This window comes from Lissotriton vulgaris, chromosome 6 (assembly GCF_964263255.1).
Source record: "Lissotriton vulgaris chromosome 6, aLisVul1.2, whole genome shotgun sequence".
NCBI lineage: Eukaryota > Metazoa > Chordata > Amphibia > Caudata > Salamandridae > Lissotriton > Lissotriton vulgaris.
In genome coordinates, this window is record NC_141694.1 from 961,890,993 (window position 1) to 961,963,081 (window position 72,089).

A 72,089-nucleotide genomic window follows, 5' to 3' on the forward strand; every position below is an offset into this window, starting at 1 on the left:
ACTTATTACAAAGGTATGGCACACCTGAAGCCATCTTGATTGGAATAAAGTGGTAACTCTTAAAACATTTAATTTAAAAAGAAACATGAGGGGGTATATTTTGCCGTAGAAAATATGATTAGTGCTGCAGAATGAAAAATTAGGGCACATTTTGAGTGACTTCTCAAATCCTTTTCTATTTCATTAAAACATTCTGACATGCAGTCTCCCAAAATGGCCACCAGAGACAAAAGAGCCCAAATGTAGCCCAAATATCACCCAGATGTAGCCCAAGTATAGCCCAATGACAGAATGTCCCAGAGTGTTCTAAAGAACAACTAGAGCGCTAACAGTCCTACTTATTACAAAGGTATGGCACACCTGAAGCCATCTTGATTGGAATAAAGTGGTAACTCTTAAAACATTTAATTTAAAAAGAAACAACATGAGGGGGTATATTTTGCCATAGAAAGTATGATTAGTGCTGCAGAATGAAAAATTAGGGCACATTTTGAGTGACTTCTCAAATCCTTTTCTATTTCATTAAAACATTCTGACATGCAGTCTCCCAAAATGGCCACCAGAGACAAAAGAGCTCAAATGTAGCCCAAATATCACCCAGATGTAGCCCAAGTATAGCCCAATGACAGATTGTCCCAGAGTGTTCTAAAGAACAACTAGAGCGCTAACAGTCCTACTTATTACAAAGGTATAGCACACCTGGAGCCATTGTGATGGGAATAAAGTGGTAACTCTTAAAACATTTAATTTAAAAAGGAACAAAATGAGGGGGTATATTATGCAATAGAAGGTATTATTAGTGCTGCAGAAAGAAGAATTAGGGCACATTTTGAGTGACTTTTCAAATCCTCTTCTATTTCATTAAAAAATTCTGACATGCAGTCTCCCAAAATGCCACCAGAGACAAAAGAGCCCAAATGTAGCCCAAATATCACCCAGATGTAGCCCAAGTATAGCTCAATGACAGAATGTCCCAGAGTGTTCTAAAGAACAACTAGAGCGCTAACAGTCCTACTTATTACAAAGGTATGGCACACCTGAAGCCATCTTGATTGGAATAAAGTGGTAACTCTTAAAACATTTATTTTAAAAAGGAACAAAATGAGGAGGTATATTTTGCCATATGAATTATGATAAGTGCTGCAGAAAGAAAAATTAGGGCACATTTTGAGTGACTTCTCAAACCCTCTTCAATTTCATTAAAAAATTCTGACATACAGTCTCCCAAGATGGCCACCAGAGACAAAAGAGCCTAAATGTAGCCCAAATATCACCCAGATGTACCCCAAGTATAGCCCAATGACAGAATGTCCCAGAGTGTTCTAAAGAACAACTAGAGCGCTAATAGTCTTACTTATGACAAAAGTATGGCACACCAGAAGCCATCTTGATTGGAATGAAGTGGTAAGTCTGAAAACACTCAATTTAAAAAGGAACAACATGAGGGGGTTAATTTTGCCATAGAAAGTATGATTAGTGCTTCAGAAAGAAAAATTAGGGATCATTTTGAGTGACTTCTCAAATCCTCTTCTATTTCATTAAAAAAATTCTGACATGCAGACTGAAACATGCACTTTGAATACCAGCAGCAGACGTCCCTGGTGAGCAGTAGCTTTACTACAGTGATCTAATGTGCAACTAGAGTGCTAACATTCAGAATTTATGGCAAATGTGTGACACATGTGAATGCCTTCTTGATGGAACCAAAGTAAACAAGCATTGAAAATGCAATAGATCTCGCCCTCGTTTAAGTTAAAGCCATTCTGTTTGTAATGAGGTGGCTTTTTAGCTTTGCTTTTATTAGTGTTTTTTCAACTTTCATGTAAATAACATGCATCTGTATGCATATAAGTATATGTATGCATGCATTTATGTTTGTATTTATATAGATATACAGATGATATATGTTTATATATGTATGTATATATATATATTCACTGAAAAAACCATAGGCTATAGACCATATATAGTTAGGAATTAGCATTTACAAAACCTTGAAAATTCACTGAAAAAACCATAGGTTATAGACCATATATAGTTAGGAATTAGCATTTACAAAACCTTGAAAATTCACTGAAAAAACCATAGGTTATAGACCATATATAGTTAGGAATTCGCAATTACAAAACCTTATTTTACTCACACAAAACCATTGAAATTCCATATATAGTTAGTTGCACTAACTATTTATCGCGCACTCGCAATCCACTGCTGATGATGTCACATATTACATCATTCATGACATGGTCAGTGACATCACTGATGACATCACTGATTATTATTATTATTAGGGGCATTTGTAAAGCGCCTGGTGTACGCCTACAGGCGTGTCCCCGCGCTATAAAAGTGGGGTAAGCAGACATCTCAAATGACATTACTGATGACATCACTGATGACAACATCCAGTGACTGTATGTTTCTGTAAAGTTAAAATATGTCTTACATATTGAAGAATGAGTGGATGTCTAAGTGTCTGGATGAAGGATTTAGTAGGTGCATGACTGACTGTATGAGTGAGTGATTAAATGTGTCTCACTGAGTGCATGGGTTAGTGACTAAACTGTCTTAATTTGTGCATCATTATGTCTGTTGTTCTGTAAACTGTTGCATGTGTTGATAAGTAGCTATATGAGTAACTATATGGGCTATTGATTGGTTGCCCAAGTATTTGTATGGGAGACTGAGTGTGTGTGTGGGTGGCTGGGAGGTGTATGACTCTGTGCATAGATGTGTGAGCAGTTGATTCACTAGATGTATGGTTTCAAAAGTGCATGTGGAAACAGCTGTATGGGCGGTTGACTGTGTGCATGAGTGTATTGGTGAGTGAATGGATATCTCAGTGCTACATGTCAAAGTAAGTACATATGTAAAACACAGTACATGTGAGAGTTGACATACATAAATAACTGTGCATAAGAGCCAGTGAATGTGTGAGTGGCTGTATGGATCATTGTGAACTTGTATCAGGGATTGTATAAGAGAGTAAATATGTGTTAGTATATGTTTGAATAAGTAAAGTTTGTATAACTGTATAGTTGAGGAAATGGAGGTGTGATTGATTCTTTGCATGACTGACTAGGTGTGTGAGTAACTCCATGGATGAGTGACAGTCTGTGAGTGTCTGTTTACACTGATTGTATCTAAGGTTATATTAGAGTCTGAAGAGGTTCATCGTATTATCACATGAATGATATCATCAGTGATGTGATCAGTAATGTCAAATGAGATGTCATCAGTGATGTCATCAGTGATGTCATTTGAGATGTCATCAGTGATGTCATTTGAGATGTCATCAGTGATGTCATCAGTGATGTCACTGACCATGTCATGAATGATGTAATATGTGACATCATCAGCAGTGGATTGCGGGTGCGCGATATATAGTTAGTGCAACTAACTATATATGGAATTTCAATGGTTTTGTGTGAGTAAAATAAGGTTTTGTAAATGCGAATTCCTAACTATATATGGTCTATAACCTATGGTTTTTTCAGTGAATATATATATATATATATATATATATATATATAATATATATATATATATATAATATATATGTGTATATATATATTCAAAGTTCACAGTTGCCCTCAAGCGAGGCGCACTCCTCCTTGGCGTCGTCAGGTCAAGGAATGTTGAGGTAACACCAGCGTCATGCAGCAACCGACGTGTTTCGGGTATCCGCCCTTCTTCCAAGGTTTATGCTGCTCCCCACAGATTACCAACACACAGGACTGCCAGTGTACACCCTTCATTTATTAGATCCAAATGGCCTCAGGTGAGTAAATGTCACTAAGGATTCTGGGACTGGGAGTTCTTTCCATAATAACACCCAAGTGAGTTGCTGGCAAACTGTGAGGCAATAGTCCAAATCCATCTCGTAGGTGTGTCCACACTACCTTCCTTCATGCAGCCTTTCACCGGTTTAGCCCGCAGCGCTGTAAACCAAAACAGCAGCGGGACCACCTTGTGCGCGGCGGTGCGCCTCCCGACCGGACCGTCCGGAAATATTCAAAGTTCACAGTTGCCCTCAAGCGAGGCGCACTCCTCCTTGGCGTCATCAGGTCAAGGAAGGTTGAGGTAACATCAGCGTCATGCAGCAACCAACGCGTTTCGGGCATCCACCCTTCTTCCAAGGTTTATGCTGCTCCCCACATATTACCAACACACAGGTGTGCCAGTGTACACCCTTAATTTATTAGATCCAAACGGACTCAGGTGAGTAAATGACACTAAGGATTCTGGGACTAGGAGTTCTTTCCATAATAACACCCAAGTGGGTTGCTGGCAAACTGTGAGGCAATAGTCCAAATCCATCTCGTAGGTATGCCCACACTACCTTCCTTCATGCAGCCTTTCACCGGTTTAGCCCGCAGCGCTGTAAACCAAAACAGCAGCGGGACCGCCTCGTGTGCGGTGGTGCACCTCCCGACCAGACCGCCCGGAAATATTCAAAGTTCACAGTTGCCCTCAAGCGAGGCGCACTCCTCCTTGGCGTCGTCAGGTCAAGGAAGGTTGAGGTAACACCAGCGTCATGCAGCAACCGACGCGTTTTGGGCATCCGCCCTTCTTCCAAAGGCTTATGCTGCTTCCCACAGATTACCAACACACAGGACTGCCAGTGTACACCCTTCATTTATTAGATCCAAACAGACTCAGGTGAATAAATCTCACTAAGGATTCCGGGACTGGGAGTTGTTTCCATAATAACACCCAAGTGGGTTGCTGGCAAACTGTGAGGCAATAGTCCAAATCCATCTGGTAGGTGTGCCCACACTACCTTCCTTCATGCAGTCATTCACCGGTTTAGCCCGCAGCGCTGTAAACCATAACAGCAGTGAGACCGCCTCGTGGGTGGCAGTGCGCCTCCTGACCAGACCGGCCGCAAATATTCAAAGTTCACAGTTGCCCTCAAGCGAGGCGCACTCCTCCTTGGCGTTGTCAGGTCAAGGAAGGTTGAGGTAACACCAGCGTCATGCAGCAACAGACGCGGTTCGGGCATCCGCCCTTCTTCAAAGGTTTATTCTGCTCCCCACAGATTACCAACACGCAGGACTGCCAGTGTACACCCTTCATTTATTAGATCCAAACAGACTCAGGTGAGTAAATGTCACTAAGGATTCCGGGACTGGGAGTTGTTTCCATAATAACACCCAAGTGGGTTGCTGGCAAACTGTGAGGCAATAGTCCAAATCCATCTCGTAGGTGTGCCCACACTACCTTCCTTCATGCAGTCATTCACCGGTTTAGCCCGCAGCGCTGTAAATCATAACAGCAGTGAGACCGCCTCGTGGGTGGCAGTGCGCCTCCTGACCAGACCGGCCGTAAATATTCAAAGTTCACAGTTGCCCTCAAGCGAGGCGCACTCCTCCTTGGCGTTGTCAGGTCAAGGAAGGTTGAGGTAATACCAGCGTCATGCAGCAACAGACGCGTTTCGGGCATCCGCCCTTCTTCCAAGGATTATTCTGCTCCCCACAGATTACCAAAACACAGGACTGCCAGTGTACACCCTTCATTTATTAGATCCAAACGGACTCAGGTGAGTAAATGTCACTAAGGATTCTGGGACTGGGAGCTCTTTCCATAATAACACCCAAGTGTTTTGCTGGCAACCTGTGAGGCAATAGTCCAAATCCATCTCGTAGGTGTGCCCACACTACCTTCCTTCATGCAGCCTTTCACCGGTTTAGCCCGCAGCACTGTAAACCAAAACAGCAGCGGGACCGCCTCGTGTGCGGCGGTGCGCCTCCCGACCAGACAGGCCGGAAATATTCAAAGTTCACAGTTGCCCTCAAGCGAGGCACACTCCTCCTTGGCGTCGTCAGGTCAAGGAAGGTTGAGGTAACACCAGCGTCATGCAGCAACCGACGTGTTTCGGGCATCCGCCCTTCTTCCAAGGGTTATGCTGCTCCCCACAGATTACCATTACCAATATATATATATACATGGGCAAAGAGGAACTTTGTTCTGATTTTGAAGCCGAGGGATCGGATTCTCGAGGCGCGCCATGCCCTTCTACTGTTCACTGTGAGACTGTCGTCAATGGGCGGCCCAGGATTGCTTGGGGACACGCTTGGAATTTGCCATGCGTTTCCAGCCTTGGCAACAGTAAGAACGGGCTGGTCGAAAGTTGGGGATCCAAGGCTGTTTTAAGTCCAGCATTTTCCGCGAGCCTTACTGCTGCAACCAGGTATTTTATTATCACGCTGCACTGTGGGAGCTGCAGTCCGGCATTGAACTGTGGTGAAACAACACCAGCTCATTGGTGGCAGGTGAGCCCTTCATCACATGACAGGAGGGACTTATTTTAGGAACATTGCAGTGTACTCGCCATAGGAACTGAGGCATTGAAGAAAGCGTCAAGCCGAAACTGGTCTGCCGTTTGTTCTTCATTAAAGCAGCTGAAACCCTCCCCTAGTGTCCTCTGCTCTTCTCTACAAGGAAGGGTGTTTATGGTATATATATATATAATAATGTAATATGTGACATCATCAGCAGTGGATTGCGAGTGCGCGATATATAGTTAGTGCAACTAACTATATATGGAATTTCAATGGTTTTGTGTGAGTAAAATAAGGTTTTGTAATTGCGAATTCCTAACTATATATGGTCTATAACCTATGATTTTTTCAGTGAATTTTCAAGGTTTTGTAAATGCTAATTCCTAACTATATATGGTCTATAACCTATGGTTTTTTCAGTGAATTTTCAAGGTTTTGTAAATGCTAATTCCTAACTATATATGGTCTATAGCCTATGGTTTTTTCAGTGAATATATATATATACATACATATATAAACATATATCATCTGTATATCTATATAAATACAAACATAAATGCATGCATACATATACTTATATGCATACAGATGCATGTTATTTACATGAAAGTTGAAAAAACACTAATAAAAGCAAAGCTAAAAAGCCACCTCATTACAAACAGAATGGCTTTAACTTAAACGAGGGCGAGATCTATTGCATTTTCAATGCTTGTTTACTTTGGTTCCATCAAGAAGGCATTCACATGTGTCACACATTTGCCATAAATTCTGAATGTTAGCACTCTAGTTGCACATTAGATCACTGTAGTAAAGCTACTGCTCACCAGGGACGTCTGCTGCTGGTATTCAAAGTGCATGTTTCAGTCTGCATGTCAGAATTTTTTTAATGAAATAGAAGAGGATTTGAGAAGTCACTCAAAATGATCCCTAATTTTTCTTTCTGAAGCACTAATCATACTTTCTATGGCAAAATTAACCCCCTCATGTTGTTCCTTTTTAAATTGAGTGTTTTCAGACTTACCACTTCATTCCAATCAAGATGGCTTCTGGTGTGCCATACTTTTGTCATAAGTAAGACTATTAGCGCTCTAGTTGTTCTTTAGAACACTCTGGGACATTCTGTCATTGGGCTATACTTGGGGTACATCTGGGTGATATTTGGGCTACATTTAGGCTCTTTTGTCTCTGGTGGCCATCTTGGGAGACTGTATGTCAGAATTTTTTAATGAAATTGAAGAGGGTTTGAGAAGTCACTCAAAATGTGCCCTAATTTTTCTTTCTGCAGCACTAATCATAATTCATATGGCAAAATATACCTCCTCATTTTGTTCCTTTTTAAAATAAATGTTTTAAGAGTTACCACTTTATTCCAATCAAGATGGCTTCAGGTGTGCCATACCTTTGTAATAAGTAGGACTGTTAGCGCTCTAGTTGTTCTTTAGAACACTCTGGGACATTCTGTCATTGAGCTATACTTGGGCTACATCTGGGTGATATTTGGGCTACATTTGGGCTCTTTTGTCTCTGGTGGCCATTTTGGGAGACTGCATGTCAGAATTTTTTAATGAAATAGAAGAGGATTTGAAAAGTCACTCAAAATGTGCCCTAATTCTTCTTTCTGCAGCACTAATAATACCTTCTATTGCATAATATACCCCCTCATTTTGTTCCTTTTTAAATTAAATGTTTTAAGAGTTACCACTTTATTCCCATCACAATGGCTCCAGGTGTGCTATACCTTTGTAATAAGTAGGACTGTTAGCGCTCTAGTTGTTCTTTAGAACACTCTGGGACAATCTGTCATTGGGCTATACTTGGGCTACATCTGGGTGATATTTGGGCTACATTTGAGCTCTTTTGTCTCTGGTGGCCATTTTGGGAGACTGCATGTCAGAATGTTTTAATGAAATAGAAAAGGATTTGAGAAGTCACTCAAAATGTGCCCTAATTTTTCATTCTGCAGCACTAATCATACTTTCTATGGCAAAATATACCCCCTCATGTTGTTTCTTTTTAAATTAAATGTTTTAAGAGTTACCACTTTATTCCAATCAAGATGGCTTCAGGTGTGCCATACCTTTGTAATAAGTAGGACTGTTAGCGCTCTAGTTGTTCTTTAGAACACTCTGGGACATTCTGTCATTGGGCTATACTTGGGCTACATCTGGGTGATATTTGGGCTACATTTGGGCTCTTTTGTCTCTGGTGGCCATTTTGGGAGACTGCATGTCAGAATGTTTTAATGAAATAGAAAAGGATTTGAGAAGTCACTCAAAATGTGCCCTAATTTTTCATTCTGCAGCACTAATCATATTTTCTACGGCAAAATATACCCCCTCATGTTGTTTCTTTTTAAATTAAATGTTTTAAGAGTTACCACTTTATTCCAATCAAGATGGCTTCAGGTGTGCCATACCTTTGTAATAAGTAGGACTGTTAGCGCTCTAGTTGTTCTTTAGAACACTCTAGGAGGCTGCAGTAGAACACAAAGGAATCAACTGACAGTCTCTGTCCTTGTTGGATGTACATGTTTTACTGAGAATGTCAGACTTCATTTTCACATGACTGAGAAAGATAATGTGAATTTACAGAAAATATGCTTTCAGTTTAGCTTATAGATCCCCTTCCAAACCACTGTGGGAAAATCATGAGATATTAGTTTTCTTTCAAACAATATTCATGATATCACAGCAGAAGGTTTTTTCCCATGGTAAAATCACCTTAGAACCCACCACAATTCCTAAAACGAGTATGGTACCATCAACAAATGATTTATAATGTAACTAAAGTCCTAAAACCCTCTATTAACTACAATGCTTTTTAATGAGGTGCTATCATGTATATTGGTCCCAAGATGGCTGCCAACACTTCTTGGATGAAGTGTTGACAGCCAATCAGATCAGATGTGTGGTTAGGCTCCGCCCAGATATATATCTTTTTTTGAACCTAAATTACTCAAAATCCACTGGAGCACATATATTGAGACCTAGCAAAGGCACATCGGGCTAACAGTCCCTACAATTTTGCCAAGTTTCGTGCAAATCCATCAGCCGTTCGAGCTAAAAGTGAGGCCAACCGCCCTATGGAAATTAACATGGGAAAAACGCGTTTTGGGACCCCCCTTTTTTCTCGGCCCCCCTTGATGAAACCCCCCCAAATTGTCAGGGGCTGCTCAGAAACAAAATGTTCCATTTTCCTGAAAATTTCAGCCAATTCCGTCCACAAACGCCAAAGTTATTAGGCATAGAATTTTCAAAAATCCCATAGAGAAAAAATCCTAACTATATATACCTACTGGCGACCGCCAGTAGGTAATATATATATATATATATATATATATATATATATATATATATATATATATATATATATATATATATATATATATATATATATATATATATATATATATATATTCACTGAAAAAACCATAGGTTATAGACCATATATAGTTAGGAATTAGCATTTACAAAACCTTGAAAATTCACTGAAAAAACCATAGGTTATAGACCATATATAGTTAGGAATTAGCATTTACAAAACCTTATTTTACTCACACAAAATTCATAGATTCATTCTTGGCCCCTTGGGTATCGCAGTTGAGTTCCTACACTAAGGACTCTAAAGACTTTTTAAGGCAAATACAAGATGTGGAATGGGAGGATGATTTATTGATGATCACTATGGACATCTCGAGCCTCTACACGAGCATTAGACATCATGATGGAGTTGCAGCAGTTAAGACTTTTTTTAATCTACGACCCGCCCGATACCTGGAGCATAGCAAAATGATTTTGGACTTTATATTCTTTTGTTTGAATAATAACATTTTTATTTTCCAGAATCAGAGGTACAGGCAAGTGAGGGGAACTGCGATGGGCACCTGCTTCGCCCCCAGTTACGCGAAACTTTTCGTGGGCTGGTGGGAGAAGCAGGTGGCCTGGGCAGACGACAAAAACCCCTGGGTGGAGAATGTGATATGCTGGAGAAGGTATATCGATGACCTCTTCCTAATTTGGAGGGGGTCTGAACTCTCAGCACAGGAGTACATTACGATTCTCAATCAAAATGATCTCAACCTGCAATTCACATACTCAATGAGTAAAAGAGAGGTTAACTTTTTAGATCTAAGGGTATTCGTTGAGTCAGGCACGATCCAAACCGCCCTCTATAGGAAAGAGACGGCGGGTAACTCTGTCCTCCACGGACGCAGTAGCCATCCGACCTCCCTGGTAAAAAGCATCCCCTACGGGGAACTGTTGAGGATTAAGCGCAACAGCGCCCTGGAGAGAGATTACGCAGAGGCCGCACAAAAAAGCGTGAAACGCTTCAGATCTCGTGGCTACTCTACATTTACCCTCCAACAAGCTGAGAAGAAAGCAAGTCAAGTTGAGAGACATACCCTCTTACAGGACAAGAAGATTGAAACTCCCAAAGGTGGGAGTGGCATCATAAGACTGATTACAAATTACTCGGTGGCGGCGAACAAAGTGCGAGCCATCATGTCTAAAAATTGGGGAATCCTCCAATCAGACACTGTAATTGGAAAGGACCTACAAAAACATCCTATGATAACTTTTAGAAAAATAAGATCACTAAAAGACAGACTGGTCACTAGCCACCTATCAAAGGGAAAGTTCAAGGGAGAACTGCAGGCTATGCATGGCTCATATCCATGCGGGAAATGTAAGGCCTGCAGTAATAGTCAGAGGGTATTGAGCTACCAGGTACCACACAAAGAATCCAAGATCAGGATCAACAAGTTTATTACTTGTTCAACCACATTTGTGGTATACTGCTTGAAGTGCCCCTGCGGACGGATGTACGTAGGGAGCACCACGAAAGCAGTTAAGCTCAGGATTTTAGAGCACCAACGGGCCATTGCTAACAAGGATGAAAGCTATCCGATGGCCCGGCACTTCATAAGTCATCATAATAGTGATAGGACCCAACTTAGCTTCTTTAGCTTAGACTACATCCCACAAGACATCAGGGGTGGAGATCTGAAACAAAGACTCAGGCGTTTGGAGTCACGATATATTATCGACCTCCAAACTAAGTCACCAGGAGGACTTAACGCATGGGAAGAGCTATTATCACACCTATAAACACGATCCTCGAGCCATGAACTGTGTCACTGTCTGTAGAAGATCTATACTTACATCTAAATGCTTCTAGAAATCATTTTGGCCTACAATTCAACCCCTTTCATTAACTAATCTGAAATCTGATTTAATATGGTTATGCAAGTTTTGGTTATCCAAAATTGGAGTTTGTGGCCATCCAGGCCTTAATTATAATCATTATTGTATGGGGAACAGAACTTTTGATTTGTAGACCAGCGCAGGAATATGTAGTCGAGCAATGGAGTTGATGCTGATTTATGATTTTGAGTTGCAATATGAACTGAATAATTGCCCATCCAGGGCTCAATGTTTGAAAATAGATAATTTATTAGTTTAATCGATTGAGAAATGATCAATTGTATAGCTACATATGCATTGCTCGAAAAAATTCACCTTTGCACTGTAAATAGCGTTATTTCACCACTCTAAGATGGCGCTTTAATTTGTATTATGGTCCGTTTTTACTTTCAATTGTAATGCCTTTATTTACTTCCGCCTTCCCTTCGCCAGCTGACACTGACGAAGGCAAGTGCTGAAACGCGTCTGAGTTTTCATTGTTTGCGCTAAATAAACCTTATCTGGTTTAATCTCTGCTGTGAGTGCTGATTTGTTGCTGGTTACAGGGCTGCGGAGCTTCAATATATATATATGTATATATATATATATATATATATATATATATATATATATATATATATATATATATATATATATATTCACTGAAAAAACCATAGGTTATAGACCATATATAGTTAGGAATTAGCATTTACAAAACCTTGAAAATTCACTGAAAAAACCATAGGTTATAGACCATATATAGTTAGGAATTAGCATTTACAAAACCTTATTTTACTCACACAAAACCCTTGAAATTCGTATATATAGTTAGTTGCACTAACTATATATCGCGCACCCGCAATCCACTGCTGATCATGTCACATATTACATCATTCATGACATGGTCAGTGACATCACTGATGACATCACTGATGACAACATCCAGTGACTGTATGTTTCTGTAAAGTTAAAATATGTCTTACATATTGAAGAATGAGTGGATGTAAGTGTCTGGATGAAGGATTTAGTAGGTGCATGACTGACTGTATGAGTGAGTGATTAAATGTGTCTCACTGAGTGCATGGGTTAGTGACTAAACTGTCTTAATTTTTGCATCATTATGTCTGTTGTTCTGTAAACTGCTGCATGTGTTGATCAGTAGCTATATGAGTAACTATATGGGTTATTGATTGGTTGCCCAAGTATTTGTATGGGAGACTGAGTGTGTGTGTGGGTGGCTGGGAGGTGTATGACTCTGTGCATAGATGTGTGAGCAGTTGATTCACTAGATGTATGGGTTCAAAAGTGCATGTGGAAACAGCTGCATGGGCAGTTGACTGTGTGCATGAGTGTATTGGTGAGTGAATGGATATCTCAGTGCTACATGTCAAAGTAAGTACAAATGTAAAACACAGTACATGTGAGAGTTGACATATATAAATAACTGTGGATAAGAGCCAGTGAATGTGCGAGTGGCTGTATGGATCATTGTGAACTTGTGTCAGGGATTGTATAAGAGAGTAAATATGTGTTAGTATATGTTTGAATAAGTAAGGTGTGTATAACTGTATAGTTGAGGAAATGGAGGTGTGATTGATTCTTTGCATGACTGACTAGGTGTGTGAGTAACTCCATGGATGAGTGACAGTCTGTGAGTGTCTGTTTACACTGAGTGTATGTAAGGTTATATTAGAGCCTGAAGAGGTTCATCGTATTATCACATGAATGATGTCATCAGTGATGTGATCAGTAATGTCAAATGAGATGTCATCAGTGATGTCATCAGTGATGTCATTTGAGATGTCATCAGTGATGTCATCAGTGATGTCACTGACCATGTCATGAATGATGTAATATGTGACATCATCAGCAGTGGATTGCGGGTGCGCGATATATAGTTAGTGCAACTAACTATATATGGAATTTCAATGGTTTTGTGTAAGTAAAATAAGGTTTTGTAAATGCTAATTCCTAACTATATATGGTCTATAACCTATGGTTTTTTCAGTGAATTTTCAAGGTTTTGTAAATGTTAATTCCTAACTATATATGGTCTATAACCTATAGTTTTTTCAGTGAATTTTCAAGGTTTTGTAAATGCTAATTCCTAACTATATATAGTCTATAACCTATGGTTTTTTCAGTGAATTTCAATGTTTTTTTAATAGCAAATATCAAAAGCTTTTTTGTCAAAAATAACTAAAATTAGGTATACATAAGCGGCGTTCATTTATGTTCACCACCGCCACTGTTGAAAGTAAAGTGAAAGTCGCGAAACCGTGACAACGCCATCTAGTCCCTTTTAGGCCCCATCATGCACGTAAGTAACAGCCATTTTGTGTGTCATGGCCTCTCGGCCCACTGCCAATAGCCTATGATTGTTCGGAATTTGTTCTCTTTGAGTGATTCTCTATTCACAAATAAGCACAGAATCGCAATATTCTGTTTAGTTTTTGCATATAGTAATGGATAGTTAGTGCAGACTTTTGTCCCCTTTGTAACCCGTCATGCCTATCTCAATGTGAATGTGTTGTGCACCCCACGCAAAGAAAACAACATTTTTTTTTTATTTGCCCCGCGGGCCCTTTTAAAGACATTCTTTAGTCTAATTAGGTTGGCCTCTATTGTATGTATTTTTTTTTAATTATTTTTTTTCTTTCGCTCCCGGTCGGCGAACCGGGTAGCTTAGCGTTACCTCAATTTGCTGCCGCGACTCGTTCCGCGAACCGGTAAACGTTCTTTTTGCGCAACTGCTGCGTTAGAAAACAACATCGTGACGCATCGCGTAAGCGCGACGTATCGCGTTGTCGCGTAATGCGTCTTATGACGCGCCGCGTTAGCGCACCCGGAAGTGTTCCGGGGCGCCGCACGGAGCGCATAACGTAAGCATAACAGGTCATGTGACTTGTTTATAAAACTTTTCATTGGTTCATTTTACTTTTGGTTTGGTTTGGCTTTCATGTACCTTTATTCACTAATTTTCACTTATGTTCGCTTCCCGGTTCGCTACCCGGTTCGCGTACCGGCAGCTAACCGCGCGAAAAATTTAAAAAAAAAAATCTTTTTTCTCGCACATATGGGACTCCTCAGCCACCCTCAGTAAACCTAGGGAGTCAGGATACGTCTACCGTGCCCCCTTCTACCCATTCTGAACATTATTTACCCTCCATCTTGTATCTCAATTCTACCGAAACACAAAATGGAGGACTCCCGTAACGCTGCAGGTTCGCGTACCGGGGCACGCACTGAGAAGCGCTTGCTTAAAAAGGTGGGAAAGTAATTTACAGAAAAACCACTGGAGACACTTTCACCAAATATACATTAGCTCATACTATATACCAATCCCTACCATTTTCACAAATTTGGTTGGAATTCCATTTAGCCATTTAGCATGTAGACCTCTCTAAATTCCCTGAGGTAAATTACTTCACAAAACACATCTGAAGTATTGGAATTGACAACCAATTAAAATGTTACTTTCCTTTTCTACTTTTTTTACCTGACATTTGATTGATTAAGTACCTGAATATATATAAAGAAAGAGAGAAAAACACAGCCATTTTGACTACTACTTCCTGAAGTACATTGCAAGAACATTTTCACTGACAACTAAAACTTGTTTTTAAAAGGTAAGATGTTATTTTATAAATTTGTCCGGAGAACTATGTTATGCAATTTAAATTAATTTGGAAAAAAATTCAGATAGTTATATACGATCCCTCTGTAAGAGTTAGACATTGAGAAAGGCTTGTTTATTATAATTTTGGATTGATTTACGTTTCTGTGTTATAATTATGAATTTACTTAGTCTTTTTCGCAGGCACTTTTTAATAGTACTACTTCACGCCTGAAACCATACAGTGCCCATAGATAACTTCTCTGTTATAAACTCACAAGTACCTGTCTGAACTTAAACCCAACATTGCCCTATCTCTACTGAAATATTAATTTTTATGCAAATTTCAGCACAAAAATGGAAGGAGAACAGAACGTTTCCTTTGAAATTGCCCTAGAGATGACGATGAGGAAATCATTGAACACATTGACTTGGAATTCATGGACGAATCACGAGACCAAAACTTCTACAATGTGTAGAATCTGTGGATTTGTTACTTCATTATGAGGACAATAAAATGTGGGAAGTTATGTTCACTCAACAAGAGGACATTTCGGACAGTCAAATGTTAGACAGTCTATTAAATTTTGAAAAAGAATCAGAAAAATAAATTTATATTTAATAATCAAAAATTGTTCGAGTCTTTAATCATTTTTATATGTAATTCATAAACTAGTACCAAATTGATTATAATGTAAAGTCAGACTTATAGTATACTGTGCAACTTTTTTATGTTACACAATAATTTTGCTCATAGTTACTTCCTTTCTCAAACTATATTATCTCCAATGTGTATTTAACATCTCTTTATCATCTCCTGCCTCCATATTGTTTCTACTTTCCTGACACACTATGGTATGAATTCCATATTCCACAATAACTTCTGAAACAACATGCAAGATATCTACAAAGGAGACGGTGTACATTCATTTTTTGACTCTGCATTGGTACCTACATATTGCTCCTTAAATAAAAAAAAACCAAAAAAAACCAACAAATCGAACAATCAATAAACATACAATATTTAAAAAGTCTATCATTCTTGATTCCTCATAGTACGCTCCCCGGACCGCTTTCCGGTGCGCGTACCTGGCGCACCCCACGCAAAAAAACCGATTTTTTTAAAATTTATTTTTGCACCTCGGGGCCCTTTTAAAGCCTCCACATCAAACCTAGGGGGTCAGTGAGAATCTACTATGCCCCCTTATGGTCATTTCCCCCTTTGTTTTGGCCTCCTCTTGTCTCTCGATCCTACCGAGAGACAAGATGGCAGCCGCTCCGGACTGTTTAGAATGTTGACAGACACCGGAGAGCCAATCAGCTTCGCTTCGCGAAGTTCCGTTACGCGTCAGGTACGAGAACCGGAGCGCTACCCGGAGCGCTGTCACAGATATATATATTTTTTTGAACGTTAATTTATCAAAATCCACTGGAGCACATATATTGAGACCTAGCAAAGGCACATCGGGCTAACAGTCCCTACAATTTTTGCCAAGTTTTGTGCAAATCCATTCAGCCGTTCAAGCTAAAAGTGAGGCCAACCGCCCTATGGATATTAACATGGGAAAAACGCATTTTGGGACCCCCTTTTTTCTCGGCCCCCCTTGACAAAACCCCCCCAAATTTTCAAGGGCTGCTCAGAAACAAAATGTGTCATTTTCCTGAAAGTTTCAGCCAATTCCGTCCACAAACGCCAAAGTTATTAGACATAGAATTTTCAAAAATCCCATTGAGAAAAAATCCTAACTATATATACCTACTGGCGACCGCCAGTAGGTAATATATATATATATATATATATATATATATATATATATATATATATATATATATATATATATATATATATATATATATATTACCTACTGGCGGTCGCCAGTAGGTAGTTATAGTTAGGATAATTTTCAATGTTAAATCTCAACATTCTATTTTGAATAACTTTGGCGCCGGTTGACGAATGTGCCTGAAATTTTCAGGAAAATGGTCTCATGGCGGTCCGGTCCTTCCCTGAAAGTTTGGGGGGGATTCGTCAAGCGGGGGCCGAGATAAAAGGGGGGTCCCAAAACGCATTTTCCCCATGTTAATTTCCATAGGGCGGTCGATTTCACTTTTAGCCCGAACGGCTGAATGGATTTACACCAAACTTGGCAAAATTGTAGGGACTGGTAGCCCGATGTGCCTTTGCTATGTCTCAAGATATGTGCTCCAGTGGATTTTGAGTAATTTAGGTTCAAAAAAATATATATATCTATAGGCGCTCTCCGGTGCGCGCACCGGAGAGCGCTCCAGGCGCGCCACACGAGGTGCGCATGGAAAGCTGATTGGCTTTCGGGTGTCTGTAAACATTCGAAACAGTCCAGAGCGGCCGCCATCTTGTGTCTCGGTAAAATCGAGACATAAGAGGTGGCTAAAACAAAGTGGGAACTGACCATAAGGCGTCAGGGATAGACCCCTTTGACCCCCTAGGTTTGATGTGGGGGCTATAAAAGGGCCCCGCGGGGCATTTAAAATATTTTTTTTTTTTTTCGTTTTGCGCGGGGGAAGCGCTCGGTGCGCGCACCAGGTAGCGCACCGGGGAGCGTAAAATGAGGGAAAAAGATGACAGAGTTTTAAAAAAATGAAGTTTTCATTTAGAAATTGGAGGTAGTTCTTAAAAGAACTTTTTTTTTTCTTCTTTTTGTTGTTTTATATTTTTTTTGTGTTTTTGGAACTTTTTAAACTTTTTTTGGCTTTTCAAAACAGTTTTATATTTTTTTTGTATTTTTTAGGGGGAGAAACAAAAAAAGGGAATTGAAACTGGCTCAACTGGAGCAAAAAAACAAAAAACCCAAAAAATTATTTCTTTTTGGGGCACTTGTGATTATCACCTGCAAGGACGATGAGCTTAACACTTTGTTCCCCATAGGAGATAAGCTTGCCACAAGCCTTACAAGTAATTTTAAAATCAGCAAATCTTGGCTGAATGCAAGGCATCACCTCAGATGTTTCTGGTTGCGAGGAAGAGGGTTGTTTTCTTTGGGAGGGGGTCCTTGATGACTGGGGGAGGTTACTGGCCAGTTCCCGGAACTCTGCGCGAGAGTAGTTGTTTGGATGCTTTCTTGTCATGTGCCGAATCATGGTATAGTTACCAAAAGAATATTTCTTATTTGGGTTGCCCCGTGAAAGTTCATCATCGCAGATGAGGCAAGTGACTTTGGGCGCATTCACCTTTTTTTGCCCCTCTGGGATTGAAAAAAACTGCCAAATGAAGTGTGGTTTGGGTTTATAAGGTGTGTTTTCTTCAGGCAGCCATCTTCTTCTCCCCTCCTCCTCTTCCTCTTCCTCCTCCTCCTGTTCTTGACCACCAATATAATTTGGAGCTGGTCCTCTTGGTGGTGGTGGTGGTGGTGGTGGCTGAGATGCACCTGCTGCTGCTGCTACTGAAGCCATTTTAAAGTACAAAAAGGTACAGAGAGTTCCAAACAGATCTTCCTCAGTCAAAGGACAAAGTCAGAATAAGGAAAAAAGGTGGGGGCTTTCATCATTTGGAAAACAAAACTGTCCTGAACCAATGAGAAGTGTTATTTTCAGGTCACAAGACCAGGGGCTTCATCATTATGAAACTAAAACTGTTATGAACCAATGAAAAGTGTTATTTTCTGCTCACATGACCCGACGCGCTTACGCTACGCGCACGGGGGCGCGCAGCGTAAGCGCGTCGGAAGTTTACGTTTTGCGATCGTATTCGTTCGAGTACTTCCGGGTGCGCTTACGCCGTGCGTATCACGCGGTCGCGGCTACGCGATACGTCACGATCATGTTTTCGTTTGCGATATTGGCGCTCACGAGACGCTCCCCGGAGCGCGCCCGGGGGCGCTTTTCAGAAATACGCTTTTCGGGGCGCACTCCGGGGCGCGCTCTGGGAGCGCTCCCCCCAAAAATTAAAAAAAAAAAAATGGGATAATTGTAGAGACAGGTAGCCCTATTCTGAAGTGGTTTGTAAAAAAATTAACTTTATAAAAATATGTATTGTGCTACATTGGGCTTAATATATGTTAGAGCCAAAATGTAGCCCAAATGTAGCCCAAAGTAGCCCAATGAAGCCCAAAGATGGCCACCAGAGATCAAAAATTGTAAATGTAGCCCAAAATTCAACTAGATGTAGCACAACTGTAGCCCAATGACAGAATGTACCAGAGTGTTAAAAAGAACAACTAGAGTGCTAACAGTCTTATTTATAAAGTGAAACTTATAGTAAGGAATTAGCATTTAAAAAACCTATGAAATTCACTGAAAAAAACCATAGGTTTCACACCAGTTATAGTTAGGAATTAGCATTTAAAAAACCTATGAAATTCACTGAAAAAACCATGGGTTTCACACCGGTTATAGTTAGGAATTAGCATTTAAAAAACCTATTAAATTCACTGAAAAAACCATAGGTTTCACACCAGTTATAGTTAGCTGGAAATTTTACTGATATAAAACCATTGAAATTCCCACGTTATAGTTAGTCGGACTCACTATAACTTGCGCGTGCAATGCACTGCTGATGACATCACATATTACATCACTCATGACATGGTCAGTGACATCACTCATGACACCATCCTTGTGACATAGTGACAGACCTCCTTTCACTATAATGTAACCCTTGAGACTCATATTCAAAAATAGAAACTGAAATTTTTTAAAAAATGGAGATACCTATATCAGTTACAACAAGCAATTCAGTAATTCCACTATCTATATACATATCCACTCATTCACCAACAGTTCTATATAGTCACTCATACATATACTCACTCATCATATGAAGTGATACACATATACATCCTGTTACACACCGACATTCATCCAAAAGTTACTCACACACATATTCACACGTGCAAATAAACTATTGGACATCCATTTATTTGAATATAGAGTTATACACACACTTCCACCTTACTTCTATTTAAAATTACACATATTTATTCTCTTAAACAATCACTTATAGAAACACATACTTATTTAAACAGGAACTCTTACAATCTCTTACTCTCACATATACTCACTTATATACATCAATATTCATATATACTAGATTAAAACATATGTAGTTACTGATAAAGACACTAGTGAGACAGTCATTCACTCACTAACAAACACATATAGACACTCATCCACCCATACAGTCCTGTACATATGTTGTCTTCAAAACACATACAAACAAAGAGTCAGTCACTCATGCTTCTATGTGCTAAGTAATACCCCCACCAAACCATATAGACACTCATACTGATACTAATAAAAATATCTAATAACCCATATACATACACATGAGTGGATGTGTATTAGATGGTGGTATTACTGAATTGGTTGTTGTATCTGGTATGGGTATATCCACTTTTTTGAAAATATTAGTTTCTATTTTTGAATATGTGTTTCATGGGTTACATTACACTGAAAGGAGGTCTGTCACTGTGTCACAAGGATGGTGTCATCAGTGATGTCATGAGTGATGTCACTGACCATGTCATGAGTGATGTAATATGTGATGTCATCAGCAGTGCATTGCACGCGCAAGTTATAGTGAGTCCGACTAACTATAACGTGGGAATTTCAATGGTTTTATATCAGTAAAATTTCCAGCTAACTATAACTGGTGTGAAACCTATGGTTTTTTCAGTGAATTTAATAGGTTTTTTAAATGCTAATTCCTAACTATAACCGGTGTGAAACCCATGGTTTTTTCAGTGAATATATATATATATATATATATATATATATATTGTCAACCAAAGTGCCCGAAAGCTTTTGAAAGCGCACACTTGGCAAGCTGAACCTTCAGGTTATTTTTACAAGGCAGAGGCTGGCGCTGATGTTCCTTTGGATTATTTTTAGTTAGACCTGACGCGTTTCATGGCTGCTGCCAATCATCAGAGGTTGCTTAGTAAAAGACTCGTGCAGGCAGTTCTGGTTACCTTTAATTGATTATTTTCATGCCACGCCCTCAGTGGGCTGCTCGATGTTCAAAATTGCATGCTGGTTTTAGTAGTCCCATCCAGAAACAAAGTCACACCTGTAGTAGGTCCTGCTCTCGTGTCATAATTTATAAGCATTTGTTCACCCATAGTGGGCCCAGGAATTCAGAACGAGCAATTATCGCCGCAGTTCGCCAAACCGTATTCAATATATATAACAATTTGACAACAAAGGTTAATAGCTACATATTTTTTGTTTGATAGCTAAAGATAATGAGAGCAGCAATAAGAACCCGAGAAGAACAAGTATCTTCTAGTTAAAATACACATAGGGAACGCACACCGCTTGGAACTTAGGGTAGGTAAGATAGTTAGATAATAGAGAGTATAGTGGAGTAGAGTAGGTACAAATAATTTTATGTTTTATATTAAAGATTCTCTCTGAAGAATACGGTCTGTTGAATAGAAGACGAAGTAGACGAGTGAAGAGAGGACCAGAGTTTCAAGACCAGTCTCTTCTTACTTTGTTATTGTATCCACTCCCCCTTCCCCCTTGAAGGTGATATTGGAGTCCAGATATATTCTCCTGGATCTATGGATTATCTTCGAGAGGGAGTTGGGAACCACGTCTCTGTTCCTGTGCAAGTTCTTGGTAAAAACAGGTATCTTAATCCTGACACTTGCTTATTCTGACATCATTCACCTAGATAAAGAGTCCCATTTAGAACTCCAGTGGTGGATGGACCATTTCGATACCTGGAATGGCAGGACTATCTTGGCTTCAGCCCTATGTCTTGTATTAGAATCCGATGCAAGCCTGACAGGTTTGGGCAACCGGTGTGGTCAGATCTCGAATGGAGGTACATGGTCTCGGCAGGTGTCAAAATTGCACCTAAATTGTTAAGTGATGCTTGCAGGCTCCTTTGCAATCAGAAGATTCCCCCAAAACAAGGTCAATTGTTCAATTCTTCTTTGGATGAACAATCTCTCAACAGTAAGATACATCAATCACCTCAGCGGTTTAAAATCCAAACCCCTCGTGGAGGTAGCAAAAAGCTTTTCAGAATTCTTCCTGCTTCATGAGTTATCAGTTCACACAGAATTTTCACCAGGCATTCTCAACCCTGTAACATACTGGCATCCCTGTTATCTTTACGATTCCAGTGACTGGAGACTTTAACCCTCTGTTCTCATTATGCTCTACCTCAAAGGGGGGCCTTTCCAAATATACGTCTTTGCATCCCTGCTCAACACTCATCTACCTCAGTTTTTCTATTGGCATGCAGATCCGATAGTCTGAGCAATCAATGCTTTCCTATAAGATTGGTCTAAACCAACCAACTGTGCCTTCCTTCCCTTTCTCATGATAAACAGAGCACTAGCTCAGGTTTGAAGGCAGAACGTGACTTTAGTAATCGTAGTCCCATTTTGGCCAACACACATATGTTATTCTCCCCTACTAGAACTTGCAGTTGATAATCACATTCTGTTACCATCCTTTCCCAATCTCCTAGTAGATTCAAAGGGTCATGGTCACAATCTAACACTGGGCAATACTCTTACTCTATACATCTGGAAGGAAGCAGGCCTTCCCAACCTTATGCAGGCATTTTGGCTGAAGCTTCTGAATATATCAAAAATACCCTGGGACCCAGGAACTCCCAAAGCTTACAAATCAACTTGGTCTATTTGGTCAAGTTGGTGCGTGGGAAAATCTATTAATCACTTTTCAGCAGACAACACCCTTATAGTACATTTTCAAGCTTTTCAAGCTGGTGGACAGAAACCTTATCCTACTGTAAATCTTTACCATTCTACAATCTCCATGAACCATCCTCATAACATTGGGATACCCGCTGGAGAACACCCTCTCATCTGTCATTCATTAAAGGGAGTAACATTTTGCAATCCTCCAATTCCGAAATACAGTCAATGATGGGATGTGAATATCATTTTACAAATGTTTATTTCTTGGCCAGAAAATGTTTCCATCTGTCTTAAAATGTTTTCTGCCAAGTTAACAATGTTATTGTAGTTAATTTCAATCAAGTGTCTGTCTGATGTTAAAGCATTTGATAGTTCTTGTCATCATTGTATTCCTACAGGTATTCTCTTCAGCGAATGTCTGACAAAATATAGAAAGACATAATATCAAAGTACAAAAATATCGGAGCATTAATATCGATGTCAACATTATCGACATCCTATCCACAACAAGGTAAGTACAAAAATATCGAAAAAAATATCTATGTCAAAAATATCGTTTTTTTAAAAATGTTGTTTTTTTAATAAAAAAAAGATGTAAAATAAATCAAATAATACTTAAAAATATAATAAACATAGTTTAAAATATTTTATAATATTTAAAATTAATAAGTAATATACACAATTTATTGAAAAAATAATTAAACATATACCTATAATATATATACTTACTCAATAATCAGTTTTAATAAATTATAAATAATTAAAAATATTATAAATTACAATTTCATCTATACACATAAAATATTAACATAAATACAATTTAAATAATTCTAAGAAAACCCATTTACATTTTTTTTAACTTTTAATAATTTTAAAATTAATTATTTACTAGATTATCTTAAACAATACAAAATATGTTAAATAACAGAAGGCATATAATATTATTATAACTCCACAAAATAACAACAGTAAGTAAAATGTTGGATAGCGTAGAGGTAAAAATTACTATTCCCGCTCCAAAGAGTGCAACAGTAGGGAAAGTGTTGGATAGCGTAGGGGTAAAAATTACTATTCCCACTCCAGAGAGTGCAACAGTAGGGAAAATGTTGGATAGCGTAGGGGTACAAATTACTATTCCCACTCCAGAGAGTGCAACAGTAGGGAAAGTGTCGGAGAGCGTAGGGGTAAAAATTACTTTTCCAACTCCAAAGAGTGCAACAGTAGGGAAACTGTTGGATAGCGTAGGGGTAAAAATTACTATTCCTACTCCAGAGAGTGCAACAGTAGGGAAAGTGTTGGATAGCGTAGAAGTTAAAAATAACATACTGATAACTTAATATTTTAAAATATTAAAAAAATAATTATTAAATGAATCTAAACTATTTACAATACATAATTATTAAAAACATAATTACCCAAAAATAATTAAATAAAAATAAATTATTATTAAATACCAATTGATAATAATTAATTACCAATAATAATTAATCACCAATTAATTCCTTGAAAAAGTAGCGTCCATATTGGCAGATATTAAGAAGGACAACCCGGTTATATACACCTTGCCACCGTCCCCTCATACCTCTCAACCCCTATCGTCACTAGGTTTCCTGAAATCGATGCTACCTCCCTTAGACATCTAGTAGCATCCACCAAGTCAGGCTCCCCTGCTGATCCTTGTCCGCCCGATATTTTCCGATTAGCAATCCCGATCTTAGAAGACCAGATCTTAGACCTTTTGAACACCTCATTAGCCACTGGATCATTACCAACTACCTTTAAAGAGGCACGCGTCAAACCATTGATAAAAAACCTGGGGCAGATCCAACTAGCCTAAAGAACTACAGGCCAATCTCCCAGCTGCCATTTTTATCAAAAGTACTAGAACAACATGTACTAAAGTCCCTGTCACCCCTCCTGGAATCCCACCATCTCCTCCAGGAGCGGCAAGCTGGGTTTCGTGCCCACCATAGCACGGAACTGGTAATGCTGTCAGTATTGGATGAGCTCAGATGCATGGCCGACAGCAAAAAGCCAAGCGCCCTGATATTATTAGACCTATCAGCGGCGTTTGATACTGTCGACCATGCACTGCTCCTGGACAGACTAGCTAGGTCCGGGATAAGAGAACAAGCTCTTCAGTGGCTGACAGCCTTTCTATCAGGGAGGACACAGAGGATCCAGTTAGCAGATCAGGTCTCCGAAGTAGGTACCTTAGTTTGTGGAGTCCCGCAAGGGTCCGCGCTTTCTCCACTTTTATTCAATTTATACCTACAACCATTGATAGAATCCCTGGCAAACATGGGCTGTAAAGTTTTTAATTATGCCGATGATACTCAGCTATTGCTGAGTATCGACAATACCATATCGGCTCAGTCCTTAGCCCAAGACATATTACGGTTCACAGTGAACTGGATGTTGTCCAACTTATTGAAAATAAATCCAGACAAAACGGAGGTTCTTGTAGTTTCTACTTCTACCTCCCCCTGGAATGACCTGTTCTGGCCACAAGAACTTGGACCTACCCCAAAACCATGCTCTAATGTAAAGAGCCTCGGGATGAAAATTGACCAGGAACTATCAATGACCAACCAAGTGTCCGCTGTGGTTGGTTCATGCACTAATCTGATCAGGCAGCTACGTAAGCTTGCCCCTTTACTCTCAAGGAGCATGCCCCAAACCATCGTCTCAGCTACGATTGTGTCGAGAATTGACTACGGCAACGCACTATACCTAGGCCTCCCTAAAAACTCCATCAATCGTCTACAAGTCATCTTGAATGACGCAGCCCGCCTGATATTTGGAGTACCTAGGCGGACTCATGCCTCTCCCTTACTTTATAGGTTGCACTGGCTCCCCTTGAAACAAAGAGTTGAATTCAAGAGCATGTGCATTTGCCATAAAGCAATCCATGGCCAGGCGCCAGCCTACATAAAAGACAGGCTCAGAATCTACGAACCTAAGCGCGCCCTCAGATCCTCCGATTACCTCCTGCTATCCTGCCCACGTTTCAAACTGGCAACAAAAGGAGGCAGAGCTTTTTCAGTTCAAGCACCCACCATCTGGAACAAGCTACCGGAGGTGCTCCGTAGAGAGGCCAACCTTCTCCGGTTTAGGAAAACCCTGAAAACTTTACTTTTCAAGGACGCATTCACATCTCCGTAGTTAAGTTAACATCTTTACCTTCACTTCGTTCTCTTGTTGCTGTACTTTGTCAGAAGCGCTTTGAGACCTGTCGGTGAGTTGGCGCGATACAAAACTCAGTTACAAATTACAAATTACAATAATATAATTAACAAAAACAATTAATTAAAATACATTATTACTTAATGACATTTAAATTACTTCCCACGCTACTCCCCTATAAACTTATAACCCACTACAGAACATAGTTAGCAATAATCAATTAATAAAAATTAATTACCAAGTAATAATTAATTAACAATAATATAATATTTAACAAAAACAAGTAATTAAAATAAATTATTGCTTAATTATATTTTAATTACTTCCCACCCTGTTCCCTTATAAACCCATTGCCCACTACAGAACATAATTATCTATTAATCAATTAATTTTAATTAATTACCAATGAATTTTTATTAATTACCAATTATTTAAAATTAAATTATAATTCATAAAAATTAATAATTAAGTTATTATAATTAAATTACTTCCCACCCTATTCCCCTATAAACCCACAACCTGCTAAAGAACATAATTACCCATTAATCAATCATTTTGGTTAATTACCAATTAATAAAAATGCATTACCAATTAATTAAAATTAATTTATAAGTCCTAAAAATTAATAATTAATTTAGTATAATTAAATTACTTCCCACCCTATTCCCCTATAAACCCACAACCCTCTACAGAACATAATTACCATTTAATTTAAATTAATTACCAATTAATAAAAATGTATTACCAATTAATTAAAATAATTTATAATTCCTAAAAATTCATAATTAATTTAGTATAATTAAATTTCTTCCCACCCTATTCCCCTATAAACCCACAACCCGCTATGGTACTAAAATTTTATATGTAATGAAATAATAGTGAAAAAACAATACATAATAAATACATAATAATATACATAAAAATCATATAAAAATCGATATTAGTAACATCAATATTACTAACCTTGATATTAACAAAACAGATATTACTTACCTTCGAAATTCTGTCCCATCGATATTAAAAATATCGATATTGCTTACCTTCTATATTCTGTCCCCTTCGATATTTAAACATCAACATTATTGTATGTCGATATTTAAAAATCGTTCTCAACAGTCCAAATGTCATCAAACGCACATTTGGACAGATGAAAAGTCACTTTCTCGTTCTCCACAAAACTGGCGGAGCATTGCAGTACTGGCCAGAGACCTGCTGCAGGAGTGCGGCTGCATGTGCCATGTTGCACAAAATTGCAACCAGGAGAGTCATACCCATTGAACTGTCCGACTGTGAGTCAGAGGGGGACGACCGTCTGTGGAAGAGGTGTGGCGCAGCGGCCAGGGTGCCTGACTCCAGACCACTGGGTTCACGGTTCGATCCCCGTCACCGGCGGTAGGTCAACCCAGCACCATGTGACCCTGGGCAATAGCTTGCTTAATCTTCCCAAGGGCCCCCAGCACAGGGAAACCACTTCAGAGGGAGGTGTGCGCTTTACAAATTCAAGGGTATTATTATTATCATTTACCAGCACAACTATGACAAAAGCATAGGGCAAGCACAGCAGAAGTGCAAAGGGGACCTGCAGACATCACACAACATTATTTCTGAGGTATGTAATGATGAGACCCGACACATCGGGGTCGATTCCGATCCTGGTAAAAGAGCCCTCTCCGTACAAATCGTACCCGTCCGTCCGAGTCACGTAGTACGATCCGTATTTCGTGAATCCATCCGAATCATCGCGATCCGTACGTATTGCAAGGCTGAAACCGTGAACCGTACGACTCGTACACATGCCGTATGACCCGACGAGTACGATCCGGAACGGGGTATGATGACGCGATTCGTACGGTCCACATCAGGTAAGGGCAATTCGTACGGAAAAGAACACAATCACATAAACACCGTATGGTCCGTACGCCCCTTGATCGTGGGGTAAGGTGCATACCCCTGCGATCATGGTGTATGCGCATCGTACTCCTGGGATCACAGGGCGTATGCAGCATACACCCTGCGAACATGGGGAACGGTCCGTACAACACATTATTGCGGGGTACGGTGCATACACCCCATGATCGCAGGGGTACGCACCGTACCCCTGCGATCAAGGGGGGGTATGCACCATACCCGGGGGGGGGGTGTTCCGTACCTGTTTTGAGGCGAACTCTGCTTTTGCAGCTGTTTTCCACTCTCGTAGGAAAAGGGTCCTGCAGTGCGTACCCGACACGAATCGTACTTGCTGGGTCAGAAAAACCAGCCGCGAACCATATGGATGTCGCGTACAGTGGGTTCTGAGGGAGAATCGTACAGGGATTTCATTTGTACGGCCTCTGTACGATTCATACGAAGTATAGCTCCTGCTACGAATCGTACTTCATCGTACATATGGGGGACATTGCAGGGTACGATTTGTATGGGAAAAATGCTCCGAACGGCTAATCGGACCGGTTTTTCCCGAATCAGAATCGACCCCATCATGTTTGAACAGCAGTAGTGAGTTCTCGCACACAATCAGTCATGACTGTGATGTTCTTTGCCAATTTGTTCATTTGCAGCTGTATTGACCCCATATGTCTCACTTGTCGGCGCTGTACCCTCAACATCTTGGCCTCCAAACCACCCCACACATTTGGAGTTTGGTCATCCTGTGATGTAATGTTGGCCCTTGACCTGTGCCTCCGTCTTTTCTGGACCTGTGACTAGGGGTGTGGTTTTGGGACTAACACAAGGCTGGCCTTTCTCAGGAGCTGGTTCAGGCTCCAGCTCAAATTCCATGGGCTGCAGTGATGTAACTGGGGCCCTGCTTTTTGTGGGTGTGGGGGCTATACTTGGTGGTGCCACAGGTGTCTCCACGTCAGCCTCTGCAGGAGCATCCTGGATGTCTCAACATTCACTGTCCTCAGTGTATCCTTCTGCTTCTTCTGTGATGTGAAATAGTGCAATGTTGATTTGTGGTAAGGGTAATGTTGTGTCACATTAAGCATACTTGCGTCGCATTAAATCACTGACTTCAATCACTGACTACCCTGCATTGTTTACGCATTTTACTTTCCTATGTTGTGTTTGACTACCCACTTGCCTGATCTGCGTGTAACTCCCATAATGCATTTGAATTTGGAGGGAAAAGGTGGACTGGAGTTTGTATCTGTATATTGGGGTTGAACTGAGGGGATGTGCACATTTGGTTTGTATTTTGTATTGTACAGTTGCATGCATCTTACCTTGTGATGTACTGGCCGCTCTGGATCTATCTAGCTTGGTCACTCCCACCATTGATTCTGGCTGGATTGTGGATTCATCCAGGTCCTCCATGGGTGTATTGTTAGGCACTGTTGATGGGCTCCCTCCAGTCCTCTTCGCCTCCTTCAGCCTGTCTACAATCCTCTCCTTGGCACAGGGTGCAGGTCGTTCCAACGCTTCTTCAGGTCGTCTATGGTGCGGTGAATGACCCCCACTGCATTGACTTTGTTCTTGATCTGAAGCCATATTTTCCTTTTTATCGCCTCAGGCACTTTCAGTGACAATTTGCTAAAGAGCTTGTCATGGCTCTTGGCCACATCCTCTATGAGATTTTCTAGTTCCCTCTCACTGAACTGATGCTGGTGGATCCATTATTAAGCACTGAAAAGGTCTGCAAGACAAGTTGGTGCTAGTTCTGCTCTGATCCTGCACTCAGCTTCCTCCTCTCACTGACTCTGGGTACTGAATGAAGCATGGGCTGGGTGACTTCCTGTTGTGATGTCATCATCATGCTTCCTGTGCAACTCGCTATTTGCGATTTCGCAAATTGAGATTTCACTAATAGCGATTTCCCTACTTGCAAAATCGCTAAATAGCTTAATCAGTATTTGCACATCTCTATTGTATGTTCGCTAATTGCAATTGCAAATTTTACCGATTTGGAAATTATTCGCTACTAGTGTCATGCATTGCAGATTGCAATTCCTAAATTGCGAACCCTTAATTTTCGCTAATTAGGAATCGCTAATTCTGATTTTGATGCATGTGCCCCAATATCACTAGTCATACAGAAAGAATACTAATTTAACTTTGGTCATATGCTATTACAAAGGGATGTATCCCAAACTAACTTTTAAATCTCCTGAGACTGACTTGCACTGAAAGACAGACTCTAGACAGCATCTTCACCATACTTTGATGCATGGTATCTTTTCACAGTATATTGCAATTTGGTTACTTTACATCTTGCTTTGGGGTGATTAATGTCAATTGTTACCAAATCAGCTACAATATTTACTTGGCGAGTACACTGAAGTATGCAAAGCATGTTCTTTTTCAACGTGGTATTTACTTACAATATGTATGTTTGAAATACTCACGGGCAGTTGTAGATTTGGCATTCTTTGCCAGAATTACGGGCAAGTGCCCACCGTACCCATTACTACAATTCCGAAGTTAGTTGCCATTAGCTTCCTTTATCACAATTGCTAGTATTTATAGCATGATTGCAGTTCCCCGTTTTCTCACATAATTGGGCTAATGCCCCAACATTTAGTAACCCATTATGAGGCTGTCAATTAGTTTGTGTGATTTCTGAACTACAAAGTTTGTTTCATAATTATATTTCATGCATTGGTGCTCCTGAATGCAATACTGCGCTACTTTTAGTGTTCCCACTCCCCAGCTACAGACACGATTGAAACTCCTCATCAAAATTCAGGCCGTTTGGAGCCTTGCTGTCTAATGCCAGGATGTTCAATAACAAAAGAGAGAGTGAGGGAAGTTTACAAGTATTTATGTGAGATGGGAACTCCTGGTCCCCCAGATAAATTACAAAAAACAATAGAGGAGTATCTCCTCAAAGGCAGATAAATAATTCTCAGGACCGAGGTTGAAGTGCTCTAGTCATCACATGATGCCCCAACCTGTTCGCGGATAATGCATATCCTTGTAGCAGACCCCTCACTCACCAACCTGGTTGGTGACATGCTTCATCATCGTGGTCCTACCCCATAGGCCGAGTGCCTATAGGGTGTGCTACGACACCTGACTACAGTGGAGCTGGTTAGTATTTTCTTTTATGTGTGCATAACAATCAAAAAAGTGAGTTAAAAAGGGCCAAAACTACTCACTACCAGTATTTATTCTTGAGTGCTTGAACCCTTGTTAAAAACTGTGTGGCACCTATGCCTAATTAGGTAGACTTTGGTGTCAAAAGTAGTGTTTTAAAAATAGCTAAGTGTGCTATGTGAGGTGTGATATTTACAATGCTATTGATTAAAAAGGTCTACATATTTCAACCATTGTATATATTCATTGGTTTTCGTCAGGACCGTGTTATTGAACTGGGTGGTCCACACACGCTAAGGTGTGTCCTACCCTAGTCCAAGTTAGAGTACACAAATTGCGAACTCGTGTAAAAACAATGCGATTTTCTTTTTAAGAAAAACCTGTAAGGAAACAGGAAAACAAAAAACAGGAAGGGGTCACATACCGGGGTAGACAATACACATGTACTACTTTTAACATACATATTGCTAATCTTAGCCCCATTCAAGACAATAGATGGGGTCATGCCAGCAATTTAAATTAGACAATACGGTCCATCTATTGCGGTCACGCAACAGTGCTTCAGTGTCTTTACCAGACTGTGCCTTATCAATAAAGAGCCAGCGCCAAGAAGAGGTGTCGGACTGGTTTTGGCATCTGGGAATATAGTGTAAAAGGGGGCGGCGTACTATGGGTGAGTGATTTTAGTGGTGCTGCGATGTGGACGGCTGCAAAGAATTGTGAGCAGTTGTGTCGTCGCATTTCTTGAATCGCGACTTATTTTTAGCTTTTAGCTTACGCTTTGTTGCGGCACTACCGCTTCATGGGCACCAGCGTTTCCAAGACGGCAAGAGTCCGTCTCCTGTAAGTTGATAAAGAACAAATGCCCAATGTAAGTTTTATGGCTGCTTAGTTTAAACAATTAAGTATAACCTGCGGGATCGTGTAGCGAAATCATTTCCGCATTCAGGTCAGCCCAAAGGTACTTACTTGCAGCTTCTGATCATCAGGCGGAAAAACCTACTTGGTTCCGGCTGGAGGTGCCCCGAGGAATGACCGGGTTGTTCGAAGATACCGGTAAAGTAAACCCAAAACATTTCCTGGTTGGGCGTGGCCTCGTCACATGATTTCAGCACGTGGGTAGTGGTAGGCCAATCAGATTGTTTTGTTTAACAGAGAAAAAGTAGGTGGAGTTATCCGTCCCTGGAAGCCAGGTTGAGGACTATTTACTGTGCCATGGAGATCGCGGTAGCTTTTTGTTTTTTTAAAAGTATGGAGGCCTTCCATACAGGTTCTTAATATGATTGGGAGATTTTACAGAAAAGAGGACAGAATCGGGATTGACAACCACAGGGATTGGTTGCGCAATATTTACTGATTGTTCAGAGTTGAGAATACATACTTAGTTTCACAGTACATATGGCATACGAGGACAGGTTTTTTAAGTCATTACGCTGTTCCACAGAATATTGTCATTCAAGCCTGACTTGTGGGTGGAGAGTCTGTAAACCCACCTCTGTTCTTTTTCAAATCTCGTTGTGTCAGGTTAGCTCCTGGCTTGACTTGTTCGATAATTGTCCATTGAAGGTCATCTGGTGTGTGACCTGCAGACAAAAAATGCTCCGTGAGTCTGGTATTGGTCTTTTTGCACCTGATGGTGCTTCTGTGTTCACCAATCCGTAACTTGATCTTCCTACTCGTCATTCCTACGTAATGTAGGTCACACGGGCATGTAGGTCTGTAGATGACATTTTCACTATTGCAATTAGTTTGTCCTCTAATTGTCCAGATCTTATTTGGTTCCAACTGTAATGTTTTGGTATTCTTGGTGTATGGACAAACACTACAACTACCACATTTATAGTGACCTGTCACCTTCGGTAAACCCCATAGATTAGTTTGTGTTTCTTTTTCTGGGGTCACCTTTATTGGTCTCGTGTTGACTACTCTGTATTTTATGGTCCGTGCTCTTTTGAAAGAGAATAGTGGTTTCTCCCACCTCAAATTGCCTGTGTTCAGGATATTCCAGTGTTTTTTTATTATTCTGGAGACATCATTAGATATGGTGTTGTAAGTAGTAACACATGTCAGGGGGATTTCTTCAACTGTTTTGTTTGTATGTTCCAACAAAGCTGCACGCGGTTGATTCCGCGCTCGCTTTTGACTTTTTTGAAGAATTTTGTTAGGATATCCCCGGTTGCGCAATTTTTGAGTAAGATCTTGGGCTTGGTTCTTATAATCCCCCAACTCACAGCAATTTCTCCGGATCCTTAAGTATTGCCCATAGGGTAAGTTCTCACGTAAGGGTCTGGGGTGGAAGCTTTCAAATCGCAGTAGATTGTTTTTAGAGGTTGGTTTTTTAGTGGGTAACAGTTGTCAGTTTTCCTTCCTTTTTCATGATCGTTACATCCAGAAACACCAATGTGTCTGGGTTTTTTTCATAGGTGAACCGTAGGTGGTCGTCACAGGTGTTCATCCAGTTAAAGAAGGAGGTTAGGGAATCCTCGGTGCCTTTCCATATGGTCAGCACATCGTCGATGTACCTACGCCATATTAGGATATAGGAGCTATAGGGGTTAGTATCACTGAGGATGTATTTTTCTTCAAAGTCATATACGTATAATCCCGCTATGCTCGGCGCAAAAGAGCTGCCCATCGATGTTCCCCCCGTCTGTAGAAATATCTGGTCTTCAAACTCAAAATAATTTCTTTTGAGTGCCAATCTGGCACATTCCAAAATGAATTGCCTGGGGGTTCTGGATGTCCACTCTTCTTTTTCCAGCGCTCGTCCTGATACATCCAGTGTAGCATCCTGGGGGATACTGGTGTACAGGCTCTCAATGTCAAAGCTCACCAGGATTGTGTCATTTTCCATGGTGAGTTGATCCAGTATTTGTAGTTGACTTTTGGTGTCTTGGAGATACATGCTTGTCTTTTGCACCATAGTTTTGAAGAACACGTCGCAAAATTGCGAAAGTAGTTCCAGAACCGACCCTAGTCCAGAGACAATCGGTCTGCCGGGGGTGGTCTTTTGTTTTTATGTATTTTGGGGAGTGTATAGAAGTAGGGAATTTTCCCTTCACTTCTGCAGAGGAAATCTGCCTCTTGTTTTGATATGAAACCCTCTGTTTCACCATGTTCCACTAGTGATTTTATTTCGCTTTTCAGGTCTTCGGTTGGGTCCATAGGTAATCTGCGGTAGCTGTTTTGGTCTGCCAAAAGTCGGAGACATTCAGTTTGGTAACCTGTGCGATCCTGCACAACAATGCCTCCGCCTTTGTCTGCAGGCTTGATGACAATGGTATCACAATTTCGCAAATTTTCAAGGGCAATTCTTTCTTGCTTTGTCAGGTTCATGAATGGTTTTTTGGGGTTCGTATTCTCAATATCGTTGAAGACAGCTTGTTCGAAAGTGGAGATCTCCACAGGAATCAGGTGTGGTGGTGGTGTAAATGTGGATTTTGTCCTAAGTCCTGTTTCATTAGTATCCAAGTTCTCTTCTGTGGTAGTTCTGCCAGGATGTCCCTATTTTCATGTTGACACAGCTTTCTAGTGTAATCACCCCCTCTTTTATCCACTGGCACTGAGTTAATTACAAAACACGTGACTTGTGTTGGACCTTTCCTCACAATTCCTGGCCACTGAGTAAGTTCTATCACCATTTGCTATGGCCCTCATGTGCTGCAGAATCTTTTTGTGAACTTGTAGCGTGGTGCTACCCACGTACTGGAGTCCAGACGTACAAGTTAGCACGTATACTGTGAACTCTGTTGTGCAATTGTAGGATCCCATAATCTACTTACTCCTTCCTCCAAATGGAGTTGAGAAGGTAATGGTAATATATATATATTGAGGGAGCATGGCGACTGAGTTTGCCGAAAAGCGTCTTTGTCATTGCACATGCAATCCGCGTGAAAAATATTGAAAAAAAATACCTGCAACTTCAAGCAAATGAAGTGTCCTTCTCTCCGTTCCTGCCAGGAAGCAGTTTGGAGCTTAATTCGATATATGTCGCCAGTAGGTAGTTATAGTTAGGACCTCGTTTCCATAGGAAATCCGCAACATTCTATTTGAAATAACTTTGGCGCCGGTCGACAAATCTTCGCGAAATTCTCAAAGAAGATGGCCTGCTCCACTCCGCTCCTTCCCTGAAAGTTTCGGGTGATTTGACAAGTGGGAGCCGAGAAAAAAGGGGGGTCCCAAAACGTGTTTTCCCCATGCAATTTTCCATAGGGACCTTTAAGTGAGGCTACAGCCCGAACTGCTGAACAGAATTACATCAAATTTGGCAAAAAGCTAGAGTTTGTTTCACAGATTACGCTTTTTGTTAAATGGTGTAAATTCCTTAGAAAATCAAAAGTAAAATTATAGATATATTTGCGAAGTTGTACCATACGCGTACCGTCCAACGACAGTACGCGCACCATTACGAGCACGAGCTGCAAGCTAATTAGCTGTAAACTGTCTGTCATCATTGCAATCCAGGAAGTGTTGGCAGCCATCTTGTGCCTCGGTAGAAGCGAGGCACAAGAAAAGTAGAAAACAGAAAAAGAAACATGAAAAAGGCGAAAAGGGGGAGGGTAGAAACACCGTGACCCCCTAGGCCTGCTTAGGTGGTCCCACAAGGACCCCCATAGAGAAAATGTATTTTATTTATTTATTTTTTTAAATCGCGGGATACGCGTACGGTGTGCGTACAACGTGGAAAAAAAAACTGAAGCCCGCTTTATTGTTAATTAGCCCCCGGAGGGCAATGTTTTTATTTATATTTATAATGGGGGGCCCAGAGGGGCCCCCAGCCCAGCGGACCGCCACCCCCAGGGCTTTAACAATATGTATGCAGGGGGGCTCACGGCCCCCACAGCACCAGGGACCGCCACCTCCCCAGGGCTCTAATATTAAAAATAGGGGGGTCCGTGAAGGACCCCCCCAGCCCCAGTGGGGACCACCACCCCTGGGGCTTTTAAATGTTGGGAAGGGCTTGTGGAGCCTTGTGGTGGCCCTGGGGACCACCACCCCCCAGGGCCGGCTCCTGCAGTTTCCCGGGGTGCCTACCCCGGGACACTGCTGTTTGCTATGGTAGAGCGGGAGCCTTGCAGTTCCCGCCCTACCATAGCAAACTGCTTTCCTATTTGGAAGAGAGATCAGGAAACCTGCTCTCTCTTTAAAATCGGAAAGCATATTGCTTTTCGACAGGGGGAGCAGCCTGTAAGCTGCACTCTCTGATGAAAAGCAATGCCGGCTCCCGAAGGACGCAGGGAGACGGCTGGGACCGTGGGGGCATTGGGGCTCCCCCCACGGTCCCCAACATTTTATTTGAGCCCCAGGGGATGGGGTCCCCGGGGTTAATAAAAATTAGTTATAGGGGCTATTTTTTTTACGGTAAATTTACAGTCCGCATACTAAAAGCGGCAGTATGACATATGGTGTGAGGTTCCTAAGTCGTACTGTACGCGTACCTATGCAAGAAAAAGAAAAATATTTTTCATATATTTATCAAGTTTATGTGTTTAGATGTTGGGTGGCTCTAAAAAGAGCCCTTGTGTTTATTAGGAGATTTTAGTACCTACACAGGTAAGTACCGATGCAGAGTCTAAAGTTCAAGAGGAAGACCCTGTTCCCCTCATCTGTAAAATGTACACCATCTCTCCTATAGATGCCATGCATATTGAAACGCAGATTGTTATTGTAAATGGACCCCATTCTATAGTCTCGGAGAAAACCAGAAACAGATTTATTAATGTTTCCTAACTTTCTTAATCTGTGGACAAAATTGATTGGACCAGTTCCATTTCTTCCTTTGGCATATATTAGAATAGACAAAGGTAGTTTGGGGGAAAAGTGACATCAGTTCTGTAAAGGTGTCCTTCATAAATATTTCCAGACCAGTCAAAGTGCCTAGGTCATTGCCACTACAGTGCACAATTATGAGGTCAGAGTGTTGGAGATGGAAAAAGAATTTCACCAATGGCATCAATTGGTGCCACTTTAACCCTCTCTGTCCAATCCATTTAATGTCTACATTTGTAAAACCTAGGTCTTTGTGATTTCCTTTCTGTTCTGCGTACCTTTGGCTCCAGAAAAAATAGCTTTGTCCCACAATCCACACTCTAAGCATCTTGAAGAGAGGTCTGGATGCACTCAGATGGTTTCTGTAAATGAAGTGGCAGTTTGATAAGTAAGATTTTTCTAAAAGGGTGGATAACATGGATTTTTGAAAAAATAAAAGAAATGATTGGTTTGTTGAGATCATTCTACACTGAAAACAAGGGTGCATGTTTCGGTTTTTTGGAATCCTGATTTTTGTTGGTTAACAAAAACAGATAGAAAGGAACGTTACATAAGATTAGCTGGTATATTGACAAGTCAAGCACACTTGGTGTTTTGATTTGCAACAATGTATGATGAATTTTTTACCTATTTTCAGTTAGGTGTTTCATGAAGTGTTTCTATGGTAAAAGGCAGAAGGCAGAATGCGGGTAGGGCAGAAAATGTTGTCATTTGGAAAGGGTTCAAATGTTCAAGTAATAGAAATGTGTGTTTGCTTTTGAATTAATGTGGGAAGAAATGTGATTTGTATATGTGCGTAGATTGACAGGAAAAGTTTGCTATTTGCTATAGGAATTCCTGACCCCCTAGGGTTGCTGAGGGGGTTTCACTATAACCCTCAAGGACAATTTCTTTTTTTAAATCCCGGGATACCGGTAGGGTACGTGTACGCCATGAAAAAGAAAAAAAAATGAAGCCCACTTTATTGTTAATTAGCCCCCAGGTGGCCAAATCCTGGGGGCAATGTTTTTATTTATAAAGGGGGGCCCAGAGGGACCCCCCAGCCCTAGAGACCGCCACCCCCAGGGTTTTAACAATATGTATGTATGGGGGCGCACGGCCCCCCCGCAGCCTTGGGGACACCACCTCCATGGCTTTTTTAAAAACATTTTTTTTTTTTATAAACCTGTGTGGGGAGCTCAAGCCCTCACACACGACCCAGGGACTCCCACCTCCCCAGGGCTCTAATATTTGAAATAGGGGGGTCTGTGATGGACCCCCCAGCCCCGGGGATCACCACCCTCGGGGCTGTCAAATGTTGGGAGGGGGCCACGGTGGCCTTTATTTTTTATTTGCATCAAAATGGACAAGCATAAAAAAAATGAACACAATTCCTGTGTACAATCAAAGATAATAATGCATTAAAGTAGCTTCAGTAAGGCAGTAAATAAATCATAAAACAGTAAGGACATATGATAACAGAAGAAAAGCGAACAGCATTATTAATCCCCAAAGTCTTTCCACTTTCATTTTAGTTTGAAGACCCCTTGTTGTTGCTAAAGCATGTTCTATATTATATATTACAAGACTCCACCATTCCATAACCGTCGGTGGGTTATGTTGAATCCAGACTATAGCTATTATTAATCTGGCACATGAAATTAGGATGTTCAGTAGATCACATTGGAAACTGTTCCCCTCAGACGTGTCCACAAGCACTTCCACTGATGTCAAGATGATTGGATGAGCCAGTTTCGTAGACAAAACTCAGTTAATTGCGGACAAGTAACAAACATGTGAGTAATATCAGCTGCTCTTAAATCGCATTTTGGACATTTCGTACGTTCACTGGTGTTGTTATTAGTTGCCCATTTAAGAATTCTGTCTGGTGAATAATAGAGTTGACACATAGTTTTAAATAACTGCAGTTTTAGACTAGAAGAGTGAGCAGAGCGATTTAAGCTATTTAAAGAGAAGGTTATCAAGTTTGGGGCCACATCAGTTTCCAACTTCCTGCTTCATTTGTCAGATAACTTTGAGGAGTCATCAGTTCTATAAACAGTAAAAATGTTATATCCAATACTAATCAATGCTTTATCAACTTCTCTATAAATACAGTTCCATAAATCAGAATCTGAAATATTAATAAGTCCAAGTTTCCACACAAAATAATCCCTAATCTGGTAGTACTTAAACCGGGCCCCCTCTGTAAGATTATAACACACCTTCAACCTTTCGAATGTAAAAAACCCCTTGTGGTCATATAGATCCCCCAATTTTTTAATACCGGATTCTGATAGCGTTAAGCCAACTGAATCATGAAAATCCTTGGTAAACCCGGATTGAACCACAAAGGGGTTCTATGATGAAAGAGAGAGACTTTACTCTTAACAAGAATGGAGCGTCAGATATTAACAGTGTCCCGTGCCGTCTTAAACTTCACACGTTTAAAATAGTTGGGGTCATTTAACCTAAAAAGGAACATATTTGCATCCTCACCTAACATGAATTTGTGAAAATACAAACATTTATCGGGGATCATCAGACTTCGAAAACTAATCCAAAAGGCAGACCAATAATAAGATTTAATGTCTGGTAAACCCAATCCTCCTTCATTAAAAGGGAGTTTGAGTAGTGTAACAGCGCGGCGAGCTTGCTTATACCCCCATATAAAGCTACTATTAATACCGTCTAATCTATTAAAGTAGGAATTATTTACCCGTAAAGGGATAGAGCGAAAAAAGTATAGATATTTAGGCAGTATCTTCATTTTGACCAGATTTATTCGGCCAATAATGCTTAGAGGTAACTTATGCCATTTCTTGAATGAGGTAATAGTTTCTTTTAATAGAGACTCAAAATTTAAGGCAGAAATTAAATTGATATTCGTGGAGATTTTAACCCCCAAGTAAGTAGCTACATCCCATACCCCCTTCAATGCACTTGATGGCTTGTAATTCATAATAATTTGGGTTTTACCAGTATTAAGGCTGCATCCAGGAACCAAGCCAAATTTCCCTGCCTCTGTTATGATGCCCTTCATTGCTTCTAAAACATTAGTAGAATAGACTGCAACGTCATCAGCATAGACAGTTATTTTGAGGGAAATTGAGCCGTTTATAAAAGGAGAAATCTGATCTTGACTCTGCAGTGCAATCAAAAATGGTTCCATTATAAGGGCGAATAACAGAGGTGATAGGGGAAACCCCTGTCTCATCCCACGTTTGATCGGAAAGGTAGAAGAGCATTTACCCATATAGCAAACTTTACCAATAGGTTTATCATATAGAGATTGGATCCACTTCAAAAACTGGCCTTTCATACCAAAAGCCTGCACTGTGGCCCAAAGAAAGCCCCACCCCACTCGGTCAAATGCTTTCTCTGCATCTAATAAAATCATACTGAGTGGGGTTGGTTCGAACCGTGCCACATCAAATGCCATAATGGCCATGTTAATATGTGACGTAGTGTCCCTCTTAAGGATAAACCTGTGTTGCTGGGGTGACACCAGTTGTGACATTAATGATGCCAACCGAGTCGCTAATCAGTCTGTGATGGACCCCCCAGCCCCGGGGATCACCACCCCCGGGGCTGTCAAATGTTGGGAGGGGGCCACGCGGCCTCCATCCTGGAGCCTTGTGGTGGCCCTGGGGACCGCCACCCCCCAGGGCCAGCTCCTGCAGTGTCCTGGGGTGCCTACCCCCGGGGACACTGCTGTTTGCTAAGGTAGGGCGGAAGCCTCACGGTACCCACCCTACCATAGCAAACTGCGTTCCTATTAGGAAGAGAGAGCAGGAAACCTGCTCTCTCTTTCAAATAGGAAAGCATATTGCTTTTCATTAGGGGGAGCAGCATGTAATCTGCTCTCTCTGATGGAAAGCAATGCCGTCTCCCGAAGGACACCGGGAGCCGGCTGGGACCGTGGGGGCGTTGGGGCTCCCCCCACAGTCCCCAATGTTTTGTTTGAGCCTGGGGGATGGGGTCCCCGGGGATAATAAAAATTAGTGATAGGGACAATTTTATTTTTATGGTAAATTTACAGTACGTGTACTAAGCGCAGCCGTACAATGTATGGTGCGAGGTTCCTAAGTCGTTCCGTACGCATACCTAAGCAAGAAAAAAAAGAATACAAAAATATGTTTTACAGATATCTATTAATCTTTTGTGTTTAGATGTTGGTTGGTTCTAACAAGAGCTTTTCTCTTTATTGGTACTTATAAGTAAGTATCTTTTGCAGAGTCTAAACTTGTTGAGGAGGAGTGTTTTACAGTGTGCTGAACTTTCGACCTCTGTGGACAGTTGACTTTGGCATGATCTGTTGGGGGTAGGGTTCAAAGTTATGTCAGTTGGAAAGGGTTCAAATGTTCAACCAATAGAAATGTGTGTTTGGTTTTGAATTATTGTGTGAAGCAATTTGATTTGTTATTAACATGTATATATGTGTAAATTGAGGGGGAAAGTGTGCCCTTTTCTGGTTTTGCTGCGAACACTGAAGTAGAGAGATTCTGTATAAGAATATCTGCTGTGAGAGTGGCATTCTTTTTAATCTACAAATCAATTTGGAAGGTGAGTTGATAACTTGTAAGGGAATGTATGTGGTGCATTTTGTTTTTAGTAAGAGTAATGTGTGTATCCTTCTAAAGTGTGTAGAATCACATTCTGAGTTTGTCTGCATTTGGATAACTATTATGATAAAACCATTTGGTAAGTTTATGTGTTTAGTGAGTCAGCTTTGTGCAATAAAGTGCAGTACTAAGAAATGTAGAATGTGTGCAGAGATTTTTTCAGTTGTAGAGTAGTTAATAGTGTTGCTTGTTTAGAATTAGGCTTGTAATAGCATCTGCTATGTAATGTCATGCGTTGTAAAGGCATGCGTTATAAAGGATCCTGCGCTGTAGTAGTTGCGTTGTAAAAGTAGTCCGTTGTAACAGTTGCATTGTAACTGTTGTTTCCCTTGTGTTTTAAATCTACAATTTTCCAGTCAGTATACATACACTACTGTAAATTCTCTGGGGCATATTTACAAGCCTCTTGTGTGTCTTTTTGCTGCCATTGTGTTACTTTTTTGATGCAATATTCACACAAATAATGCAGCAAATTGTTTATGTATTTGCAAAATGACTCATGGTTGTACAGTAAAATGCAGTAATTATATTTCTGTAATGTGTGCACTCATATTAGCCCTTCAAGAGTAATTAATTGTGTTTTTTGTCTATAATCAGACTTGTGTTTTAAATCTACAATTTACCAGTTAGTATACATACACTTCTGTATACACTCTGGTGCAGATTTACAAGCCCCCTGTGCCTCTTTGTTGTTGTATTGTGTCACTTTTTTGATGTAATGTTGGCAAAAAAATGCATCAATTTGCTTATGTATTTGCATAATGAGCCAGGATTGACCACTGAAATGTAGATGTTATATACAGGGAATGTGTGCAGTCACTTGACTGATTCTAGACTAGTAAATGTTATTTGGTAAAATGCAAGGTGTAATATTTTTTGTCTAGAAACACATTGTGCGTCTGTGTGCATTTAGGAATTGTTCTGAGAAAAGCATTTTTGTATGTTTTGTGTTTTCAGATACATAAGGGCTTATAAAGCTATCCTTTTTTCTAGTTTTGATAGAATTAAAAACTGGTTATTGGTTTTGTATTTGGAAAATGACTCATGGTTGTAAACTAAAATGCAATCATTATATTTCTGTAATGTGTGCAGTGATATTAGCCCTTCAAGGGTAATTAGTAGTGTTGTTTGTCTAGAATCAGACTTGTGTGTTAAATCTACAATTTCCCAGTCAGCATACCTACACTGCTACATACACTCTGGGGCAGATTTACAAGCCCCTTGCCCCTTTTTGTTGTTCTATTGTATCAATTTTTTGCTGTAATGTTGGCAAAGAAAATGCAACAAAATGCTTATGCATTTGCAAAACGAATCAGGGTTGTCCACTGAAATGTAGTAGTTATATACATGGAACGTGTGCAGTCACTTAACCGTTTCTAGACTAGTAAAAGTGTTTTGGTAAAATGCAAGGTCTTATATTTTTTGTCAAGAATCACACTGTGCGTTTGTGTGCATTCAGAAATTATATTCACCCCTTTTTCCACATTCTCCCCCCTTTCTCCTCATACTCCCCCCTCTTTCCTCATACACACCCCTCTTTCCTTATACTCCCCTCTCTTCTCACACTCCCCCTCTCTCTACTTATACTCTACCTTCTCTCCTCATACTCCCACCTCTCTCTTCAAACTCCCTCCTCTTTCCTCATACTCTCCACTCTCCTCATACTCCCCCTCTCCCCTCATAGTCCCCCATCTCCTCATACTCTCCCTCTATCTTCATACCCCTTCATTCCACATACTCTCCCATCTCCTCATACTCCTCCCTCTCTCCTCATACAACCCCCTCTCTCCTAATATACCCTCTCTCTTCTTATACTCTTCTTTTGTCCACATTCTCCCCCTCTCTTCTCATACTCTCCCTTCTCTTCTCATACACACCCCTCTCTCATTATACTCCTCTTTTTTCCTCATACTCACCCCTCTTCTCACATACCCCCCTCTCTCCTCATATTCCTCCTCTCTCTCCTCATACTCCCCCTCTCTCCTTACATTCCCCCTCTCCCTCCTTATACTCCCTCCTCTCTCCTGATATTCCTCTCTCTCTCCTCAAACTCCCCCCTCTCCTAATACTTCCCCTTCTCTCCTCTTATTCTTCCCTCTCTCTTCATACTCCCTTTCTCCCCATATTCCCTCCTCTCCTCATACTCCCCCGCTCTGTCCTCATACTCCCCCCTCTCTCCTCATATTCCCTCTCTACCCTCATTCTCCCCCTCTCTACTCATACTCCCCCATGTCCTCATACGCCCTCCTCTCTCCTCTTACTCCTCCCTCTCTGATCATACACCCCTCACTCCTCATACTTCCCCATCTCTTAATACTCCTCCCTCTCTCCTCATAATCCCCCTCTCTCCTCATACTCACCCCTCTCATCATACTCCCCCTCTCCCCTCATACTCCTCCCTCTCCTCATATTCCCCCTCTCCTTATATTCATTCCTCTCCTCATACTCCCCCTCTCCCTTCATACTTCCCCTCTCTTTATATTCTCTCTTTTCCTCATACCCCCTCTCCTCCTATTCCCCCTCTCCTCATACTTCTTACTGTCTCCTCATACTACCCCCTCTCTCCTTATACACCCCTCTCTCCTTATACTCCCCCTTTCTCCTCATTTGTGTCCCTCTTTCCACATACTCCCCCTCTCTCCTCATACTCTTCTCCCTCTCCTCATACTCCCCCTCTTGCCTCACACTCTCCCTCTATCTCCTTATACTCCCTCCTCTCTCTTGATATTCTCCCTCTTTCCTCATTCTCACCTCTTTCTCCTCATCCTCCCCCCTGTCCTCATACTCCCCCCTGTCCTCATACTGCCCCTCTCTCCTCTTACTTCTCCCTCTCTCCTCATATTCCCCCCTGTCCTTATACTCCCCCTCTCTGTTTTCATACTCCCCCTCCCCCTCTCTCCTCATATTCCTCCTCTTCCTCATTCTCCCCTCTCTCTCCTTATACTCCCCCCTGTCGTCATAATCTCCCCTCTCTCCTCTTATTTCTCCCTCTCTCCTCATATTCCCCCTTCTCCCCATATTCCCCCCTGTCCTCATACTCCCACTCCTGTCTTCATACTCCCCTGTCTCTCCTCATATTCCTCCTCTCTCCTCATTCTCCCCCTCTCTGCTCATACTCTCCCTTCTTATCATACTCCCTCCTCTTACTCCTCCCTCTTTCCTCATACCTCCCCCTTAACAATTCCCCAGTTAGTATACATACACTGCTGCATACACTCTGGTGCAGATTTACAAGCCCCTTGCGCCTCTTTGTTGTTCTATTGTGTCACTTTTTTGATGTAATGTTGGCAAAAATAATGCAGCAAATTGCATATGTATTTTGCAAAAATGAGTCAGGGTTGTCCACTGGAATGTAGTAGTTATATACATGGAATGTGTGCAGTCACTTAACCGTTTTAGACTAGTAAATGTGTTTTAGTAAAATGCAAGGTCTTATATTTTTTGTCTAGAATCACACTGTGCGTCTGTGTACATTTAGGAATTGTACTTTTTCCATATTCTCCCCCTCTCTCCTCATACTCCCCCTTCTCCTCATCCACATCCCTCTCTCCTTATACTCCCCCTCTCTCCTCACACTCCCCCCTCTCTCCTCATACTCTCCCTTCTCTCCTTATACTCCCACCTCTCTCCTCATACTTCCCCCTCTCTCCTTATACTCTCCCCTCTTATCATACTCACCCTCTCCCCTCATACTCCTCGTCTCTTCATACTTCCCCCTCTCCTTATATTTCCTCCTCTCGTCATACTCCCCCCTCTTTCCTCATACCCCCTTCACTCCTCATACTCCCCATCTGCTTATACTCCTCCCTCTCTCCTCAAAGTACTCCCTCTGTCCTCATACACCCCCTCTCTCCTTATACTCCCCTTTTCTCCAAATTCTCCCCCCTCTCTTCTCATACTCTCTTATTTCTCCTTATACACTCCCCTCTTTCCTTATACTCCTCTTTCCTCCTCATACTCGCCCCTCTTTCCACATACTCCTCCTCTCTCTTTATACTCCTCCTCTCTCCTCATACCCCCTCTCACCTCACACTTCCCCTCTCTCTTCTTATACTCCCTCCTCTCTCCTTATACTCTCCCTCTCTCCTCACACTCCTTAACTCTCTCCTTATACTCTCCCCTCTCTCCTCATACTCCCACCTCTCTCCCCATTCTCCCCCTTCTCTCCTCATACTCTCCACTTTCCTCATACTGCCCCTCTCCCCTCATGCTCCCTGTTGCCTCATATTCCCCCCTCTCCTCATATTTTCCCTTCTCCTCATACTCCCCCTCCCTCCTCATACCCCCTTCTCTCTTCATACTCCCACCTCTCTCCTCATATTCCACCCTCTCTTCTTATACTCTCTACTCTCCTCATACTCCCCCTCTCCCCTCCCCCTCATACTCCCTGTCTCCTCATACTCCCCCCTCTCCTCATATTTCCCCCTCTCGTCATATTCCCCCCTCTCTCCTGATACCCCCTTCACTCCTCATACTCCACCATCTCCTCATACTCTTCCCTCTCTCCTCATAGTACTCCCTCTCTCCTCATACACCCCCTCTCTCCTTATACATCCCTTTTCTCCACATTCTCCCCCTCTCTTCTCATACTCTCCCCACTCTCCTCAAAAAAACCCTCTCTCCTTATACTCCTCTTTTCTCCTCATACTCGCCCCTCTTTCCTCACACTAGCCCCTCTTTCCACATACTCCCCCTCTCTCTTCATACTCTTCCTCTCTCTCCTCATACTTCCCCTCTCTCCTCCCACTCCCCCTTTCTCTCCTCATACTCCTTCCTCTCTACTGATATTCCCCTCTCTCTTCTCCTACTCCTTCCTCCTCTCATACTTACCCCTCTCTCCTCTTACTCTTCCCTCTCTCCTCATACTCCCCCTTCTCCTCATATTCCCCCTCTCCTCATACTCCCCCTCTCGGTTGTCATATTACTCCTTTCTCCTCATTTTCCCCCTTTCTCCTCATTCTCCCCCCTCTCTCCTCATACTCCCCCGTCCTCATACTCCCTCTTCTCTCCTCTTAGTACTCCCTCTCTCCTCATACTTCCTCCTCTCCTTATACTCTGCTCTATCATCATACTCCGCCCTCTCCTAATACTCCCCCTCTCTCCTCATACCCCCATCTCTCCTCATACTCTTTCCATCTCCTCATAGTCCTGCCTCTCTCCTCATACTCCCTCCTCTCTCCTCATACTATCCCCTCTCTCCTCATACACCCCTTCTCTCCTTATACTCCCCCTCTCTCCACATTCTCCCCCTCTCTCCTCATACTTCCCCCTCTATCCTTATACTCCTCCTCTCTCCTCATACTTGCAACTCTCTCCACATATTCCCCCTTCTCTCCTCATACTGCCAGCTCTCTCCTCATATTCCTTCCCCTCTCCTCATAGTCCTCCCTCTCTCCTCATACTACCCCCTCTCCTTATACTTCCTCTCTCCCTTCATACTCCCCCCTCTCCTCATATTCCCCTGTCTCCTCATATTCCCTCCTCTTCTCATACTTCCCCTCTCTCTTCCTACTCCCCCCTCTCCCTATATTCCCTCCTCTCCTCATACTACCCCCTCTCTCCTCATACACCGCCTCTCTCCTTATATTTCTCTTCTCTCCACAGTCTCCCCCCTCTTCATACTCCCTCCTCTCTCGTCATACACACTCCTCTTTCCTTATACTCCTCCTTTCTCCTCATACTCGCCCCTCTTTCCACATACTCCTCTCTCTCCTCACACTCTCCCTTCTCTCCTTATACTCCCCCTTCTCTCCTGATATTCCCCCTGTCTCTTCATTGTCCCCTCTCTCTCCTCATACTCACCCCTGTCCTCATACTCCCCCCTCTCTCCTCTTACTCCTCCCTCTCTAGTCATACGTCCCCCTCTCCTCATACTCCGCCCTCTCCTCATACTTCTCCCTCTCTCCTCATACTCCACCCTCTTTCCTCATACACACACTTCTCTCCTTATACACTCCTGTGTCTCCTTATACTCCCCTCTCTCATTCCCCCCTCTCTCTTCATATTCTCCCCTCTTTCCTCATAGTCCTTGTCTGTCCTCATACACTGAAGCGCTTATAAATTCAGTCAGACACTCCCCTTACAGAAGTGTAATCATTTAGTCAGTACCCAAGTATTGATGCAGTGCAGTAGGCCTTAGCAGATTAACTGCTTCAATCACTTATCCAGTATATATGCATTCTTCTATTCATGTGCACTCTTGTGTTTCACATCTTCAATTCTCCATTCCGTTTTTTTATCCTTCCACCAAACACTCTGTGACTGTTCTTGCACTACTGTAGTGACCTATTTAGCAATCTGTGATAATCCTTTCACTGCACTAGTATTCAAGCACTTATAAATTCAGTTAGGCACTCTTCTTACAGATTTGAAATCATTTAGTCAGTACCCAAGTAGTGATGCCGTGCAGTAGGCCTTAGGCCATGGACTGTTTCAAACCCCTATCCAGTATATATGTATTCTTCTATCAACCTGTACACTTGTGCTTTATATCTTCAATTCTCCACTGTGTATGCTTATACTTCCACGAAACACTCTGTGGCTGTTCTTGCAGTACTGTAGTGAACAATTTAGCAGTCTGTGGTAATCCATTCACTGCACTAACACTGAAGCACTTACAAATTCAGTCAGGCAATCGCCTTACAGAACTGTAATTATTTAGTCAGTACCCAAGTACTGATGCATTGAAGTAGGCCTTAGGCCATGGACTGCTTCAAACCCATATACACTATGCATGCAGTCTTCTATGCACCTGCAAAATTGACTTTTATACCTTCAGTTCCGCTGTTAGTATGTGTTTCCCCTTGTACTGTTCTAGTGATGCATTTAGTAGAATGTACTAATCCATTCACTGCTCAAAAGTTCAACTACTGATGAATTCATTGAGGTACTCTTCTTCCAGATGTAGTTCTTGAAAGTTTTATGCAGTATGCATGCACTTCTGTTATCAGTTAACAGTTGTTTTTTATACTTAGTCATTTTATATTGTATTTAGTTAGTAATATTTAGTTAGTAATAGAATAGTATATTTCATATATTTAATTTTATAATGTTATATATATATTTTTTATAACAGAATCTATTTATCAACACTAAAAGAAATTCATCATGCCTTCAAAAAGTGAAAAGAGAAAACAACATAATAAAACTTATTATTTAAAGAGAAGTCATCCACAAGATTTACCTGTCCAACAATGTGTTAACAAAAAGAAAAAAACTCCTGGTAAGACAACAAAGGTTTTTTTGAAGAAGTTATCAAACACTAGGAGTAGTGTGGACAATGTGAAAAAAAACCAGTGTATCTGCAACAAAAAAGAAAAACAAGAGAAAAAAGAAAAACAATGGGAAATCATCTTCTAAACAAACACTGTATAGTAAAAGGAGAAAGAATAGATTTCAGGAAATTAGAAAAAGAATGTTTTATAATAGATTTGTTTTAAATTTGATGAAAGAAATGAAGAAATGTAAAAGAAAAACAGCATTTTAATAATAAGAAGAAACATATAGAAAATATAGTTGAGAAGGCTTTTGAATTGAAAAAGAAGTTGTTTATTTTAGTAATCAATAGAATTCGATCACTAGATAAGCCAATCCATTTAATGAAGCCCAAAAGTAAGTGGAGAAGAGTAATTAACAGAAGTAATTTTTTTTTTGGGTGAATGGAAACATAGTTCAAGTTCTGAGACTTTTTTTAATGAAGAGAGTTATTTTCAGAGTAATGATTTGTTGCATGCAGTTGACACTAGTGGTTGTGCTTATGAGGTTAGAAATGGCTGTCCTATTGAGAAAAAGAAAACTGTTCCTAGAAATGCAAAAGAGGTGTTAGCTGATGAAGTTTTTCGGGAAACGTCCTAAAGCTCCAGTGTACACTTGGAATTTAATTAGTATTTGTAGTGTACGGCAGGAATCTACTAATTTTTTATGCAATTTCTTACGTAACTATACTAAGAAAAGTGTTAAAGAAAAGATTAGGATGTTGCAAGGACTAGACCCTTGTAGGGTGAGAGAAAATACTGGTTTGCAAGGTCATTCTCTTGCTTGTCTTTCTAAAAAAGTATGTCGAAGTGTTTTTCACCATTTCAGGATGTTAGCAGTACATCATACTCAAATGAGGAAATTAGTCAGAACATTGTATTATGCAAAAAGTCCAGCACTAATGTTAAAAAAGTTGAACAGTGCTCTTTTGCGTGGATCTGCATCAGATGTAATAAACGTCTATGAAGAAATTCAGGTTAGTTACTTTGGTCCTGAGGAAGACAGTGCAGAAACTGATACATTAATAGAAGGAAATGTGGAAGAGAATGTACAACATTGTAGTACAGAAAATTTTGAGCAAGATATTACGAAGTTTAAGGTGATTTCAAGTGAAAGGCCAAATTATTCTTGTATTTGTTGTCGAGAAACTCATCAGACCAGGACTGTTGATCTGTATTTAAAAAGTGAAAAGGAAAGTAATAATGAGTGGAAGGAATTTGCAACTTATTTGTTGGTAGAGAATTGTTTTGATTTGGGTTCTGACCAGCGTATTTGTAAATATTGTTATAACAAATTAGACAACAACAAAATACCTGCTATAGCTGTGCATAATAATCTTGAGTTGGTAAATATTCCTTCTGAACTGATGGATTTAAATACCTATGAGTCTATTCTTATTCATTGTGTGCATCCATTTCAGGCTATTGTTCGTATGGAGCCTAAGACAGGGAAATTGCCTCCTTCAGATTTACAGAGAGGAGTAAAGGGAAGAGTTGTATATTTGCCTCTAGATTTCAAGAACAATATTGAAAGAATTGGTGTAGAAAATGTAGAAGATGAACCTCTAGTAATTCTTGTTAATGGCATTCCTACTAAGAGTAAGAAAATCTGGCAAGAATTAGTGGATGTTAGGAAAGTGAAAAAGGCAACGTTGTATCTGGTAAAAAAAATCAGTACTATAAAAATGTGTATGAGGGAGAAGAAGAAATAACTGTAGAAGAAGATAGTGACTCGCCAACTGGACAAATTGTAAAAGTGGATGTGTCCAGAACTGAAGAAATCTATGAACATTACAGTGTTCATCCACTTCATTCCAAAGAAGTGATGGGGAATACTATTGAGTTATTTCAAATGAAAGAAGCAAAGGGAAGTCCCATTAGTGTATGGGAAGAAAGTTTGGAATCTCATTGTTTCCAACAGGAAAAGGAGAACTATATGATCAACGACCTGTGCAGATTCCTGCAGCTGAATACTGGACATCAAGATTGTATGCAGGAGATCCAAGATTTCGACAATGTATTCCATATTTGCTTCATCTTTTGTTTGAGAGTGACTTGTCTGGACTTTCTTATGCAGTCAAACATATATTGAAAACAGGTGTACATCTGCAAAATGTTTCGGCAAAGGAATTTATGGATAAAGTACAGCAGAAAGATAATGTTTTGGAATCTCAGCTGTTTAATCTCATGGCATGTCAGCGTGGTACTAATGAGTACTGGTACCGTCGTCATGGAAAACTTAAATGTATAGCTAAGGAACGTAGGAACTCCCACATGGTTTCTTACTCTAAGCTGTGCTGAATATGCTTGGGATGATTTACTTCAATTTCTTCAAGAGGCAAATCCAAATATAGTAAATATTGAATACAAAACACCTGGAGAATTGTGCTCTTTGGATCCAGTTAATGTATGCAGGTATTTTATTCATAGATTTGAAGCTATGATGTCTTTTATCACCAATAAAAAAAATCCTCCTCTTGCAGAGGTTCTGGATTTCTTTTGGAGAAAGAAGTATCAAGCGAGAGGTGCTCCTCACATACATATGCTAATATGGATCAAATATGCCCCCAAATTTGGAACAGATTCGGATGATACTATGTTGTCTTTTATTGAAGAATATGCTGCATGTGCTATACCCAAAAGCACAGAAGAAAAGGACTTAAGACAAGTCTTACAATTCCAAAGCCATCGTTGTGGGAAATACTGTCGTCGAAAGTACAAATCTAAGGACAAATTCTACACGAAATGTTGTTTTGGATTTCCACGTCCTGTCATATCGAAAGGAAGAGTGAACAGTTTCTGCCGAGGGCAAGATGACCGTCTGTCACTGACCGCAGTGCATACGCAGCTTCAGAGCTCCTGACATGTCATGCTGCAAGAGCACCGACTACCCCGAAGACCAAGAAAACGAAGGCTTTGAACAATCAACGAAAGTAGCGATAACGGAATGCATGAGAGCCGCATGAAACTACCCAGCCCGGCTGTGAAAGAAATATCCACTCTTTACTCAATTATCGGCTGGTCAGTCCTGAGATTCGTGCTAAAACCACCTTCAGTAAACCAATCTAAGTGCGAAAGTTGCACCTACCTGACAAAGACCGCCAAGACCGTCCAGACCAGCATCCGTGGCAATAACACCGTGATGGCTCCAAAGATAGCTGCAGCTCCACTGTCAGCCGCTGCATGAGCGAGAGTGGCAAGGCTGGCCCAGCGGGACATGGGCGAGTGGGCTGACCGGCGCGGCATCAGCAACTCAGAAGGAACGGCAGAGAAAGCGGGAAAAGCGGAGAAGGCAGAGAAGGCTGAGAAGGCAGCCGCAGCACCCACTGTGTTAGACTCACCGAGACAAGGAGCCGCGACCCGGAAGAAGGATGCAAGGAAAGACGCGACCGTTCCAACTGTTGTGGATCTGCTTCGAGAGGCTCCGTATTGCTTCCGGGGCACTAGAGGAAGCCCCAGGCAAAGTCTATTATCGAGGCGGAGACTCCAGAGATGATTGCTGCAGTAGTCGGCCTCACGCTGACGGAACGACCCGGTGGCAAGAATCCGAGGATCGCGGAGAACAATACCCTGGATGCTTCATTAGAACACATTCCAGCAACTCCCGAAGTAAGCAATAATAACCCTGAAAGTATTATTGTTAAAAACATTGACACAGCAGTAACTATTGAGGGGGAGAAGAAGATTTAATAGGCGCTGGATGTGGGGTGAGTGAGACAATTTTCCAAACAGTGCAGGTTGGGGTGGTAAATGTCTTTGAAATATCGGATACCGGCAACCCTCCTAACCAAAAGAAAATTGACAATGCTGAAATGCATGTAGATATAGAGAAAGAATCTAGCGATTTCTTTTCTTTCTCCGATGATGCAGAATTAGAAGCAGGGTGGTCTGAAAACTCTACCTCATATCTAACTGATGAATCTGGCAGTATGAGTGAAGACAATGTAGAAACGCTTACCGTTAGGCCTATGTCCAAGATGGCTATTAAATGGGGAAAGAAATTACATGTGGGAGCAGAGCTTGCTTGGGATTATACCCATACTGATCAATTCCCCTGCCCTTCTTCTCTAGCAGGTCTCACACCACAGTTAGAGCAACCAATATCTACAGGGCCACAACCTACATCTCTTGACACAGTGCTGCAAGCAATAGCAGCCCACCGCGAAGAAACCTCAGAGGATGGGCGAAGGGCACAAGCTGCCCTACGCAAAGTACAAGGGGTGGTTTGAAAATTAACAAAAACCTGTAGCTCTTTCGGGGACAGATTTACAGAGATGGAGTCTAGGATGCTCTCGAACAAATCAGAACTTACTACAAATCAAGAGCGGGTTGAATCTCATGAATCAGAGCTGGCGGACGTTACATGGAAACTCGAGGATTTTGAAAACCGAAAGCGCAGAAACAATCTATGCATTTTGGGTGTACCAGAAGCCGCAGAAGGAGATGACACCCGCTCCTTCGTGATCAAACTTCTCCGTGAGTCTCTGCCTGAACTTTCTAGTTGGAATTGGGATTTAGAAATCCAGCCCACTGTATGCTATTTACGTTGAAAATGCCGGCGAAACGTGGGCTTACCCGGGGGCTATTTTTGGTTTTTTTGGCAATTTTTTGCTCCGGCAGGCGATCTTTGAAAAGGCCAGACCTGAAGCTAAGCGCACCTCCAACGGAATCTCATATTTTGTACACCCAGACTTTTGCCACTCAACCGTGGAAAGAAGATGGAGGCTGCGCCAGCTAATTAGGCCGTTCCAGGATAAGAAGGCACTGGCTTATTTAAACAATCCTGCATGGCTTAAAGTTGTCTAGGGGGCCAGACAAAATTCTTCCTTTCCGAGATTAAAGCAGAGGAATACCTGGATGGATTAAAATAAACGTACTATCCGTAGATACAGCCACTTAGATGTACAACCTAAACGGGTGTTGGATTACTTGACTGTAAGGAGGACAATGATATAGTAATGTTAAAGGTTTAACCTTTTGCACTTTTTTGCACAAATCCGGGTAGGTAGGGGGTAGGTCCTATATATTTTTCAATTTTTATGTTTCATTTGTCTAGATTGTTGTTGTTATTTATACAAGGGTGTTAGGGGATAGGTCAGGCTCTGATAGCCTGTTGCACATCCATCATTACCAGACTCTGTTGGAGTCTGTTTGCCTTATTTCGGGTCTGAACGGGGAGGGGAGTGGTGGTGGAGGGTGGGTGGAGGGTGGGTTCAGGGGGCAAAAACTTCTAAAAAGAAAACAACACCAGATTTGAAAACAGGAAAAGAATCTACAAGTGTTATAAACAACATTACACCTTTATTAACAGTTACAACAGAAGAGAAAACATCATGTCAAAAAATAAAAACCGCTAGAATAACGCGTGTAACCATGGAACGTAAATACACATTTTTATGGGGAGAATAAATATATGCAGCTGGAATGTGGCAGGACTTCACGACAGGAGTAAAAGGGGCGGGTGAGCGAAATAATTATTCAGAACTCTTTTGACGTAATATGTCTTCAAGAAACCCACCTGCCCTGGGACAAAAAAGATTTATTAAAAATCAGGGGGTACAACTTGCTAGTAAGCACTACTCAAACATCAAACACCGCAGGGTAGCTATATTAGCTAAAAACTTAATAGGTCAGCCCACACGTAAGGCAGCAGACTCCCAAGGCAGATGAGTTATCATTGAACTGGCTCTGGGCCTAACTCTTTGCTCAGTTTACGGGTCAAACCAGGATGATCCCTCTATTTTTGAGAGTCTGGAATTCAAACTGGCCTCCTGGTCAGGATCACTTATATTTTGTGGCGATTTTAACATCTCACTCGGGCCCACATTTAATAAACCAAATAAACAGAAATATGTAGGCCGAAAACCCAAAGTATTTACTGCTATTAGCTTACTTAGAGACAGTTACAACCTGGTTGATATTTGGACTCTTAAAAATCTATCAGACCCAGGTTATACATACTTTTCATACCCCCATAATAAATATGTCAGAATTGACTATGTATTTGCAATATTTGCAACACTGGATATATCAAACCAAGCAACAGTTGCTAAACATCCTAAGTTAGTCTCAGATCATAATGCTCTCGCTCTCACAATTGACCTAACCAACTTTGCCAGACAGCGTTCCAATTAGACATTTGATAGGAAACTCTTGGTTAATGGGGACTATATTGAGTACATCAAGAATTGGGCTCAGGGTTTTTTTGACATCAACCTTTTTGAATCTTCAAGGTAAATTCAATATATCTAATGCTAATGCTAATTATTTTAAATGTATTCAAGTAAATACTATAGTAAGCTCAAAATTACCTAGGATTAAATGGGAAAGGGTGCCACTTATACAAAATATTTGTAAAACTACTACCAGAATTGGTACAATTCATGCGATGCTTCTTAAAAAATTAGAGGATGACCTAGAGCGCACCGAAGTACTATGGGCTGATAAATTAGCTAATCCAAATGTTGATATTGACATGACTTTGGTATTAGCTTCGCGCTTGCTTCTTTCATCTAGTTTAAAAGCACAATGATACAAAACAATCTATAATTTATATTACACCCCTGCTAAACTGCATACTTGGGGGAAAGGTTAAGTGATGAATGCCCAAGATGTGGCGAAGGCCCAGCTACATTATTACACATGTTTCATGACTGTGAGACTGTGAGAAATTGTTATTATTTAATGATATTTGAATTTTGGGAGGAGGTCTTTGGGCATAAAATATCAGACTCCCCCACATTATATATGCTGGGCTATGATAGCACGCTAAAATTAAGGAGGAGGAGTCTATTCTCTTTATTGGATCGGCAGCATACAGAATAATAATTGCCACTCACTGGAAAGACATTGACGCGCCAAGCTCTCAAATGTGGTTAACTCGCTTCTTGGGTGTATTCAATCATGAAAGAGCAATTTACGCCACCAGGGTCTGGAGGCTTCAGTTAGAGTCACTAGGGATGGCAGATGCACCAAACCTTTTAGCTCCGAGAGAGGAGTGAGGCAAGGATGTATCCTTGCCCCTCTCCTCTTCACTCTGTACATAAACACACTGGAGCCGGTGCTTTCCGCCCTGGGGGCCGACGTTCCGCGTGCAGGAGAGACTAATATTCCGGTCCTCCTGTACGCGGACGATGCGGTACTCTTGGCGAGAACAGGTGTTGCCCTTAACAAACTTCTGGCCTCTTTTGGGGATTTCATGACCTCTCTAGATTTAAAAATAAATACGCAAAAATCTCACGTCATGATCATGGGACTCAAAGGTAAAAGGAGGAAACCCATAACCCTGATTTGTACGGGAAAGGAGGTACAGAGGGTCCCTTCTTTCACCTATTTGGTGTCCTATTTGATGATAAAGGCACTTGGGGTGCCCAACATAAGGCCAAATCAAATGCAGTGAGTAGATCGGCAGGAGCCATCTTGAATTCTGCAAGAAAATTGGGGTCAAGACCGACGAGCGCGATCCTCAAAGTATACAATGCTAAGAGTATTGCGATCGCCAACTACGGGGCTTCAATCTGGGGATACACAAATCCTATCCTTATTCAAAGGGCAGAGAACAGGTTTTTAAGATCATTACTTTCTGTTCCCCAGTCTACCCCCACTTTTACTATTCATTCAGAATTGGGGGTTGGGTATGTTTCAGACGTCATAAAATCCGCCCGTGTCATTTCCTGGTTAAAAACCTGGCTAAATGAAGAGATTTCTTTAAATCACAAAATTCTGGAAGATTGTTTAAATATGGATGGAGTACTTAAGATCCCATGGATGTTGTATGTGAAAAATATGCTAGCGCAGGTGGGACGTATTGACCTTTTTAATTCCCCCGAGAGCATACGGAAGGAGGATGTTAAAACAATCAAGGAATCACTGATGAACCTTTTTATAACAGAGTGAGAGGAAATTGAACTCAAGAAAATGACAGTGAAAAGGAACTTTACACTTAAAACTGTCCCAGGTCCAGAACCTTACCTGGTATTTGTAAATAATCCATTCCACCGCTTTCTTTTAATTAGATTTCGTTTGAATTTAATACATTTTTTATTGGGCACATACTATAGATGGGATACTCCTGATAATAACAAACCTTGTGATTGTGACAACTTTTCACCCCAGGACACTTTACATTTTATTATGTTCTGTGATCACTATGACAAAATCAGAAGAAAATATCTTGTTCCCATCCTTAGAGAGGCCCGCTTTTTACAAGTTAGGCCTGCACTCTTATTCCTGCAACTTTTGCACAATGCACATGTCACTTTTCATGTTGCTAATTTTTTAGTAGCAGGAGTACGCATTAATAAGAAGCGCAGCAAAAGCAATAATGGATTGATTATAAACGAAAATTCTTAAGTGTAACCTCAATAGACTATAGATATATCGATGTTTTAAATGTTTTAACTGTATCTTTTTAACCTTTTTGATTGTATACATTAATTGTTTATGCACATGTCACTTTACATCAGCCTGATGATATGACTTATGAATTATTATGTATATATGTTATGTAAATATTTCTTGCGATTGTTTTACTTTTTGTGTGTAATCTTTGAAATGTATCCTGTGTCTTTTTATGATTTTTTAAAAATCGAATAAAAGTGATTGACTGACTGACTGACAATTTACGCCACCAGGGGTAGACAATCTAGATTGCGGGGCAGCAAGATCTGGTCTCCTATTACAGCTTGGAGTGCGGCATTAAGGCTAATTTAAGACCTTTTCTATTATTCTAGTTACTTTGTATATAATTAAGACATTTTCTTGGGTTTAGTCTCTATACCAGTCCTAAGCATAAGTTTTATGTGTTTTCTGTGTTTCCTTTTCCTTCTTATCTTTTTCAATAATTTTTATCATATAGGATCTAAGTATGTTCTCATATATGGATTTGTTTTGTTTTGTATTTCATGTACTATCTGGAGTTGTTTAAATAAAAAAAGGAGGAGTGAACAGTTTTATGTCATCTTTGCGACATACTATCACAAGAAAGTCTCCAAAAAATACCTACAACTTAAGACGTAATGAAGAGTTATAAATATATACATGAATACAACCCAGTTATTTTGTCCATGTGGAATGCAAACATGGATATTCAATACGTAGCGGACAATTCCATTGCTGTTGCTCGATATGTAACATCCTACATAACAAAATCGAAAAAGACGGAATTGAAGGAAATGTGGGAAGAGATTTCCCACGCGAAGAGTCTAAGAAAGAAATTATATAGTTACAGTTTGAAGATGTTATCTCATCGAGCAATTGGAACGTATGAATGCTCGGATCGCTTATCATCTGCAAGTCTATACTCCAAATCTAGAAGAATCATTTGGGTGAGTATAGGTCTTGCTGCAACACGAAATCGAGTACTTCAATCTGTACAAAAAATTGAATATTTAGCTGAAAAAGAGCCAGAAAGTACAGATATTGTGAAAAAAAATATGTTGGATACATATTATCCAAATAGAAGTCATCATCTTGAGAACATTTGTCTCTATGAAGTGCTGCAAAACTATATTTTTAAACGGAATATTACAGAAAACATCAATAATGATATGTATGCCGTGATTGGTTCTGAAGGATATTTGGTGAAACAAAGAAAAGGACATTTGATTAATCACCGTAAACTGAGTTGCGGAACTCCTGACAAAAAGGAATTATACTATTTAGCACTTTTGCAACTCTTCAAGCCTTGGGGTTCAGAATTGGAATTACTTGGAGATTTTGAGAGCTATGATGATTCATTCTATACTAAAGATACTATACAATGTCCTGTTTTTGCTAATTATGTGAAAATGTTGAATGACAAAATTGAGCAAGAAGCTACAATTGCACCTGAGATTGCTAGAGACAGTTCTCAAGACAGTCAAACTTCTGCTCCGTTGAGTCAGGATCCACTAGGAGAACCAATTGTCCAAAATGAAGCAGCAACTGCCATGGATGAGGTGGAAACAGCAATCTATCAAGCTCAAGAAGATGTAACAAACTTAGGAAACTTGGAAGAACAACTAAATGTTCAGCAAAAACAAATATATGACCAAGTGAGAGAACAGATTGACCATGGCTTACTTCATGAAAAGAAAGAGTGCTATTGCTCATCATTTCAACCTATCCTAATGTACGTGAGTGGACAAGCTGGAACAGGAAAAGGTTTTTTAATTAAAGTAATTACAACTTATCTACAGAAAACAACTGAGTCGCATTTGTCTTGTGTTGTCACTGCTCCAACTGGGTTGGCAGCACACAATATTAAAGGAATTACTTTACATTGTTTATTAATGCTACCAGTAGAGCATGAAAACAAATTGGAATACCACAAGCTATCTGGAGAAGCTTGTTGTGAAGTTTCAAGAGTCTTGAAGAAAATGAAACTTCTCTTTATTGATGAGGTAAGCATGGTATCAAACTTAATGCTTGGTCATATTTTGAGTATAAGGAACTTATTACAAATATGTGTCAGGCAAATGATGCTGATTATGGAACTATTCTTCAAGATATAAGAATTGGAAAAGTGACTGAACATGGTAAACAAGCTTTACAGAGACGATTACTTTCCAATTTGTTTCTAAATGAAAATATTGTTCCTGAGAAAATATATATGAGAATTGCAAAAAACAAATCTGTAATCTGCTTAATGCCAACACTGCGTGAATGTTCTATATTCAATGAAGAAATTTTAAAGTTGGAAAATGAAGAAAATATAAAATTGGAAGCTATTGATAAAATAGAGCATGAAGTAATCATTGTTATTTTGACAGAAAAGTTGAAGAGGAAATTGGATTCTTTAGAGAAATCAATAAGTGAAACTGCTGGTTTAGAAAAGAATTTATATGCATGTGTAAATTGTAGGGTAATTTTACGATGTAATTTGAATGTGGAAAAGGGTTTAGTAAATGGAGCAATGGGTAAAGTTGTTGATTTTGTTAATTACGTAACTAGAGATGTATTGAATTTTTGAAAATCAAATTTGATCAAATTGAAGAAGTACAACAATTTAGTCGTTGTTCAGCTCGGTTTTTGCTTGTAAAAGATTTGTATGTTCGCAGAAAAGAGTTTCCTGTTTCTTTGGTGTATGCGGTGACCATTCATAAATCTCAAGGTTTAAGTGTAGATAGTGCTTTAGTGAATATTGGAAGTACTGTGTTTAAAGAGGGTGTGGAGTATGTTGCTTTGTCTTGAGTGAGAACTTTATCTGGATTGTACTTGATTGATTTTGATGAGAGAAAGATTAGTGCAGATGCACATTGTGTGAAAGAGTATAATAGGTTAAGAAAAGAATATGCACCCAATTTAGGTCAATATTCAGTACTCGAAAAGTGTGTGGTAGGTATAAAAAGAAGATATGAGAATATCTGTAATGAAGCTGTAGAGAAAGAAAAAAACCAAGATGAAGTTGTGATTGCAAGTAAAAAGAAAAAGGACACTGTTGAAGAGATTGTTGGTTATCAGTGTGAAAATAGTTCTGGTGTCAACTGCTATGCTAATGTAGTTGTTAATTTTGGTTTTTTTCTTGAAAGTTTGCAACATCAAATTGTTGAAAATCGGGAAAAAATATTTTGTTAGTTATTGTATTCTGTTTATGAGAAATGTAGTAGTGATAAAAGTAAAATACCATGGGCCATATGTATTAAGGTACCCATTTGCGAATCTCAAATAGTGATATTTAAGAAATCGCTATTTGAGATCTGCAAATTGGTATGTATGTAGAAAATTGATTTTTTCTAGCGATTTTTTTAAATTCCATAATTGCGATTAGCAAATTGTGAATCGCAATTATGGAATGCTTTCCCATTCATTTCTATGGGCCAGGAGGCCCATAGGAATGAATGGGAAGTTATTCTCAATTTGCAATTCGCAATTTTAGAATCGCAAATTGAGAATAATTTTGAGGGTGCAGGGGTGTCCAAAGGACACCCTGTTGCACCCCTGAAATTAGCATGAATGCACATGTGGTGCACATACATGTCCTAAGGACATGTATGTGCTTCACAGTGCACTTTGAAAAATGCAAATGCAAACAAAGTGCATTTTTCAGGGAATTTGCAAATTACCACCAACTTGAAGTTGGTGGTAATTTGCTATTCCTTAAGGTAAATTTGCTAATTTTTTTGCTTCATACATTGCATTTAAGGAATCGCTAAATTTTCGATTCATAAATGCAATCGCAAAATATTCCTTATTTTGCACCCAAATTCTTTCATACATACCATTTAGCGAAAATGAGTTCGCAAACGCAAAAATTCTTCGAATTTCGGCGTTTACGAACTCATTTGAGCTTCATACATATGGCCCAAAGTGTTTCTGATATTCAAAATGTTTTGGACATATGTTCTGGTTCTACTCAATTTATGCAGAATATTCAGCAAGATTGTCAGGAATTTCTAATTTATATACTTGTTGTATTGGAAGATGAAGGTATAGATATTGAAAACCTTTTTGGCCTTTCTTATAAATGGCAACATGACTGTGAAAATTGTTTGTTCACATGTAGCACTAACATAGACACTGAAAGATTTATATATTTGACTTTACCAGACTGTGAATCAGCGTCTTTTAACAATCTAATTAGAGGAGCAAGTCAAAACATGGAGTGTAGCCAATGTAAATCACAAATGTCATCAAGATTAGTTATGCAAAGATATGGACAGTATGTAATTTTAATGCTGCAATGTTGTAGAGCCGATGGAAGAAAATAGGAAACTTTAATTAAAAATGTTGTAGCTACTCAAGTATCAATATCAGGAAGAACTTTTGTAGCTGTAGCAATTATTTTTCATGATGATCCTTCTACAACATCTGGACATTACACTGTTTATTTAAAATGTCCGAAAGGTTGGATACATTGTAATGATAGTCAATTGGTTTTTAAATAACGTTTGCCTAAAGAGTTACTAAATTCTTACCTAATATTTTTAAAGCCAAAATTTTTGGACACAATTTGGACTTTCAGGATTACTGCTGTTAAGGTAGGCTGGTCTGGTGTTGTAGAATACTTTGTGAGTGATGGTGAGGAGCTTGAAGATGATCCTCTTGTCGACGTTGAGGCAGTGTAGATGTATCAGGTGGTGGGTGATGTGGCTGCAGCAGGGGACATGGATGATCAGTCGGGAAGAGGTGTTTTGGATTTGTTGTAGTCGTTGTATGTGTTTGGCTGGGATTCCTGTGTAGAGTGTGTTGCCATAGTCTATTCTGCTGCTGATGAGGGCCTGCGTCACTGTTCACAGTGTAGTCAGCCACCAGGAGTCGTCCCAGGCTGAGGGGGTGGGTCCGAGGATGAGTACCTCCGTCTTTTCCGAGTTCAGGTTCCTTATGCAGTTGGCGACGGCTTTCATTCCCTCGTGGAGGTTGCTTTTGGTGGTATGTGGCTACTTGGTTAATCGAGAGGATGAGCTGGGTGTTGTCGGCGTAGGAGATGATGTTGAGTTTGTGATGGCGGGCCACTTGTGTGAGAGTGGCCATGTTAATGTTGAATAGCGTCGGGCTGAGCCCTGGGGGACGCTGCAAATGATGCCGGTGGTTTTGGATCAGAAGGCTGGGAGGCGGACGCTCAGGATTACTATTGAACAACTTCCAAACTAAGGATTTGACACATACTATTTGGCCATGAGGAAAAGTATTTAAAACCATTAAGGACTTTTTGTTGTATATTTTGTCAGCATATATTTGTAAGTAACATTATTTACAGTGTATGAAAATTAATCATAATGTTTTGTTATTTTATGATTGTTTGAGATGTCTCATATTTACGTAAGACATTGCTCTTAGAAAAAACATTTAACATATTTTTTATTTCTATTTTTAGATTTTTATTGAGAATGTTGAATGTTTTTTTTAAGATAATCTTATTGATTGTCTTTTTTTTGCCCGCTGTTATGTGATGATTACTATTGAACTCACTGTTTCTAGTGAAATTCAATATATTCTGAGAACAGCAAAAAAGGCCAATGAAATGCTTTACAAAGTATTTTGTGTTGTAAATTATATACTGTAACTGTATTTTTCTTGTCTTCCACAGATGCTAAATTTATAATATATACTTTTTTATTATTTATTATTTGTAAGGTAAGTTAAAAAATGGTCAATGGGATGGGCTTCAACAGAGCTGAAGGAACAAGAGATGGATGGAGTACATATCTGTGCAAAGATGGTTTGTATCTTTTAAAGACATTTGAGAAAGTTAACATATATGCTGAGTGTACCTGAGGACCTACTATCTTTGAACATATATTTAAAAAATGCCAGAGACTTTTATTATAGAGATGTATAAAATGGAACATGGCTTCAAAACAGCTTTCTGCAATGTACCAGTATGGTATTGAATAGAAAGACATGCTTGGCTAGTAGAGACCAGAGAGTTTCAGGATTAAAAGAGATCAAATTGTTCTACATAAAATATGTCACAGAGAGTGTTTTCAAATACTCTTTTGTGTTTAGAAGGGCAGAATAAGTTACTGTGTGTAGTTTTTCTTCTTTATGTAAATATGTCCTCATCATTCACAATACTTTGTGTTGAAGTGGCATTCTATACCTGTTGCTGTGAGTATTTTTGACTTATATAGGAATCACTACTTTCTAATTATGTTAAAAGGTGAGTACTGGATAGGTCTTTAAGAATTGATGTGTGTGAAAACACATGAAGTATTCAAAAACTAGTGTGATAATGGTACCTAAATACACACAGATACACAGTGTTATTCTGGACAACCAACAGTATTTCTTGCATTTTACTAAAACACATTCACTAGTTTGGAACGAGTAAGGTGAATAGACATATTCAAATTTTTTTAGTACTGCATTTTACCATAACAGCCTGAGTCTTTTCCTATAGTCATAAGGAATGACTGGTTTCAAAATTTAAGAAAACGTAAGAACAGGATATCCTTATAAGTCATTATATTTATATAACCGTATAAAGTACTAAAACTCTAATGTTGGAATATTATTAGACAATGGTATTTATATAATATTTTTTTAAGGCCAAAATAATTGATAACGCTAGTATTGTATTATCTATTAATAAAATTGATAAAATTAAGTGTTTATGTTTTTGTACAAGGACCTACAACATAACAGATTAATTATGGAAAGAGAACAGAACAATACCGAGGACACTTTGGAAATTACCAACAGTCTCATTGAAGAACTAAACATACCTCTCACAGACAACGAGAGTGAAGAACAAGAAATTAGCGCTGCAGATATGAGCTGTGATTTCCGAAATGAAAGCTTTGATGCTGATTTTGTAGAAGTATTAGATGATATCGAATTTTTCGAACATATAAATTCCGAAATTGCTAACCAGCAAATTGATGTCATTCAAATACCTGATGAAATTCTTTTAGAAGCTCTGTTAAATTATGAGATGTTAGAAGAATACATTTATTGTTTAATAATAATAAAGGTTTGAGCACTATCTACTAATGCATTCACTGTACTAAAAGTGAAACACTTATAGTTTTCACTTATACATTCTTTACAATATTCTATTGATTCAAAATATGCAAAGTGGGTCTCAGGGCATGGATTGCTTTTAATCCCTAAGTCTTGAATCTACCTGCATACTTGTCTTTTATACCTTCAATTCTGTAGTCTGTACCCTTACACTTCCACTAAACACTCTGTCACTGCTGTTTCTGTATTGTAGTGAGGCATTCAGCAGTATGTGCTTATCTATGCACTGTGCTAAAAGTGAAGCAGTTATACATTCAGCTAGACACTCTCCTTGCAGAACTGTAATTATTCAGTCAGTACCCAAGTACTCATGCAGTAAAGTAGGCCTTAGGGCATGGACTGCTTCAAACCCCTATTTACTATGCATGTACTTTTCTATGCACCTGGAAACTTGTCTTTTAAACCTTAAATTACCCAGTCTGTATCCTTACACTTCCTCCAAACACTCTGCCACTGCTGTTTCAGTATTGTAGTGAGCCATACAGCAGTATGTGCTTATCTATACACTGTGCTAAAAGTGAAGCAGTTATACATTCAGCTCAACACTCTCCTTGCAGAACTTTAATCATTCAGACAGTACCTAAGTACTCAGGCAGCAAAGTAGGTCTTAGGACATGGACTGCTTCAAACCCCTATAGTCTATGCATGCACTCTTCTATGCACCTGCAAAGTTGTCTTTTAAACCTTCAATTGCCCAGTCTGTATCCTTACAGTTCCGCTAAACACTCTGACACTGCTGTTTCAGTATTGTGGTGAGGCATTCAGCAGTATGTGCTTATCTATGCACTGTGCTAAAAGTGAAGCAGTTATACACTCAGCTAGACACTCTCCTTGCAGAAGTGTAATTATTCAGTCAGTACCCAAGTACTCATGCAATAAAGTAGGCTTAGGGCATGGTCTGCTTCAAAACCCTATTTACTATGCATGTACTCTTCTATGCACCTTAAAACTTGTTTTTTAAACCTGTAATTACCCAGTCAGTATCCTTACACTTCCTCCAAACACTCTGCCACTGCTGTTTCAGTATTGTAGTGAGCCATACAGCAGTACGTGCTTATCTATACACTGTGCTAAAAGTGAAGCAGTTATACATTCAGCTCGACACTCTCCTTTCAGAACTGTAATTATTCAGTCAGTACCTAAGTACTCATGCAGCAAAGTAGGCCTCAGGGCATGGACTGCTTCAAACCCCTATAGACTATGCCTGCACTCTTCTATGCACCTGCAAAGTTGTCTTTTAAACCTTCAATTGCCCAGTCTGTATCATTACACTTCCTCCAAACAATCTGCCACTGCTGTTTCAGTATTGAAGTGAGCCATTCAGAAACTCAATGCAGCTCCAGCAATGCTCTGGGAGACCTATGCTCTCAATGCTGTATCAATCCTTATGCCTGCTTCAAGCAGGTGCAGGGTTATGATGCAGCAGGGGCCCTAAAGTGACTAAGTGAAATCTTGTAGATTTCACTCAGCCACTTTTAGGAGGTGTCCCTGCACTGGAACCCCCCCCCCCTGCACAGGAATGTCTCCTTCTAGTACACAGATTTAGAATGTGATGCACCTCTCAGATGCGTCACATTGTAAATACCACACACCATGGCGCATCTTTTACACCAGCCCTGCATCACAAAAGTGATGCAACAGCGGTGTAAAAGAGGCACAAGGGGGTTGTAAATCTGCCCCTAACACTTACAAATTCACCCAGGCAGGTTCACCAGCAGTGCAAAAGGAAGCATAGACGTATTTATGCACATATGCTATATTCAAGTGATTTGGAAGTACTACAGTATACTATAAGTAAAAACATTTATGCTGTAGCACTTCCTTGCAGTTCTGCACTTTCACCATACACTACTAATGTATTCATTCATTCATTTATGCACTACACATTAATTCAAACAAAGTTGTACACACTATCATAGAAATATAGCTTTTTTTTGACCAGTGAAGGTAGTTCTGAAAATAACAGGGTTTTTTTTGTCTTTTTGGTTTTGAATCCTTTTTTTGATTTTCTGAACAGTAAACCAAAAAAGTGTCCAACAGGAATAAATCAACAAAAAAAAATTTACGTCGTGAGCAACGGTGCTCCCATTTCCTCTGGATAATCAAGTCAATTAACTGCTCCCCATAGCAGAGAATCTTATTGCAAAATTTGCAATGGATGATTAAATCTGCAAAATCTGGTCGGATATCCGGGTGTGGACTGCTTGCTTCTGTGGGTGGTGCTGCAGAAGTGCTGGGAACAGCAGGTGGAGGGTTGTCCCACAGCCTTTCAGACCAAGCTCTCGCATAATTATGAGGATACAGATTTTTTACATGGAGCACCATGCTTGCTGTCCCAAATGAATACTTTTTGCTAAGACTAGGCTTAACTGAGAAAGCTTTTATAAGTCCCTTGCGGAAGAGGGGAAACATCTTCTGGAGGTGTGCCTAGATATAGAAGTGGAAAGACCCCCGTTAGTGGAGGCATTTGAAGAAATAGGGCGGTTGATAGATGGCCTTATGCAGACGACAGGGCAGGGTAAGAGAAAAAATTATCCCAAGTGGTTTGATAGAGGGTGCTCTTTAGCCCAGAGGAACCTAAGAGTAGCCCTTAAACATAAGCAAAGGGATAAACAGAGGGTTATGCAGTGCAGACTAACCTACAAGCAGGCAGTAAGTCGCCGGAAGAACGCACTCCAAATTCAAACATGGGAGGACCTGAGAGGAGCTGCTGAACAGAAATACCTGTCCACCTTCTGGAAGATAGTCAATAATCCTTGCTTTCAAGACACAAGATAGCATCTCATGTGCTTACTGAATAGTGGGTGGAGCACTTTAGAGGGTTATATGATTGGGGGAACACCGAGATAAAGGAGAATGAGGAAGGTGGGGGGAGGTGGAAGGTGGTGCTAGAATTTACCCTAGAAGAGATTATCGCGGGTATCCTGGGCCTAACTTGAAATAAGGCTCCGGGACCAGATGGGATCCCTCCGGATAATTTCCTAAGCAAGGTGGACCTATGGGGGCCAGTACTAACAAGAGTAATAAATGCGGCCATAACTTCAGGGCTCCTCCGCTCATGGTCAATGGCCATTATAGTCCCCATCTTTAAAAAGGGGAATAGAGACAGCACCCAATGCTATTGTCCTATCTCCTTGATAGACGTGACTGCTAGGCTGCTGGGTCGAATTGTTTTAAATCGCCTGATGAGTTGGGCCGAGGACCACCACATCTTTACTGATGTTCAGTACGGATTTAGGGCCCAAAGATCAACAACAGACCAATGCCTGAACCTATATTTATTAGTGGCGAAATACACCATCGTCAATAATGAAGCGGTTGTCTTGGCCTTTATGTATTTGGCTGCAGATTTCGACTGTGTGAACAGGCAGAAGTTGTGGGCCTTAATGTCTAATCTAGGGGCGGACCAAGATCTTATAAAGATCCTGAGAGCTTTGCATTGGAATACATCTGCTAAAGCTAGGTACAACCTGGATGGAGGTAATACGGAGCCTTTTATTTGCACTAGCGGGGTAAGACACTAGCGGGGTAAGACAGTGGTGTATTTTGGCCCGTTCCTGTTTTCCCTGTATATTAATGGCCTAGCAGAATCATTAAGAAGCTTAAAAGTGGACTTACCTAGAGTAGGTAGCAGAGCAATTCCTGTCCTGCTCTATGCAGATGACGCAGTCTTGTTGGCACGAACTCCACTGGGACTGCAGCGATTGATACACGGTTTCATGGATTTTATGACCAGTTTAGATTCATCTGCTAACTTGACTAAGTCGTATGTCATGGAGATGGGGACCAAAGGTAGAATTTATTTTTATTACAGAATAGGCGCATTCAGCTTAGCGAAGGTACAGTCTTTCTCGTACCTGGGCATTTTATTTGACAGGGGCTTAAATTTTAAATTACTGATTGAGGAACGATACAATAAGATAATATCCAGTTCAGGGGCAATAATGAATTTCGGTCACAGACTAGGGCGATGGTCGCCGGAGCAAACGATGACTCTATACAACTCAATTTGCTACTCGAAAGCATTGTATGGGGCAGAACTGTGGGGAATCACCATCACAGACAAGTTGCAGATAGAAGAGAACAAACACCTGAGAAGGCTCCTCAAAGTCCAACAGTGCCTATCCTCTTATATCATACATGAATATATAGGTAGAGCGTTTATAGAGGACAGGGTGGAGAGCAGGCCCCTGCTAGCATGGTTAAATATCTGGGTCAACCCAGAAGCTAGGCTGACTAAGCAAATAATTATGGATTTCCTGGGGAGGGATAGGGGAATGAATACCCCATGGTTGAAGTACATAAAGGGAGCTTTGGAAAGCATTGGCTGTAAGGACCTTTTTCTGATGCCGACCGGCATAATAGGTCGGGATCAGGTTAGGGTTAAGGAGATGTTTTTCAAATACAAAACTTTAGCCAGACAAGCTAGGGATGGGGCAAACAATCAGTCAATGCCTAAAGTTTAGTGAAGACCTGCGAAGGAATAGAGCCTTGCCTTCCCTCATACATAACGCCCAGGACAGATTTTTAATCACACGTTTTAGGCTCAACTTTTTACATCACTTATTAGCCGATCTGGCAGGTTTTATGAATTCAGTTGAGTCAAAGGGTCCCTGCAGCCTCGCTCAACAATCTCTGCAGGATACCCTTCATTTTATATGACTATGTCCATTTTATTCACTGCCCAGGTGCCGTTTTTTAGTAAGCTTGTTGAAAAAGGCCAAATTCAGGCATACGAAGGAGGCCCTGTTGCACTTACAAATGGTCCAAGACCCCCTGACCTTACTTTCTGTGACAAACTTTTTAAGGTTAGCAGTAAAACTAAGAGACACTAGAGGGACTTGTTGAGCAAAATACCCCCATAACTGTGACAGGCCCAATGAACTGTATCCTTTTTAAATTGTACATTACTGTTATTTTTAGCTGTACTTTTATGGCGTTAATCTAAAATGCCGAATAAAGAATTTTGAATGAATGAATTAATAGTTTTTTCTTGGGTCGCCTTTGGAGAGCGCAGTGTCGCAGATTTTACACATGACTTTTGGTGCATTCACCTATTTTTGTCCTTCAGGAAAGGTGAGAAACTTCCAAATTACAGCCTGTTTCCTTTTTTCCTGTGACTCCTCTGCTACAAATTCCTCCTCTGATGAGTGCTCTGAAGAGGATTCCACAAGTGCAGCCATATTAAAGTTAATTTCTAAAACGACTAGAGCTCCAGAGAAGAGATGGTTCTCCTGAGGAAGTCATAGAAGAATGATTAAAATGGGTGGGGTCTTTCAACAGTTGGAATAGGAAGTGTTATGAACCAATCAAATCTATTCTTTTGAAGTCACATGGCTTTGGGTACGCATAGGGTGAGCTTACGGTGTGTGTATGGATGACGTACCGCCGTGATTTGCATAATTGCTGTTATGAGTAATATACGCTTATTAAAAGTAAAAAAAAGTATTTTCATGATTATCCCACATAATTTCTTCCCTTAATGTTTACATTAAATACATAAATATATATTTTTAAACAATTAGAAACTTCCGTGCAGTACGCGTACGTGGCGCTGTACAAATGCACATGACGTCACGTGAAATCGCTATGCGACGCGTAGCGTCAAAACGTATTCGTAACGTATGCGCGGGTACGCGACAGTACGATTACCAGTATTAAGGATGGTGCGATCACGGTACGCGTACCGAACGATTACCCCCCAAAAAATGAAAAAGGAAATATATAAAATTTAATTTTAATATATTAAAAAAAATGTAATTAATAAAAAAAAAAATGCATTTTGTTTTTTGATTCTTTCACATTAAGAATGTGTAATGTAAGTTAAAAAATAAAATAACTAAAAATAATTATAATAAAAATTTAGGAAATTAGTATAAAAAGAAAGAAATATAATAATTAATACATTTAAAAATTATCATTTACAAAACCTTTGAAATTTACTGAAAAAAACATAGGTTTCAGCCACGTTATAGTTAGGAATTAGCATTTAAAAAACCTTGCAAATTCACTGAAAAAAACATAGGTTTCACACATGGTATAGTTAGTAATTAGCATTTAAAAAACCTTAGAAATTCACTGAAAAAAACATAGGTTTTACAAATGTTACAGTTAGCTGGACATTTCACTCATAAAAAACCATTGAAATTCACCCATTATAGTTAGTTCAGCTAACTATAACTCGCGCGCCAGCAATGCACTGCTGATGATGTCATATATTACTGTGAATAGAATGAAAGAAAGCACCCTGCCTAGGGGTATAATGGCCCTAGCTAGAGGATCCAAGCAATATGTAAAAAGGGGTGGTTAGCCTAGGAGCTGACACTGCACACAACAAACACAAAGTCAATCCAAGTAAACTCAACAGAACATATTAGAAATATATATATTTTTTATTTCTTTTGAATATATTTTTTTGAAGTTGAAGTAACAAAAATATAAAAGGTAGATAATACTTTAGTTTCACGTGATACTTTTGGAGCATAAAAGGGACATATACTGATGGGGAAAAGTGGAAAAGAGAGGGGAAATATAAACTGTATTAAGACCTACCCAGTAACAACCACACTTCAGACATACTATCACACTCACTTATTTGAATTTTTGCTCTACCTAACATTCTAGCATTCAACTTTCATTCTTCCATTCATGCTTCTAGTCCTGGCGTGTGCAACACATAGATGGTCAGTATGTTGCATAGATCGGGAAGTTATTCCAGGCAGATGACATTAATACGGGTCCTGATGTGGTTAGGACAGAGTGCCGTATTCCTGGAGACACAAGCCCATTATATTTCCCCTCTCTTTTCCACTTTTCCCCATCAGTATATGCCCCTTTTATGCTCCAAAAGTATCACGTGAAACTAAAGTATTATCTACCTTTTATATTTTTGTTACTTCAACTTCAAAAAAATATATTCAAAAGAAATAAAAAATATATTCACAGTTGTTCTTCCCCCCTATGGCCTGCCTATATCTTTAAGAAACCCAACGGGGAACGCCCTTCTTTTGTTCGATGTCACATATTACATCACTCATGACATGGTCAGTGACATCACTCATGACTTCAGTGATGACATCTCAAATGACATCACTGATGACATCAATGATTACCTCATCCTTGTGAAAGAGTGACAGACCTCCTCTCACCCTAATAGGACCTTTGATACACACATTGAAAAGTAGAAACTAAAATTTTCAAAACAATGGAGATACCAATACCAGTTGGAACAACCTATTCAGTAATTCCAAAATCTACATACACATCCACTCATTTACCAACAGTTCTATATAGTCACTCATACTTGTACTCACACATCATATGTACTCATACACCTATAGATCCTGTTACACACCTACACTCATCCATAGAGTTACTCACACATGCAAATAAACTATCAAACATCCATTTACTTGCATATACAGCTATACACACACCACTACACTTACTTCTACAGAAACGTACACATACTTACCATCTTAAACAATCATTTATAGAAACACATACTTATTTATACAGGAACTCTTCCAATCTCTCACTCTCACATATACTCAATAATATACATCAATACTCACATATACTAGTTTAAAACATAATTCTCTCATCCACCCATACAGTCCTGCACACATGCTGTCTTCAAAACACATACAAACAGTGAGTCAGTCATTCATGCATCTATGCACTAAGTAATACCCACCACCGAAACATACAGATACTCATACTGATACTCAAAAAACCAACTAATAACCCATATAGACACTCATGTAGCTACTCACCAACCCATGCAGCCACTTATACACAAAGTGAGACGCTGATACAGATAGTTACATATTTAAACATTACTCGCTAATATATGTATTCACTAAGATACACTTAATAAGTCAGTTATACAATCATTTTTAAAAAAAACATCAATTTAGACACTTATTTACCCATTTATTCTTCAGTCAACCTTTAGATATACATATATAAAAATATTTATTTTTCAGGAAGACACACATTCACTGAATGATGTCATCAGTGAAGTCATCAGTGATGTCATTTGAGATGTCATCACTGATGTCATAAGTG